General features: G+C 57.9%; 5 protein-coding genes across 5 annotated transcripts; 3 read left to right on the forward strand and 2 right to left on the reverse strand.

Annotated features, from left to right (window-relative positions):
• Positions 1 to 2,155: 2,155 nt before the first annotated feature.
• On the reverse strand, positions 2,156 to 5,772 carry LOC119093792 (histone H2A). Its single transcript, XM_037216803.1, has 4 exons — positions 5,697 to 5,772; positions 3,721 to 3,755; positions 2,749 to 2,956; positions 2,156 to 2,407 (listed from the first exon to the last, which is right to left on the reverse strand). The coding sequence occupies exons 2-4, from the start codon at positions 3,740 to 3,742 to the stop codon at positions 2,230 to 2,232; spliced, it is 408 nt and encodes a 135-aa protein (XP_037072698.1). The 5' UTR covers positions 3,743 to 3,755; positions 5,697 to 5,772; the 3' UTR covers positions 2,156 to 2,229.
• Positions 5,773 to 7,590: 1,818 nt separating this feature from the next.
• On the reverse strand, positions 7,591 to 55,994 carry PolE1 (DNA polymerase epsilon catalytic subunit 1). Its single transcript, XM_037216804.1, has 46 exons — positions 55,794 to 55,994; positions 47,300 to 47,426; positions 46,581 to 46,799; positions 45,698 to 45,826; positions 43,601 to 43,695; positions 42,193 to 42,433; positions 41,628 to 41,777; positions 41,065 to 41,231; positions 39,881 to 40,013; positions 39,375 to 39,488; positions 38,755 to 38,967; positions 38,159 to 38,248; positions 37,301 to 37,406; positions 34,403 to 34,601; positions 33,700 to 33,838; positions 32,921 to 33,040; positions 32,267 to 32,415; positions 31,630 to 31,717; positions 30,688 to 30,837; positions 30,050 to 30,139; positions 29,487 to 29,599; positions 28,947 to 29,097; positions 28,054 to 28,268; positions 26,905 to 27,088; positions 26,337 to 26,489; positions 25,677 to 25,853; positions 24,482 to 24,694; positions 23,918 to 23,989; positions 23,405 to 23,565; positions 22,947 to 23,049; positions 22,082 to 22,353; positions 21,401 to 21,567; positions 20,455 to 20,635; positions 19,908 to 20,063; positions 14,619 to 14,758; positions 13,919 to 14,040; positions 13,448 to 13,536; positions 13,153 to 13,237; positions 12,460 to 12,663; positions 11,296 to 11,421; positions 10,853 to 10,994; positions 10,465 to 10,576; positions 10,128 to 10,261; positions 9,271 to 9,481; positions 8,394 to 8,526; positions 7,591 to 7,998 (listed from the first exon to the last, which is right to left on the reverse strand). The coding sequence occupies exons 1-46, from the start codon at positions 55,865 to 55,867 to the stop codon at positions 7,822 to 7,824; spliced, it is 6,786 nt and encodes a 2,261-aa protein (XP_037072699.1). The 5' UTR covers positions 55,868 to 55,994; the 3' UTR covers positions 7,591 to 7,821.
• Positions 35,601 to 37,145, forward strand: LOC119093791 (uncharacterized). The gene is made up of 2 exons (XM_037216802.1): positions 35,601 to 36,021; positions 36,454 to 37,145. Exons 1-2 carry the CDS (start codon positions 35,761 to 35,763, stop codon positions 36,697 to 36,699), a joined length of 507 nt encoding a protein of 168 aa, XP_037072697.1. The 5' UTR covers positions 35,601 to 35,760; the 3' UTR covers positions 36,700 to 37,145.
• On the forward strand, positions 48,554 to 52,733 carry LOC119093790 (uncharacterized). The gene is made up of 4 exons (XM_037216801.1): positions 48,554 to 48,604; positions 49,623 to 49,744; positions 50,596 to 51,629; positions 52,215 to 52,733. The coding sequence occupies exons 1-4, from the start codon at positions 48,598 to 48,600 to the stop codon at positions 52,390 to 52,392; spliced, it is 1,341 nt and encodes a 446-aa protein (XP_037072696.1). The 5' UTR covers positions 48,554 to 48,597; the 3' UTR covers positions 52,393 to 52,733.
• A 6,922-nt stretch (positions 55,995 to 62,916) lies between the features above and the next one.
• On the forward strand, positions 62,917 to 63,895 carry LOC119093884 (uncharacterized). The gene has a single exon (XM_037216898.1). It carries the CDS (start codon positions 62,950 to 62,952, stop codon positions 63,442 to 63,444), a length of 495 nt encoding a protein of 164 aa, XP_037072793.1. The 5' UTR covers positions 62,917 to 62,949; the 3' UTR covers positions 63,445 to 63,895.
• Positions 63,896 to 69,223: the final 5,328 nt, after the last annotated feature.

A 69,223-nucleotide genomic window follows, 5' to 3' on the forward strand; every position in this document is an offset into this window, starting at 1 on the left:
TTTGTAAAAATCTACACCTGTTCGGACAGCTATGGGGCCCTTTTAGAGTCAATGGGCCCCTTCGAGGCCCAAGGGGACCATGGTCCAGTGCCTCTGGATCCGCCCCTGGTCGCACGGGCCGCGATCTTTTGTGTAACACACAGCAAGCTATTCGGGCCCTTATGGCCTCCAACCAGGTACTTGATCGTCGGTCTCGGAAAGCCCCGGGTCCGTCTTCGGGACTCATTGAACATTGCTCTTGGTCGGCTCGAGACCCTTTGCCAACACAGGACCGTCTGGTAGGCACTGTGGGCCCCTGATAGATGCAGGGGCCCCTGACCAGCATAAATCACTAGCCCCAGCTTGGTCGCTGCTCTGAAAGTGAGCCCTCAGACTTATGCCGACACGGAGCCCGCTGTACGGTACTGCTGGTGCCAGACCGTGATATAGGCCCTTATCGACTCAACGTTCCCTGAACGGCGCAAAAGATGCCGAGTTTTCAAAGTTTTTTTTCGAGTTGTCCGCTCTTTCCGAACTGTAAACCGCAAACCGGGAGCCAGGACACCAGTGGTCCTTCTCGCGGGCGGTGGATTAGAGGGACAGGTCCTCCCTCCAACTTCGGGCAACATTGAACGCTAAGTCTATGGCGGTGCATGAAGAGCAACAAGGTACCAATCATTGTGCAAATCACAGGTACAAATCGAGTCACCCCCTCCCATAAACGTTCCACCGCTACCGCATCTTTCCGAGGCAAAGATCGCACCATGCGTACTACACACTGTATAATACATGCCAGCCTTTGCCGCGACGTAATACTTGACGATTGGAAAAATCATTCCCTACGATAGTTTCCAAACTTAATACCATTTACAACCACTACTATCCATTCGATTCTCAACCGTCTCTGCCTCTGCTCTAGTGAGCCTTGGCTCCATCACACGGCCTCGCGTCTGCTTGCTAGCGTCGAGCCGCCACCCATGGTAACCGATGGAATTGTCGGCAAAAACTGCCTAAAAGTGCTGCACTCCGCTATAGCGGTTCCTTAATTTACTGCCAAGTCCTTATAGAAAAGTACAAGTCTAACAGCACTAAAAACATTTAAGTTGATGAAAGTAGACTGAAATGCACAAAAAGCACAGAAAGCTTCGCCTTTACCGAAAGGAAGGTTCTAAAAAACCATGACAGTGTACCCCGTGTCCTCAACCTGAATTGAAAGCCTCAGCCTTCATCTCGCGCAAACACGTGTGGAGGCATTGTGATGATAATGGCCTGGGTAATGCAGCGTCCGTGCGACGAATCCAGCTGGCGGGCCGATGCGAAATGTGTAGTCTCGAACGTGACGTCCGGTTAGACTTGGGTGGGCAAAATTGCTTCCGGTGACGAGTCCCCCGATGGACCCTGGAGGCAAACGTGATTCATCCCCCGATTCTTTCCATGCGAGGTCATAATGCTTATCATAGATTTTGCGGATCTGGACGGCGGCTATCCAATCTCACAGGGGTGCAGAATCGCACAGCGGCAGAAGCGCATGATTGCACTTGGTTGGAGTCGCTCATGCCCGCCCCCCTCCCATCCTGACGGACCCACGCATGGCTAGGTACCTGCTCAATAAGGAATCCTAGCAATGCAGGCAGCACAAAATAAGAAAATAGCATCTTCTTCTGGAAATGGCCAAACCCAAATGCAAGATGTCTGTACCGCAAGTTCATTCGCTGGTCTCCGCTGTTCACATACACCGGCCCTTCGGTCAGGTAACCGCCCCTAGCGTGCGACGTTATCTATGACACGGTAGCTCCAGATGACATATCGAGACGTCACCGACCTCCACATCGGTGATGCCCGACATCGTGTGCACGCGCAATACTCAGGTACATGTGACCATCGCCCAACTGTCTGCAGTCTCCATTTACATGTTTGCGCAGCCGAGTACGAGTAATGGCGGGATGACTGAAGAAATCAGCGGGGAAAGAACGAACCGGGTGAACGAGGACCGTGACTGAATTATTTTACGCGTCTCCCATAGCTGGGAATGCCCGCCGACTGGCGTTGCCAAAGCTCCACGTTAGTTGGCAAGAATAGCCTTCTGTGGCACAATATCCTATAGGGCAAATTATGCTCCGTGCGGGTTCTGATCAGAGCAAAAGCTAACTCGCACGCCTCGCGACTACACGACAAAGTAAGAACATCATTTATTTATGAACGAAAACACAGAATACCCCAATGCCGATAATCACCGGCGCAAGTCGTCACTTAGTAGTCTTGACTCTGGCCCTTGCTGCTGCCCTTCGTGCTTGTATCACTTTTCTTGGGGAGCAGGACAGCCTGGATGTTGGGGAGAACGCCACCCTCAGCTATCGTGACGCCCGACAGCAGCTTGTTGAGCTCCTCGTCATTACGAATTGCCAGTTGCAAGTGACGAGGAATGATCCTGGGGAAAAATGACCATTGAAACATTCACCAACTAGAGTACATCAATAAGTGACTTAAGCGAGGCATGTTCTTTGAATCCCCCTCCTTTCAGCGTTGCATGACCTAAGCAGTTGAGGCGTCCGAAAGACCCAAAAATCGACCAGCATGTCGATTATCATTCAAACAGTATAGGACAAAACGAACGCAACTGATTTATTTTCCCCTGGGGTTGACCAAAAATGTTTCCAAGACACCCGGACTTATATGGCAAGGTTGAGTGAACACGATGGTCCATGCGAATTTCGTTAAGACCACGTCTTACTACAAGTAACCATTGCTGTTGATTGAACGTCGACTCACCTGGCCTTCTTGTTGTCCCGGGCGGCATTTCCCGCCAGTTCCAGGACCTCGGCGGCCAGGTACTCCATCACAGCAGCCAGGTACACGGGGGCGCCGGCGCCCACGCGCTCGGCATAGTTGCCCTTGCGCAGCAGCCGATGGATGCGACCAACAGGAAACTGCAGGCCAGCGCGACTGGAGCGCGACTTCTGCTTGTCCTTGGACTTGCCTGGAATGCACAGGCAGTGCCAGTCGTCAGTTTGGCTGTACGGTGTGCTTCGGTGTTGTTACGCACACTAACCTGGACAGCATTAGCAAATGCATGATTTCATACCTACCAAAGAACTAGCCACCATGGATGATGCTACCATACAGGAACAAAAACAATCACTCCATTTTGGTTTGCTGCGGCATGACTCACTGCACTGAATCACTCCAAGCATGGGAGCAAATAGACAAACAAACAAGAATTCAAGGCCAGCCAGATGTCCTAATCAATGCTCATCACACAAACTCCCAGTTTTAAAAGCCATCCATAAATCCTGCTCCACTTTTTGACCTCTCTCAACCCCATGTGATTACACTCAGTAGAAAGCCTCCCTCCCTCAGCACCCTGTCAGCTGCATTGCCCCCCAAATTTGGGGTGACTGGAAATGTAAAAAAACCACAATGAAATGTGATTTTTTGGGTCCATAGTTGAGCTCAGGGTACAAAATAAAATGGACCACGCCGCTTTTTGTTAAAAGAAACCGATGGCATCCAGATTTAAGGCCATAGAACATTTTCAACTGACTTGAGCATGATTTGCAACCACATCTGAGCATAATGTTATGCTGTTAAGAGCCCCTCCCTTGTTACCTTTAATTATACTACATCATCCCTCTACATGAATAATGCAATATACAGACAACCCCCCAAAATATGACATCAAACACCACATACAGACTATGCATGGCAAACAATATCTAAGAAAAGACAAATAATTTATCTCACCTCCTTTTCCTCGGGCAGACATATCTGATTCAGATCTGAAATAACAAGGACCTTCAATGACAACCCAGCAAACAAAAATGGAGCAGATCTCACAAAGGTGGTCAAGTGGGTGAAGGCAATATTCATGCTTGTGCAATATATGGTCTTCATGCTCTTGGTATACAGCAACAACATGGAACATTTCATGGTATTCCAGAGAAAAACTAGCACATTATGTCCATATTTTTTAACAAATATTGATACACACATTCTCACAGTAATACTAAGCTGAACTCAATAAATTAGAGCATTCTAGCAGTGCTTCTCATACAGTTGTCTATGGTAACCTGTATCCCAACCAAAGAAGAGTTGTAGTGGTACACACCACTAATGTGCAGGGCCCATAAGTAATTTGCAGCATTATACTTGCATAGTTTTGCATTTTTGCCCCACTCTGCTAGATTCCATGACCACACATGACACCTCTCCAAACTGTAACATTTGCAATCTCTGAATACATCCCAATGACTCATCTGGTGGGAAAGATATTTCCTTTTCAGCAATTTCAGGACTGTTGTGAACTAATTACAATGGACTCCAGCACATCCATACATGTGAAATAGGAAATAAGCTGTCATCCATTGAAATATGAAATGATTGAAATGTGTTGACATGACTACCCATTAAATGACTTCAACTTTCATACAGAATTTCACCAAAGTTAGCTTAAGCATATCCAATGTATAGTTTCAAACATCTTCTGGAGCCATATGCTGAGTGTCATTACAGGTGGTCCATATTGGGCAAAACACAATAAGCTATTCACAACATTTTTGGAATCATGTTTCATAACCAAATCATCTGCAAAATCCCTTGGGAATTAACTGTGCTGACTAAGTGACCTTGAATGATGCCAGGCAGTTTCAAAGAATGGAGTTTTCAGCATGCAATAAGCTAATAAAATGCTGACAAATAATTTCCTATGCCACAAGTTGTCTGACTGGACAGGAGTCAAAGTTGTCAGTGGAAGAAAGGGACCTATGACTGCTCGAGGGATGACAAGGGCCTGTGTGGGTGGATAAACATTTGTTTATGTCCAAGTGACACTGAATATTCTGATCTTAATTGAATAAAACACACATGATTACCAAGATGAGCATTTTAGAATTGGGACACATTGTTGATATACACAAAACACAACACTGCAGACACTGCTTGGAAATGTATGCAAATATTTCCCACAATAAGTACAAATGCACATATCTATAATTCAGCTCCATTCATAAAGCTGCATATCACACTAAAACAAGCCATCTTTTCTGGCAAGCGCCAATGTCGCATAAACCAGTCACCATCCTAATACCAGCAAACCTGCCTGAAGCTGTGAAGCACCAATCCATGCTCCTTTTGCATATACGCACAGCATCCTATCAATAATTTGACATTCATCCTACATGCATATATATATATAGATCAGCCTTCACACAAGACTGGGAACATCACTCATCCTCAGCAATAATGAGCTGTCAGATTTTGCTCTATTTGCTAATGGTAAATGTAAACAGATAACAAATAATCATTCACTGGAAACAAATTAGGTAAACATCACATGTGAACATTTTGATAGGCCTTAACTTCAAACATAAGAAAACCCATCTGATCCAGGCCAAAATTTCTCACCAGCTTTCCAGTGCTCTTAAACAGTGACACCAGTTTTCCATTGGGCAAGGCAATCTCAGTGAGCGCCTATGAAATTTCTAATGACGTCCGGAGCCATCTATGGTGAAAATTACCTAGTGAACCTAACATGGCCTATGGCGTTTATGACCCTGTACCAAAACCCTGCTAAGCAATTTCGATTCCTACCCTACGAAGATCGATTCTCCACTGACCCGCCGTGTAACAAACAATCTCTGGAAGTTTTGAAGAGCAGTAACAGCTATCACAATTTTAAGCAATGCAATGCAGTCCGACAAGACCCACCAACCACCACTTACCAGACTCCACGCCCACCACAGAACCGTTTACGCGACGATTGGGACCCAGCGTGTAACAGATGGGAGAAATACCATTACAAATATTTTGGCGGGACACGTTTCAAGCAAAGAAAGCGGCAGCTAAATTGACAAGGTTGCCAACGGACCCCTACACCTGATTCACACGCGGATGAAGCTCCCCGCCAATTTTCGCTGGCGCAGTGGCGCGGGAGGAGTCCTTTACTGTAAAAAGTCGGCTGGATCTGAAAACCACATTTGCTGGCTATTTCGTGTGCATTGTTACCAAGTCTCACTGTTCAGCCCCAAACTCGTTTTGCAGAACACCCCGCTGTGGCCTCGGGCAGCTGTGGCATTTGCGGGCAGGCTGGCTCTGAGCCATGTAACCATCCATAACTAATATTATTTGCATTAGTTTGCGTGCCAATAAACGCTGAAAATCGGGTGGAGACGTCAACATAGCCCGATTTATAACATGCCATATTGTGCCCACGCAGCACGCTAAAACGTTCCTGTGTAAACAAATTGAGCTGCGCCCTCTCCATTGCACATGTGTCCTCTCCACTTAAAACACCGTTGACGACTACCGTGCAGACGGGGGCAGGAGTGCCGCACCGCATCTGGGAGGAAGACGCTCCAGATTATTTGTCAGTTGCATTATCATCAGCTAGCAAGCAACACTGACAACGATGTAGCTGATTTCCACCGCCGTGGGAAGGATTATAGGCCCGCCTGCCGCTTGGATCCCACAATTCATGCATAAAATGGTACGCAGGAGCGCACACACAATTCTGCAAGTTACCCTAGTTTGAGCGTGCTGCCACAGGAGCGTCCAAACGGATCTACCAGGGACGTAAGCACCGCTATTGGGCTGTGACACTGATGCGGTTTACACATGAATACACATGCGGTAAGAGCCAGGCCCGCGTGGCTCGCAGTATCGTTCGCGTCTCACTTTTGTGGACTCGACGCGTTAACGTGCGTTGTCCCGACCCCAGCGCTCGCCAAACCACAGGCCAGTGACGTCTGACAGCCGCCGGCCGTGGCTGCTCTCGCCAAACCACAGGCCAGTGACGTCCGACAGCCGCCGGCCGTGGCTGCTCTCGCCAAACCACAGGCCAGTGACGTCTGACAGCCGCCGGCCGTGGCTGCTCTCGCCAAACCACAGGCCAGTGACGTCTGACAGCCACCGGCCGTGGCTGCTCTCGCCAAACCACAGGCCAGTGACGTCTGACAGCCGCCGGCCGTGGCTGCTCCTTCAAAACGAATGTCTGCCGTGGCGCTTACATCGAGCCGCGTGTGAGCTTTGCAAAAGGCTGGGATACGTACTATGTTTATATATATATATATATATATATATATATATATATATATATAGTATTTGTATGCAGAGAACATTCTCTCTCAGGTCGTTGGTTTTAGATCAAACCATGATTAACCTTCATCAGCCTTTTTCAGTCATTTCGAGCGTCCGTATTGAACATTTCGGTGGTTCGAGGGCGCGCCAACAATTAGGCCGTAGCGGTGTCCGTATAGCTGCACACACGTGCAAACACGGCACACCGTCAGCAGGCATAAGGCACACGAGGGTCGGCCGCAATACTATTGCCGCCAGGAGACGCGGAATTCTCGAAAAAAAAAACTGGCAGCAGTAACAAATCATGACCGGCTGGTTTTATACGAGAAATAAGACGGACGAAAAATAAAAGCTTTCGATTACGTCACGGTGTTCCCTGAGGGGTGTCCATACCCCTGCATATGGGGGCATCGCCCAAGCCCGCCCGCTGGCTGCTGTGCCTTTTCAAGCCGAGCCGGAGGTCACGCCCTCCTGGCCACGAACCATACACAGAACAGGCTTCCTACTGCCAGCCGAAGCCTTCCGAAAGAACACAAGGACCTTGCATGGGGTTTTTATACAATGCGCGATGACCAGCACTCATCGCGGGAGTAAACGGAAAACCGTATCACATAAAGCGATGTTATATGATCCATATAAATTGATCACGATCACATTAATACAGGCAACACATTCCAGCAGCATTTCAACTCAGGGACGCCTCATTTCATTTCCAAAACGCCGCACAGAGGCGCAGTCTGCCGGTCGCACCAGTAGTTCTCTAGGTGACCGCTAGCCAGCGCCACTCTGCCGTAGAAGCCAGGCGACATGGTCGCCGAGGATGGGCATGCTGAAGGCGGTGGCGATGTTGCGGAACACGCGCAGACGACTGAGCAGGTCCGAACGGCTGTCGAGGCCGCGGTACTCGCCGGCGCACTCGCAGATGGCCGACATGTTCAGTTGCTTTACCTGCCGACCGAGCCACCGAATCACGACCAATCAGCGTCGATCAAAGGGGCTGGTTGGGGTGATGACCAATGAAGCATCGTGAAACCAGGCCCGGTTGGGGTGGCGACCAATCAGCACCCCGCATTACGCCCAGGTTGGGCAGATGACCAATGAGACACAGCGAGACGGGCCCCAGGAAACCAATCGAACATCAGGAACCGAGTTTCGGTTTCGGTGGACATGAGGGGACTGAAAAAAACAGTGCCGAGCAGAATACAGAAAAGAACAATGCCATTAAATGTATGACCCAGGGGCTTCGAGCCATGCATGACACCAACGTACGTAACGCATAGCATAGCTGCTGCGACATTGGAAACCATGTACATATGCCATAACGAACGGGATCGGAGACAGACCTGTTTGCACTTGACACACTGCAGATCCTGGAGGACGAACGACACGAGCTTGCGCTGCATGACAGAGAGCAGCGCGTGCTCGACCTCGTCCTGGTCGTAAGGTGTGTCGCACAGCGGACACTTCCAGCACGGCCTGGCGGGCGGGAGGGACGCCACGTGAGGGAAGCCGACGGCCACGGCCTCTTGTGGCAGACGCGGCATCGGTACCCCGGCGGTGTCATTGCTCAGCAGGTTGCTGTTGTTAGTAGTAGATGACCACCAACAGGCAGCGCACAATATCCGACGCCAGGAGATGGCATTCAGTGAAATATGTTGTGCCCCGTCATGTTCTTTGGAAACCCCGTCTTTGGAAACGTGTTGTGCCGTCGCCCTGCCACCCGTTTGCACCCTTTTGACGCAGGAGTATGCCATATTGCGACTGTCTTAAGCAAGGCCGAGAACAAAGCCGTTCAAAGCAAGAAAAAGTACGGCTGACCTGAAAAAAGCTGACCACATACCCCAAAAATGTGGTGTGCAAAAAACCCTCATCCGTCAGTGAACAATGGCGGTGCCCCAGGCCTGGCACTCTATCCCGTCCACAATCTGTGCCGTTACGTCTGTGCCAACGCGTCCACGACCCCGCTCCTGACCACCCCGCCCCTTCCTGCTGCTGGCCAGCCAAGCCCATTCCGCGCTCCTGACCACCCCGCCCCTTCCTGCTGCTGGCCAGCCAAGCCCATTCCGCGCTCCTGGCCACCCCGCCCCTTCCTGCTGCTGGCCAGCCAAGCCCATTCCGCGCTCCTGGCCACCCCGCCCCTTCCTGCTGCTGGCCAGCCAAGCCCATTCCGCGCTCCTGGCCACCCCGCCCCCTGCCCCGCTCCTGGCCTTGGCGCCTCACCTGCCGCCCGCCTCGCCCACGTGCGTGTCCTGGCAGAGGTCGACGTCGCGGCAGTGGTTGCAGGCCTTGCAGATGACCTCGGGCAGCACGTGCGAGACGCACGGGTCAACCCACTCGGCTTCGGCGGCGAACTCGCCGACCCCGATCAGCTTCAGCAGGTCGCGGCGCAGCTTGCTCACCTCCGCCTCCACGTGCTGGTCCAGCGACAGCACCTGCCGCAGCGCCGACACCCGGTCAGGGTGGGTAACAGCACTCCTCCGTCAGCCATGTCAGGAGGGACGGCTGCAGAATATAGCACGCACTGTGTGCGTTCGACATTAGCCACATGGCATGATTAATTCGCTCACTGCTGGGCGGCATGGCGACAGTGGTGACGTGGGCACTGATAAGCTCGTGATGCATGCGACTGTCAAGCACGTGATGCAAAGCGGTCGCAGGCTTCACCATTAGCTCTTAGCTAACCTCCTTGTTCTTCATGCGGGGTGTAAGTTACGCGTGCAAATGTGTGATAGCTTCATAGTGCCGGGTCATGACAGGAATATGCAAACATCGCTCCACAAGGTCAAATACGGGAGGAAGCTAGACAGAGTGCGGGAGGAAGCTGGACAGAGTGCAGGGGAGGAAGCCAAGCAGAGCGTGGGGAAGCCGGACAGAGCGCGGGAGGGAGGACGCCTGGCCGAGCACGAGAAAGAGGAAACCGAGCAGAGCGCGGGAGGAAGCCGGACAGACTGCGGAAGGAAGCCGTGCAGAACGCGGGAGGGAGGACGCCAGACAGAGCACGAGAGGGAGGACGCCAGGCAGGGCACAGGAGGCGGGCAGAGCGTGGAACGGAGGCGAGCAGGCAGGCGAGCCGGTACCCTTGCAGATGGCCTTGACGAACTCGAGCGCCGGGTTCTGCATGAGCAGGTGAGAGCCGGTCAGCTGCGGGAACAGCGCGTTCGGCTCCGAGCCGCGCGTCGTGTGCAGCTTCTTCTGCATCTTCTGCGTGATCCTGGCGGCCCGGGACGGCGGACCGTGAGCGGCGGGTTCAGAGCACACGCTCGGCAGTGTTTCGGAGCGATGCGACGACAGAGGCGAGAGACGGCGGCTACTCGGACACGTCAGCGGCCACGTGACACTACAGAGGCGATCGCTCGCACTGGCGGTTAGTCCGCGAGGCGCCTGTAATTCTAGCAAGCCAGCTGACCGACTCACATGAACAGCTTCTGCGCCATCTCGCCCGTGATGAGGTTCTTGGCGAAGTCGACCGCGTCCTGGAACTTGGCCTGCGGCTGGCTGGAGACGCGCCGCCGCACCGGCGTACGACCTGAGGTCAGGTCACCGCGTCACCCCCCACTCCGAGCAGGCGGCGCGGGTCACGGTTGAAAGGCCCCCGATCCACGCACCTTTCAAAACCACGTCGTTGCAGCCTGGCACCGTACGGGGCGTGACTTACACCGTACGCCATCGTAAGTCATGGTCCATAATTCCATGATTCACTCTAACACTGCAGAAACCTACAACAAATATAGAGATCAAGAAGACGAACGCATGACTGCAGTGACCCCAAGATGCAGAGACCCGGAGCACCACGACCTCCGACCTGGGGTGAAGGCGTCCACCTCCGCCGCTATCTGCTGGTACACGGCCGAGATGTAGCTGGCGATGATGGTGCTGAAGTTGACCTGGCAGGCGCCCTCCTCCGGCAGGTAGTTGCTCATGTTCCAGCACATCTCGACGGACAGCTGCGGGATGACGGCGGCAGCGTGTCACCGGGAGGCCGGGGCCGAGGACGCAGCTCCGACACCGCGATGTGACTCACAGATCGCCGGCAATTTGCAACGAAACTGGACGAAATACAATTCATCTTTACGAAAAACCTCTGCCAGATTTTGCTTAGCATCCAAACGGCTATAATTTCGTACATTAATCTTAACAAAAACAAGTACGCAACGCGGCACGTCCAGGCCCCTCGAACGAAACACGCGCGAGCCGAGTGCCAATGTTGCGGCCGGCGCAGCGCGCGGCCACCGCGGCGTCACCCACCCCCTCGTCCTCGTCGTCGGGCTCGGCCACGCCGGCGTCCTGCGGCGCGCCCGGCTGCTGGGCATCCCCCGAGCCGGAGGTGCCCGCCGGCTTGGGCAGCGCGCCGCGCACGCCACCGTAGTTGGCCTGCAGCGGACATCGAGCCGTCAGCATGAGTGACGACGGACACGCCGGGGGATCAGTGTACAATACCATACTCGGTGAAACTTGACACACCTAACCGTAACACCAACAAAAAGACTTAATGCAAAAAGGAAGGCAGAAAACCTCCGCATAACTAACAAGAAGGCCCAAATTCGTTACAACCCAAAAAACCGTAATCAACGTCATTGGTCTTGACGGACAAGCACACAGCGGACGTCCGCGTGAACAGACCGGACGCACACTGAGCGCGAGCGTGAACAGACCGGACGCACGCTGAGCGCGAGCGTGAACAGACCGGACGCACGCTGAGCGCGAGCGTGAACAGACCGGACGCACGCTGAGCGCGAGCGTGAACAGACCGGACGCACGCTGAGCGCGAGCGTGAACAGACCGGACGCACGCTGAGCGCAAGCGCGCACGTCACTGACAACGGGAGAAGGGCGCAGGTTCGGCTTTGGAAGAGCGGAGCGAACCTTCAGTAGGACATTTATACGGCGAGGGACTGTGGTGAGTTCACGCGAAATAAAGTAACTGACTCTGCGCCAGGGACGGAAGGCAGGGTAAAACCAAGGTAACCATCCTTCTAGGCAAGACATTCATTCGCATAGTGCGCCATCCGGACACAGCGGTAAAAACGTTCGTCGACCGCAGCTGATTGATTGTGTGCGACTGCTGTCCTCTACGCCAAGCCCGGCCAATCAGCATCACAATGTTTGTCTCGCCAACAGTACGCACAGTTCCAGCATGTTTCTTCATCGCGACCACTACCCAACCGGCACCAACACGGGTACTTCTTTGCACCACCCGTGCCCCGTCAGACTCAGTCAGCCTCCCCCACGCACCGGCACTTCTCACCGTCACCAGTCTGTTCCGTCAGCCCCAGTTGGCCTCTCTCCACGTCCCGGCACTTCTCACCGTCACCAGTCTGCCCCGTCAGCACCAGTCAGCCTCTCACCACGCACCGGTACGTCTCACCGTCACCAGTCTGCCCCGTCAGCACCAGCCTGGGCGCCTCCTCACCGGATCGAGCCAGAGCAGGTACTCCCAGCAGTGGGTGTACGATATCTCCATGCCCTGGAACAGCTCCTTGCCGCGCACCGACGCCAGCACGTAGTCCATGTAGGCCAGCGCGTCCGACACCGTCCGCTTCTTGGTGCACACCACCACCTTGTTGAAATTGGCGTACACGATGACGGCCCCCAGCCGCTGCAGCTCGGAGATCAGCTGCGCGGAGGAGGGGCGGAGCGGTCAGAGGCGCGCCGTGGCGGCGGCGGCGTCCCGGCCACGCCACGGGTGGGCTCGCGGCGCGGATTGCCGGCTCGGTCGACGATGAGAGCGGGAGGTGGGCTTCATGCGCGATACCGTATCGCAGCAACACTGAAATGCTGCTACGTGAAATGGAGGGCCGCACACCAGCTTTCGGCATCCCTGCCAGGCGTGCGGCCTCCTGTCGGGGTAACGCCACAAATATGTTTCTAGCACCCCAACGGAACCTGGGGAGCCACACAATATCACACAAGGCATGATACTAAAGGTTACAGCCATGCACACAGGACATATCCCATGATGGAACACATCCGACCGCTGACCGGCCACACATAGCCTCAGGACAGCGCAGGCCAGTCCGAGGCGGTAGAAGCTCCACACGGCGAGCTGCGACGCGACAGAATCACACGCTGACGGGGCGGCCACAGCGCGACGGGCCAGTCTGACCTGCAGGAACAGCTTCTTCATGACCACGTGCAGGATCTTCTTGAGGGCCGGGTCGTAGAGGAGCGCGTGCGGGCTGCGCAGCCACCTATCACGCACAGCCGGCTGTCAGAGCGAGCTGGACGGCGCCCGGCGATAGCTCGGCAACCAAAGCACGACACAACGTGCTTCTGAGGGTGGCCTACCACCACTGAATCTACAGGTATACTGAACACGAATCATACAGTGCTGCCATAGGCGTGCAAACGTGACAATAAGGTCGCCTTTTCAGGTGGTACTATGCCCATAGCCGTCCTACCTGTAGAGGTGCACCATCTGGTAGTCGGCGAACACGTTCTGGTGCTGAGTGACGTCCAGCAGCAGCGAGTGCACCATGGAGCGCAGCACCTGGGGGGGGGGGGAGGGTCACGGATGCGCCCCGGTCACCTCAGGTCACGGATCACATGTCATACCCAGGTCACAATTCAGGCCGTGTAGGTCCAGCCCAGACCATCTCGGGTCAGGGGCACGCCGTCAGGCCAGGCGGCGGCTCGGAGGGCGGCCGCTGTCCATCAGTCACGTGCATGAAGGGCTCCATCGAGGGCACCAACGCCAGGGACAGCTGGGCCGTCGGCAACACCGCAAAATACGGCCACATGAGCACTACAGCAGCAGCAAGGAAGAGAAGAGCACACGGCTCAGTCAAGAACAGGCTGGAGCAGGGGTGCACTGAGTAGTCTTTAACAGTGGGGCGCCAGAAGAGGCGTCCGGCCCTGCAACCGTGCCCCACCTTGAAGGCGCCGTAGCTGAGCACGGACTGGTCGTAGGAGGCCATCTGCGGCGTCTGGCCGGCCAGCATCTCCTCCAGCGACACCTGCGGCGCCGCGTCGAACGCCACGTACGAGCTGATGCCTGCCCGGCCAGCGGCGGAGTCAGGCGGGGCGGCAGGTCGGGCGCGGAAGCGGACTCAGGGGCACGACGGAAGGGAGCTGGGTTCACGCGCTCCTGAAGCGCGATACTGCGGTAATGGCAGAGCTTATCACGCAATGGGTAGCGACGCGGCAGTGTCAGCAGTGCAGTAGGTAAGACGCCCGCAGGATTCACAACGCAACAGATGGTGTCGAACGCAACGATACCGTTCCGAGATGGCGGCGAACGCCATTGCATGTCTCGGCACGGCGTGTAGCGGCAGGTGCAGACACAACACTCGGCATATATCACTGAGAACGCAGGATCAAGCTCACTAGAGAGGTGCTCGCAGAATGCATCGAGCGATCTTAATTTGCCATATCAATGCATCATAGGCATGCAGCCATAAACAACACACAGTCATCAGGCGAAGCCAAACCACAGCCAGCCGGCACACGTCTGCTGCTCCCTGCCGAGCCGCTCCGCGCCCTTCGGAGAGCACTGTCCGGACCCGAGCGAGCAGGTCCTCGCCGGTCGGGCGTCACCTGGCGATCGCGTGCCCCCTGTGACGTCACACCGACCTTCGGCCTCGCTGATGTGCTGCGACTGGAGGATGGCGGTGGGCGCCAGGCTGTCCACGTCCAGTTCGATGCAGATGGTCTCGTAGGCACCCGGACAGTTGATGTCGGCCCTGGTCAGCTCCTCGCCCTCAATCAGCAGTCTGCGGGGCGGAGCCAGGGGTCAGACACGGGGACTGCGACACAGAGGTCACCGTCAGGGGGCCTCTGAGTGGTCACCGTCTGAAGGAGCTCTGAATAGTCACGGTCAGAGGGAGCCCTCAGTGGTCACGGTCAGAGGGAGCCCTCAGTGGTCACAGTCAAAGGTAGCTGGGTGGTTATGATCAGAGGAACCTTGGGATGGTCGCAGTCAGAGGGAGCTCTGAGTGGTCACAGTCAGAGGTAGCTGGGTGGTTATGGTCAGAGGAACCTTGGGATGGTCACAGTCAGAGGGAGCCCTCAGTGGTCACAGTCAGAGGTAGCTGGGTGGTTATGGTCAGAGGAACCTTGGGATGGTCACAGTCAGAAGGAGTCCTCAATGGTCACGGTCAGAGGTAGCTGGGTGGTTATGGTCAGAGGGAGCTGGGTGGTTATGGTCAGAGGGAGCTGGGTGGTTATGGTCAGAGGGAGCTGGGTGGTTATGGTCAGAGGAACCTTGTGATGGTCACAGTCAGAGGGAGCCCTCAGTGGTCACGGTCAGAGGGAGCTGGGTGGTTATGGTCAGAGGAACCTTAGGATGGTCACAGTCAGAGGGAGCTCTGAGTGGTCACGGCCAGAGGTAGCTGGGTGGTTATGGTCAGAGGAACCTTGTGATGGTCACAGTCAGAGGGAGCCCTCAGTGGTCACGGTCAGAGGGAGCTGGGTGGTTATGGTCAGAGGAACCTTGGGATGGTCACAGTCAGAGGGAGCTCTGAGTGGTCACAGTCAGAGGTTGCTGGGTGGTTGTGGTCAGAGGAACCTTGGAATGGCCACAGTCAGAGAGAGCCCTCAGTGGTCACAGTCAGAGGTAGCTGGGTGGTTATGGTCAGAGGAACCTTGGGATGGCCACAGTCAGAGGGAGCTCTAAGTGGTCACGGCCAGAGGTAGCTGGATGGTTATGGTCAGAGGAACTTTGGGATGGCCACAGTCAGAGGGAGCTCTGAGTGGTCACGGCCAGAGGTAGCTGGGTGGTTATGGTCAGAGGGAGCTGGGTGGTTATGGTCAGAGGAACCTTGGGATGGTCACAGTCAGAGGGAGCCCTCAGTGGTCATGGTCAGAGGTAGCTGGGTGGTTATGGTCAGAGGAACCTTGTGATGGTCACAGTCAGAAGGAGCCCTCAGTGGTCACAGTCAGAGGTAGCTGGGTGGTTATGGTCAGAGGAACCTTGGGATGGTCACAGTCAGAAGGAGCCCTCAGTGGTCACAGTCAGAGGTAGCTGGGTGGTTATGGTCAGAGGAACCTTGGGATGGCCACAGTCAGAGGGAGCCCTCAGTGGTCACGGTCAGAGGTAGCTGGGCGGTTATGGTCAGAGGAACCTTGGGATGGTTACAGTCAGAGGGAGCCCTCAGTGGTCACAGTCAGAGGTAGCTGGGCGGTTATGGTCAGAGGAACCTTGGGATGGTTACAGTCAGAGGGAGCCCTCAGTGGTCACAGCCAGAGGTAGCTGGGTAGTTATGGTCAGAGGGAGCTGGGTGGTTATGGTCAGAGGAACCTTGGGATGGCCACAGTCAGAGGGAGCCCTCAGTGGTCACGGCCAGAGGTAGCTGGGTGGTTATGGTCAGAGGAACCTAGGGATGGTCACAGTCAGAGGGAGTCCTCAGTGGTCACAGTCAGAGGTAGCTGGGTGGTTATGGTCAGAGGAACCTTGGGATGGTCACAGTCAGAGGGAGTCCTCAGTGGTCATGATCAGAGGTAGCTGGGTGGTTATGGTCAGAGGAACCTTGTGATGGTCACAGTCAGAAGGAGCCCTCAGTGGTCAGTCAGAGGTAGCTGGGTGGTTATGGTCAGAGGAACCTTGGGATGGTCACAGTCAGAGGGAGTCCTCAATGGTCACGGTCAGAGGTAGCTGGGTGGTTATGGTCAGAGGAACCTTGTGATGGTCACAGTCAGAAGGAGCCCTCAGTGGTCACAGTCAGAGGTAGCTGGGTGGTTATGGTCAGAGGAACCTTGGGATGGTCACAGTCAGAGGGAGTCCTCAGTGGTCATGGTCAGAGGTAGCTGGGTGGTTATGGTCAGAGGAACCTTGGGATGGTCACAGTCAGAGGGAGTTCTCAGTGGTCATGGTCAGAGGTAGCTGGGTGGTTATGGTCAGAGGAACCTTGGGATGGTCACAGTCAGAGGGAGCCCTCAGTGGTCACAGTCAGAGGTAGCTGGGTGGTTATGGTCAGAGGAACCTTGGGATGGTCACAGTCAGAGGGAGTCCTCAGTGGTCATGGTCAGAGGTAGCTGGGTGGTTATGGTCAGAGGAACCTTGGGATGGTCACAGTCAGAGGGAGCCCTCAGTGGTCACAGTCAGAGGTAGCTGGGTGGTTATGGTCAGAGGAACCTTGGGATGGCCACAGTCAGAGGGAGCTCTGAGTGGTCACGGTCAGAGGGAGCTGGGTGGTTATGGTCAGAGGAACCTTGGGATGGTCACAGTCAGAGGGAGCCCTCAGTGGTCACAGTCAGAGGTAGCTGGGTGGTTATGGTCAGAGGAACCTTGGGATGGCCACAGTCAGAGGGAGCCCTCAGTGGTCACAGTCAGAGGTAGCTGGGTGGTTATGGTCAGAGGAACCTTGGGATGGCCAGTCAGAGGGAGCTCTGAGTGGTCACGGTCAGAGGGAGCTGGGTGGTTATGGTCAGAGGAACCTTGGGATGGTCACAGTCAGAGGGAGTCCTCAGTGGTCACAGTCAGAGGTAGCTGGGTGGTTATCGTCAGAGGAACCTTGGGATGGTTACAGTCAGAGGGAGCCCTCAGTGGTCACAGTCAGAGGTAGCTGGGTGGTCATGGTCAGAGGAACCTTGGGATGGTCACAGTCAGAAGGAGTCCTCAGTGGTCACAGTCAGAGGTAGCTGGGTGGTTATGGTCAGAGGGACCTTGGGATGGTCACAGTCAGAGGGAGCCCTCAGTGGTCACAGTCAGGGGTAGCTGGGTGGTTATGGTCAGAGGAACCTTGGGATGGCCACAGTCAGAGGGAGCTCTGAGTGGTCCCGGTCAGAGGGAGCTGGGTGGTTATGGTCAGAGGAACCTTGGGATGGTCACAGTCAAAGGGAGTCCTCAGTGGTCACAGTCAGAGGTAGCTGGGTGGTTATGGTCAGAGGAACCTTGGATGGCCACAGTCAGAGGGAGCCCTCAGTGGTCACAGTCAGAGGTAGCTGGGTGGTTATGGTCAGAGGAACCTTGGGATGGCCAGTCAGAGGGAGCTCTGAGTGGTCACGGTCAGAGGGAGCTGGGTGGTTATGGTCAGAGGAACCTTGGGATGGTCACAGTCAGAGGGAGTCCTCAGTGGTCACAGTCAGAGGTAGCTGGGTGGTTATCGTCAGAGGAACCTTAGGATGGTTACAGTCAGAGGGAGCCCTCAGTGGTCACAGTCAGAGGTAGCTGGGTGGTCATGGTCAGAGGAACCTTGGGATGGTCACAGTCAGAAGGAGTCCTCAGTGGTCACAGTCAGAGGTAGCTGGGTGGTTATAGTCAGAGGGACCTTGGGATGGCCACAGTCAGAAGGAGCCCTCAGTGGTCACAGTCAGAGGTAGCTGGGTGGTTATGGTCAGAGGAACCTTGGGATGGTCACAGTCAGAGGGAGCCCTCAGTGGTCACAGTCAGAGGTAGCTGGGTAGTTATGGTCAGAGGCAGCTGGGTGGTTATGGTCAGAGGAACCTTGGGATGGCCACAGTCAGAGGGAGCCCTCAGTGGTCACGGCCAGAGGTAGCTGGGTGGTTATGGTCAGAGGTAGCTGGGTGGTTATGGTCAGAGGAACCTTGGGATGGTTACAGTCAGAGGGAGCCCTCAGTGGTCATGGTCAGAGGTAGCTGGGTGGTTATGGTCAGAGGAACCTTGTGATGGTCACAGTCAGAGGGAGCCCTCAGTGGCCACAGTCAGAGGTAGCTGGGTGGTTATGGTCAGAGGAACCTTGGGATGGCCACAGTCAGAGGGAGCCCTCAGTGGTCACAGCCAGAGGTAGCTGGGTGGTTATGGTCAGAGGAACCTTGTGATGGTCACAGTCAGAGGGAGCCCTCAGTGGTCACAGTCAGAGGTAGCTGGGTGGTTATGGTCAGAGGAACCTTGTAATGGTCACAGTCAGAGGGAGCCCTCAGTGGTCACAGTCAGAGGTAGCTGGGTGGTTATGGTCAGAGGAACCTTGTGATGGTCAGTCAGAGGGAGCCCTCAGGTGGTTATGGTCAGAGGAACCTTGTGATGGTCACAGCCAGAGGGAGCCCTCAGTGGTCACAGTCAGAGGTAGCTGGGTGGTTATGGTCAGAGGAACCTTGGGATGGTCACAGTCAGAGGGAGCCCTCAGTGGTCACGGTCAGAGGGAGCTGGGTGGTTATGGTCAGAGGAACCTTGGGATGGTTAGTCAGAGGGAGCTCTGAGTGGTCACGGTCAGAGGGAGCCCTCAGTGGGCAGTAAGAGGGAGCTCCGAGTGGTCACAGTCAGACGGAAATCGAGTGATTACAGCCGGAGGGGCTCCCGAGCTGTCATGATCAAGAGGGAGGGGGGGGGGGGGGGAGCTCGAAAAAGCCACGCTCAGAGAAACCATGATCGTCACGTTCAGATCTCGAGTGTGCTCACGGTCGGCAGGGTCCGAAGTGGTCACGGTCACTGACCTTAAGGTGGTAACGTTCAGATGGCCCCCAAAGTGGCCACAGCCAGGAGGGGCTGGGAGCGGTCGAGTTTAACGAGGACTCAACGTCAACGAGAACAAAACAGTGGTCTCCGTCGGAAGGTACATCGGAGTGGTCAAGGTCCGTCTGAGGTCACACGCGCAGCGAAGCACTGAAAACCCAGAGCAGCAAACATCCATGCAAACGGTGATGAGACACTCGGACGGATCTCACACAACCACTGCTGCCAACTAGTCTGACTTGACCTGACCTGGTCTGATCTGCTCTGACTTGACCTGACCTCGTCCGACCTGGTCTGGCCTGACCCGACCCAGTCTGATCTGTTCTGACTTGACCTGACCTCGTCCGAGCTGGTCTGACCTGACCTGACCGCGTCCGATCTGGTCTGACCTGACCCGACCTATTCTGATCTGTTCTGACTTGACCTGACCTCGTCCGATCTGGTCCAACTTAACCTGACCTCGTCCGACCTGGTCTGACCTGACCCGACCTGACCCAGACAGCATGACTGACCTCTGGTCGTCGGCCTCCTTGCCGCCGAGGTCCGGCCGCTCAGTGGGGGACGCCCACAGCACGTGGTTGTGCTTGCGGAGGTGCCGGGAGTAGAAGAGATCCTCGCCGAACAGGGTGGCGTCGGCCGGCAGGTTACCGACTGGCACGTGGAAATACCTGACGGCCCACAGCAGGGGACTTGAACTGCTGGCAACACTCCAATCCACCTTGGACGATGGGACCGTGGCGTGAAAACGGAACAGCGCGATACATTTTGATACAGGGCAGTTCACATGACGCGAAGTGTGCGCGATCCAGGAACTCAGACCGGGTGACCCACACAGAAATAATCGAAACAGACTACCAGAACAGAGACAGGCATCACCCAGACGCATACGAGCGGAGCTGGCCATAGCAACTCATCCATTCAGTGGAGCACGATCAGACCATGCAGGCTTTGGACCGCACCTGATCCCCAGACCTTGAAACTCCCGAGCACCGCTCCATCACTACCCACCCGGCCTCCGCCACCGACACCAGCCACCCAGCCGACCCCGCCCTGACGAACCTGCACTGCTCGGCGGTCGTCTCCAGGATGAGCGGCGAGTTGAGGAAGTGCCGCAGCATGGCGCGCGCGCCGGCCCGCTGCCACTCCAGGCTCTGGAACAGCTGGTCCGAGTCGCACACGTGCACCGGCACCAGCGGGAAGTCGCCCAGGATCGGCAGCTGCGCGTACAGCGAGCCGAACTCTGCGGAGCGCAAGCGGAGGTCAGAGCGGGCGCTCGGAGGTCACCGGCAGAGGTCACAGCGGGCGCTCGGAGGTCACCGGCGGAGTTCACAGCGGGCGCCCGGAGGTCACCGGCAGAGGTCACAGCGGGCGCTCGGAGGTCACCGGCGGAGGTCACAGCGGGCGCCCGGAGGTCACCGGCAGAGGTCACAGCGGGCGCTCGGAGGTCACCGGCAGGACGCAGCGGGCGCTAGGAGGTCACCGGCGGAGGTCAGAGCGGGCGCTCGGAGGTCACAGGCGGAGGTCACAGCGGGCGCCCGGAGGTCACCGGCGGAGGTCAGAGTGGGCGCTCGGAGGTCACCGGCGGAGATCAGAGCGGACGCTCGGAGGTCACCGGCGGAGCGTCGACATCCACGCGACGCAGAGAGCCGGCCATTGTGACGCATTAACGGAGCAGTCCAGCGTTGTTTAAGGCGGTGAGGGCACCGTGTGGCAGCCGGGGTTTATGCCTTGGTTTGAAGGCATCGCGCCTCATGTGCAATAAATCAGGACGTCCGTGAATTACATATACGCACGAACAGTTTGTGCCTGCGCAGAGAGCTTTCGAACTATCGCGAGTAATTGCCCGCTTTTGCCATTTCCCATCACTATTCAACCCCTGCTCCCCAAACAGCGCGCAAGCGAATGCGCTACTTGAATACGACAGCCAAACCCCGCGCGGCAGAACACCGCCAGGCCCCCCACATGACACACACGTGGCCGCAGCCACCGGCGGCGCGGCGCCTACCGAGCTGCGATTGGACGGCGATCACGGTGGGCCCCCGCTTCTCGTCCTTGTAGGCCTGCAGGGCGCGCGTCAGCCTGCGGCACGCCGCGTGCTCGGACGTCTCCAGCTGGATCTGGAAGCTGAGCTCCTCCGGCGGCAGCGCGTCGGCCGCCGCGCCGCGCGCCAGCCTGCCGCCACGGTGGCGTCAGAGGGCCGGGCACCGGCGCGGCAAGGGGGGAGGGGGGGGGGGGGGACAGGCGGACCGCATCAACCGCGGCGCTGCCCGGGATGTGTCTGTGGCCGGAGGTCACCGAGAGCTGTCGGTGTGACGCGACGTGGCAGCACGGAGGACGCGGAGAGCACAAACACCCAGCCAACGCTTCGACTTTTGCTGACTGGTTTCCATACAATATAACTGCAGCGCATGCGTCAGATCAGTGCCCGGTCTACAGCGAGCACAAGCGCAGGCACCTGCACTTGCATACGGCAGAGTCCGCATACAGCAGCAATGCCACCAAGACCTCCGATACCATCACGGTACGTGACACGGTACACTTAATCGGCTAGGCAGGGTTCTTCCGCCTCCGCACCACATACAGCACATAATCACCATCAGCAAGAAAGTGAACGCGCCCGGCTGGCCTAAACATCGCCGAAAGCCGGCCGCTAGCGCAGCAGCTTCGTCTAGCCGCCGTCACTCACTTGCCGTCGCGCTCCGCCGCGTACAGCGTGCGCAGGTTGGGCATCTGGTTGGAGCGCTCTGTGTTGACGACGACGACCAGCGCGCGCCCGGCCGGCACGAGGAAGAGGCCGAGCATGGCCCGCGGCCCGCTGCGGTACTGGTACAGGAACAGGTGGCGGCAGCTGCCCGGCTCCAGGTACCGGTACTGGTTCACCGGCTTGAACATCAGCTGGTTCAGCTCGAACGTGTCCGTCTCGGAGGCCGACAGCTGGCGGTGGAAGCGCGGGTCCACCTGGGGACGGGCGGCGGTCAGCGGACACCGCGCACGTGGCGCGATTCCTCGCTGGCAGGCCGGTGCGCTGAGGATGGTGTTGGCCCGGGTCAGCGGGGCTGCTTTCTGACGTTTGAGGAAATATCGCAAGACGGCCGCAGTGACATCGATTGACAAACGCTGTGTATATGCACCCAAAGACCACATCACATCAGCGGCAGGATAGTCACAAACTCCGAAAACCCGTGCACATATACAAGCCAGGAGCCGAGCCAGGGTACCAGAAAACACGGACCAAACATCGAACGGAGCGCAGGGCCTCACTGCAAAACACCCACTGCTGGAGGCTACAGAATTTCTGGCACCCCAGCCAGCTAGCTAGGATCTATATAAGCCTGGAATGCGGGGGCAGGAAAACGAATGACCTCCCCACTGCCCGCACATGTTTGACAGTGCGAACCAGACGCTCATAACACGGTCATTTACACATGAGGTGTTTACCCGAAAGCCTACTCGTACAATGTAAAGACTGCTGCCTTCCCACAGCGCCTGAGTCCGCCTGACGCCCACGCGTTAGTACCGACCGCGACCGTGGGGCGGCGCCACCGACGTACCTGGACCACGCAGCCGAGCTGGGACATGATGCGGAACAGGGCCGGCGTCTGCGTCTCGTAGATGCCCTCGATGTCGGGCGCCGACAGGTTGGCCATCAGCTCACTGTCAGAACAGGGTGGGCTGCACGCTCGAGGCAGAGGAGGCGCACGGGGACGCGCGTCCAGCCGACCCTGGGTCTCAACACGTTATCTGCCGCCCAGCACCCGCCGCTGCTCCGCTCGTAGCTCGAGTCAGCAATGTTAAGTGCCAACGTCACGCACATGTGATGTACTAATCACCATCACTACCTATCACATTCACTGCTACCTATCACTCGTCACATGTGAGGATAGGACATGCGCCTCATTAACCACACACAGTCAGTTCGCACCGATGCCACTGCTCTCCGGCTTCACACTTCAACTCCAGCCGGCGCCTCTGCTCAGAGACCAGCAGCACCCCAGACCTCGATGCCCACCTGCTGTGCTGCCGGTACAGCTCCTCGGGCACCGCGTACTCGTACATGTGGTACGCCTGGTGCGAGCGGGGCAGCGTCTTGACGCAGCGCCGCCACAGGTCACCCTCGCTGCTGGGCTTGGCTGAGCGCTGGTTCACGTAGAAGATGCGTGGCACCACCAGCTGCGGCCGGCAGGTCACGGATGGTCAGGGCTGTTACCGGGATCACATAAGCTAAGGGCTCTCCAAGGGTCACGGAACGACACGTATATCGTCAAGGTCACAGTGGGTCGCGGAGGTCACCTCGGTCAGGAGCGTTGCAGAGATCACGTGAGGTTATCTGTGTTACCGGGGTCACGGCATGTCAAGGGTGCTACTGGCACTGCGCAAGACGGGTGCTATTGTGATCACAGGACGTCAATACAACGCAAAGCTGGGGCAGAGACCACCACACAGGTAGGTCAGCGGAAACACAGCCTCAACTCCGACACGTATCCGGCCACACGCGCAACTGCGGCCACCTGGCGGCACCCACCTTGATCAGATGGAGGTCACCACCAACCAAACACCAGAGCCGGAACGTGCCTGATTTGTTCGTGGGCACCACCTGCCGGCCGGGAGCGCGCAGACACGGTCAGCGGCGGCGTACGCCTCCTCCACCGGCGCCGATGAGCCGGAGCGCCGCACGTTGATGGAGATCCGGTCAGCTGGCGTGACCGTGCATGTAAGTCCCCAAGGGGCGGTGAGAAAGCTCCCCAGGATCTCACGACGCCCACCAGGTCCCAGCAAAGCCGTGCACGCATGAGCTGGACCTGCGCCAGCCCGAACTCGAACCATCCGGATTATGCCGACCCGGCCAACACGTACCGACCTTATCCGTTCCCAGCGAGCGTCCCATCAGCCTGACCTCCAGCGCCCAACCGACCTGGGTGACCGGTCAGTACCTGGCGCACCGCACCTGACATGTCTGACCAGGCCCGACGGAACCGGGCGGCCCGTCAATGCCCGACAGACCTGGATGATGCTCTCCAGGCCCGACTACCGCGGACGGCCCGCCCGAACATGGCCAACCCGCGTGACCCGCCGGCACGCGACTGACCTGGATGACCTGCCAGGGTGTGTCGAGCACGGTGCGCTGGGCGCGCCGCAGGAAGCCCCCGAGCGTGTCGGCCCGCGGCCCCCCGCCGCCGCCCGACGTCACCAGCGGCAGCTCAGCGCCGGCCGTGCGCGCGCGCTTCTGCCGCTCGGCGCGCTGCAACCGCTGGTGGCGCCACTTGCGCTTATGGAACGCCAGCCAAGCCAGCATCGCGTCCTGCCGAATAGCGGCGGCAGGTCAAGGTCACAGGGTAGCGCAGGATGCTTTGCTGTAGGGCAAAAGCGGGGCAAATCACGAATGGACATCGCAAATCCTGCGCGAGAAGCCCTCAACTCTCCATCTTTTTTCGCTATCAGGTCACGGTTAGTGCAGCTGTGCCACATTGAGGTAGCAAATTGTGCTGATGACTTAGGTAAGACCGCGTCACAGCTAATGCCGCTTGTCTGTAACAACACTCACGGCTCGCGTACTTACAAACGACAACAAGCTGATCATTGACAGCTCCGGCCGCGTCCGCGTGCGGACAGACCGCTCGCGGCCGCCGCGGTGGCAGCTGGGAGGCAGTGTTCACGGGATCAGTGGTGACCCAGCGCAGTGTTCACGGGATCAATGGTGGCCCAGCGCAGTGTTCACGGGATCAATGGTGGCCCAGCGCAGTGTTCACGGGATCAGTGGTGGCCCAGCGCAGTGTTCACGGGATCAGTGGTGACCCATCGCAGTGTTCACGGGATCAGTGGTGACCCAGCGCAGTGTTCACGGGATCAGTGGTGACCCAGCGCAGTGTTCACGGGATCAATGGTGGCCCAGCGCAGTGTTCACGGGATCAATGGTGGCCCAGCGCAGTGTTCACGGGATCAGTGGTGGCCCAGCGCAGTGTTCACGGGATCAGTGGTGACCCATCGCAGTGTTCACGGGATCAGTGGTGACCCAGCGCAGTGTTCACAGGATCAGTGGTGACCCAGCGCAGCTCAGCAGAATGTAAGAGCTTGGTGTTTTCCTCCGGGCGCTATCACTCTACGCGGCACCACTGAGTTTGTCGCCATGACGACCACGAAACCACCCGCCGAAGAAGCTGCCTCCCAGCCTAGATAGCAAACACGTAGCACTTCCCGCCCCCGTGACATGTCGCAGCTGCAGCCCTTCCCTGGCCCCGCCACCCCTCCCCCCACCCCGCCCCACGCGGTCGACCCGCCCTGACCTTGTCCTCGCCGAGCGGCGGCGGCGAGCCGAGGGCCTCGCGCCAGCCCTTGTTCAGGACGGCCGCCTCCTCGGCACCAGAAGTGGGTCGCTTCCGCTTGGTGACCATCGGGCGGCGGCCGGAAGGCCCGGCCGGCGAGGCCAGGTCCTCGATGTCGCCGCAGGCACCGTCCGCCTCCTGCCGGCAGATGGCGCCCCCGATCACGGCCCGTGTCCTGTCGCGCTGCGTGTGTTACGAGCCGCTGCGGCCGCGTGCGCCTGGTGGTGCGTGACGTTTGCAGCAGAACAAACGGCAGTGGCAGATGGACGCCGGCCGCCAGTTCGCCCGTGTGAAGACGAGACTCAATTGATTCTTTGCGGGCAGAATGAATGGACACAGATATAAACCACACCGAAAACAGCCAAGTTTGCTACCGGGCCGTCGTGCCAGGATGGTCTGCGGCGCTGGGCTCGGCCTGGAAGCTGGCCATCGGCACACGATTCTACTCGATCTACAGCCTCTGAGCGGAGGAGCGGGACGGAGCCACACACCGATTCTCGCCGAGCGCGCACTGCTCGGCGAGAGAGCGCGGCGCACGGCAGCCGCCACCATCATCACGTGATGACGATGACAGCATCCCGCGCCATCGACCGGTACGTGGCGTGGGCGGCGAGTCGTTACCGTGCGATCGGCGGCCGGCGGCGGCGGCGCGGCCGGCTTGGCGCCCGCCTGGAACATGTCCGAGATCTTGCGCTGCTTCAGCGTGTCGTTCTTCTCGACCATGCGCTTGTGCAGCCAGTCCGGGTGCTGCACGCGCGGCACGGGGTTGGGCACCTGGCGGCGGGTGGGCGGTGTGGCGTCAGCCAGGTCCTGGGACCGTGACCCCTGCCCGCCGGCTCACAGGTGAGTCACAGCCGGCCGCGAGGCGTACCTCGCCGCTGCCACGCCAGCATGATGGACCACAGTGCTTCCAGCTGCCTTCCTGGTGCGCTGCGCCAAACAGCGCACGAGAGCCCGCGACACCCCACTCTCAACGCCCCGCGCAAGGCATCCCCAAACTCGACCAGCAGCGCAGAGCACACCGTCTCCAGTCCACAGCAATCGCACCGGTCCCAGTCACTCCCGCATTCCTGCCATAGGAAACAGTGCCACCTGCCCAGACATCAGAGCGCAACGAAGGGTTGCACCCAAACCAGTTCTAGCGGGCTCTCGTGGCGAGCACCCCCCGCCAGCGAACGGCAGCACGCACCCCCTGCAGCGCCGCCGGGATCGTGATGATCTTCTGAATGGTGCCGCCCAGCCGCTCGATGTAGTAGCTCCAGTCGAGGATCTGGCGGATGTCGAAGTCCTTGAGCGACGAGTCCTTGAGCCAGCGGCGCAAGTAGTGCCGCTTCACACTCGGCTCGGCCTGGAAGATGGCCAACGGGACCGCCCTGGCCCGGCAGCGAGGTCAGCGGTACCGCCGGCGCCGCCCTGGCCCGGTGGCGAGGTCAGCGGCACCGCCCTGGCCCCGCGGCGAGGTCAGCGGCACCGCCCTGGCCCCGCGGCGACGACAGCGGCACCGCCCTGGCCCGGCGGCGAAGTCAGCGGCACCGCCCTGGCCCGCGGCGAGGTCAGCGGCACCGCCCTGGCCCGGCGGCGAGGTCAGCGGTACCGTCCTGGCCCGGCGGCGAGGTCAGCAGTACCGTCCTGGCCCGGCGGCGAGGTCAGCGGTACCGTCCTGGCCCGGCGGCGAGGTCAGCGGTACCGTCCTGGCCCGGCGGCGAGGTCAGCGGTACCGCCCTGGCCCTACGGCGAGGTCAGCGGTACCGTCCTGGCCCGGCGGCGAGGTCAGCGGCACCGCCCTGGCCCGGCGGTGAGGTCAGCGGTACCGTCCTGGCCCGGCGGTGAGGTCAGCGGTACCGCCGCCGGGGGCCGACGGCTGCGGGACCGGACGGGGCGGCCACCGGCGCCTGCCTTTGAATGGGAGACACCCGCCCACAGCCAGGAGCGGGCTCACGACGCTGTTCTGATTAAAACTGGACTAAAAGGGCTAAGAGAAATGACACGTTCCTCCAAATGACTGCGCCACCTAAGCTGCGACTTATATCATGCTGATTCGTGCTGATGCGGGCCATCCAGCGGTACACTGGAGTCATACCACTTCTGCAAATGCGGAGCGCTCAGTCCCACCTGGGGAAGTGCATTTGCTTTTCTCCTACAAAGACTGGATGGGATCAATCCTGCCAGTGAAAAGCATGGGCGATATAATCACTGCCCGCAACAATGCAGTTGGTTCTCCAATGACAGAGCTGGTGAACACTGCAAAGAGCACACCTCATGAAGAGAGCACCAATCCCCAGCCCTCCTCCCCCATGGCACACCGGCCCAGCATCGTCGCCAGTGCCCGGGGACCTACCTCTCCGTCACTGGCGCGCCCTCTGGCTTCTTGGAGATGATGTACTGGCACGACAGGCCGGCGTCCTTGACGATCTGATCGCCGAGGAACTCGGCCAGGCGCCGGGCCGTGCTGATCGAGGTGGACTTCTGCGCGCCGTAGTCGGCCAGACTGCGCGACATGCTGCGGTTCTCGGCGATCAGCTCGAACAGCTCCGAGTCCGGCATGTTCGCCCCCTGGCCGTGCACGTCAGTGGGTCAGGCGAGGCTGCGGTGGTGGGCTGGCGGGCAGCAGCGACGGCCGAGTGAGGACGTGCTCGGCCCTGGTGACGGGCGTCAAACGCCAGACGGACACATGCGAGTGTCTAATAGACGGTAAAGAGGATCACGCGAAAGCATGTTTACTCCCTTGCCGAGGCGATGAAGGGCTACATGAGGCCATAGTTGCTCTGGCCAATGTCATGGAAGTTACGTGAGGGCATGTTGCCCCTTGCGGAGGCCACGCAGCGTTGTGCCGGGGACTTTTCTGCCCCTGGAAGGTGTCACGCACGGTCGCGCGAAGGTATGGTCTCACGGCGGAAACCGTCTGCCCCGATGGGAGCTAGGAGCACCGACCGACGTTAAGTGAGGCCATGCTCTCTACCGGAAAACTATGGCTCCACGGTTCGGTAATTTCTGTCGATTGAGGCCATCAAATGGCTTATATACAGGGAGACCACGACGGACTGTCATTGCAGAACGCTGCAGAAGAGAGCACGCCTCAGACGCGCCGATTCAGCTCCGCATCTCCATACACGACCCTCTCACATGACGTACGAACACGCCTCGTCGACGGCCAAATCCAGCCTGTCCCCGCCCCGCTCGACGCCCCCCCCCCCCCGCGCGGCGACGGTCGCCGGTGTCGGCGCCCCGCACCTTGCTGTAGAGCACGTCCAGCCAGTAGTCGGCGATCTTGGCCACGCTCTCGTACACCTGCTCCAGCGTGGAGCCCTTGAGGAACGCTTCGAACACGGATGACTGGAAGATCTTGATGAGCTGCAGCTCCCCGCGCCGTTTCACCTCGAACCTGCGGCGGTGACGGGCAGCCGTGACACGGCCCGCGCGCCACCGCGGACCTCGAACTTCCGGCGGTGACGGGCGGCCGTGACACGGCCCGCGCGCCACCGCGGACGGAAGAACCGCGCCGCGGCGGCGGCCGAGAGGACGGCAGCTTGGCCGGGTGTAACGCTGATGGCGTGGCTTGGCGATTTCTCGGTGGCACAATGGGCGCCATTCGAGAAATAATACGCGGCGAAGGCGAACATGCTCCGGCGATGAAGCGAACTCTGATGAACTTTAAACGTAGGTCGCACTGTTCACAGCCAATGTTTGCCGATGTGCACTCACTGCGGTAATCCGGCCGGCTGCACTGCGGGCCGACCGTTTACCAGGCCGCTGGTAACGGTGACAGCTTACCCCTTCAGTTCCGCCAGCGAGCCGTCAAAGTTGAACACGGCGTACCGCTTCTTGAGCTTCTTGCCCTCCTCTTTCGAGGCGGGAAGCACCATGGCCTGGTAAGGGCCGTCCACCTGAAAGGGACAGAGACTCTTAAATGGCGTCGACCTGGATGCATGCCAACAACGCGCCAACATCCCGCCAGTACGGCCGTTGTTTACCGCCACACGTAACAACAAAGCCGTTAAAGCGTCCCCACTCCCTACTGAGAAATGGGTCCAGTTAGTTCTCTCCAGCGGATATGCATGTAGATAAGCGTATTGAGAACATTATGAAGCATATGATGCTGGTGGCATTATAGACACAATTAGCATTCCTTCGTCAAGTCTGAAGGGGTTCTCGGCGTTTCCACGGGGGAATAGGCCGCTTCCTCGCGGAGTCTTTCATCAGGGTTCCACCAACGTTGCCGGCTTAAGAGCGGAGGCAAATAGTTCGGAGACACGGCGACAGGTCAGTCCGGCCACAGCGGAGTGCCGAACGACGGGAGGAAGGGTGTGTGGAGGTCGTCACGAGGGTGTACGCACCTCGAAAAAGATGGAGTTCTCATCACGCACGGTGTATTTGAGAGTCTCCGGGTCCGCCAGGTCGTGGTACTGATCGTTGGTGAAGTGGTCCTGGAAGCCGGACACCGCCGTTACATCCAGCGCACAATCAATTACATCCAGCGCACAACCAATTACATCTGGTACGTGCGATCTACCCACAGCCTACGGTGGCCTGGCGTAGGCATCGGGTTTAGCGATCCAACGGCGCTGGGCTGCAACCCAAAACGAGCGCCTTAGCCGACTCCATGCCGTATGAAATTGTCATTAGGTAGTTAATAACAAACCTCGTAAAAGCCATGGCAGATCGCACACTTGCCCCGCTAAAACACCGAAGTGGAAAATCGGGCAAATTTGTCGGCTGAAATCGGGCGAGGGATTCGGTAAGAGCGCGACGAAGTGCCGCTCAGCGTGCGATGAATTAACAACTCATCAAAGCGCGCAGAATGCAGCGCCCCTTCAGTGTAATGAAAACAAAGGCCATACACGGAAATGCAATACATCGGTGTTTACCAAATATCCAACATCCGCGGTAAACGACGGGTCGGCGATAGCACGAACCAGCATCTTCCCGTCTGCCCCTCATCACAGGACTTCACAGCTCGCGACTCACGGCTCACCTTCACCATCAAGTTGAGGATGGCGTTGGGGAAGCTGACGGTGACCTTGGCCTTCTTGGCGTTGGTGGTCTTGATGACGTAGTTCTCCGGGAAGGAGGCGGGCAGGATGCACCAGATGCCGTCCGTGTCCAGCTCCAGCGGCCGACCCACCTGCCGACGCACCGCCAGCGTCCGGCACACACCGCTCGGAGCCCCCGCTGGTGCTGCCAGCGTCCGGCACACACCGCTCGGAGCCCCCGCTGGTGCCGCCAGCGTCCAGCACACACCGCTCGGAGCCCCCGCAGGTGCGGCCAGCGTCCGGCACACACCGCTCGGGGCCCCCGCTGGTGCGGCCAGCGTCCGGCACACACCGCCCGGAGCCCCCCCTGGTGCGGCCAGCGTCCGGCACACACCGCTCGGAGACCCCGCCGGTGCGGCCAGCGTCCGGCACACACCGCTCGGAGCCCCCGCTGGTTGCCGGCCAGCGTCCGGCACACACCGCTCGGAGCCCCCGCTGGAGCGGGCGTGGTCTCCGGCCAGGAGTCCGTACCCTCCGCCCTCAGTGAGCATGACAGAGAACCACGAGACGCATAACGCGGCACGTGACGGACAATGACACGTCAACGATCTTTTGAGCGACACGATCCCAGCTGCAAGGGGAGAGGGGGGGGGGGGGGGGCACGCGACATGACACGACATCGTCTGACCTGTTCCAGTCGATCCGAAAATTATCTCGCCAGGCCGTTTGATAGTAACATCGTCTGAGCAGACGCTCTATATTTACTGATCTGACCTGACCTGACCGTATAACCTGACCTGACACGACTATGTGACCTGGGACTGACCCCTCCATTACCTCACTTTCTTGCCGGAGGCGCGTCAAATCTTACGACTTCAGCGACTTCGCCCAACCATGCCACCTGACTGACCTGAGCCTGACCTGCCGCCTGACCTCCGACTGACCTGTTCGATGATTTCCCTCGCTCGGGTGATGAGGCCGGCGCCCGTGTAGCACACGATCCCCGCCATCTCCATGCTGTGCCAGCGAGCGCTGCCGCGCAGCGAGACACGGGCATCACACACACACGCGCACACACACAGCGGGCAGCCGGACACAGCGCACAGCGTTCACTTCCGCGGCTGGACACCTCACAGCCCCGCACACAGCAGACAGCCGGACACGGCGCATAGCGCTCACCTCCGCGGATGGACACCTCAGCCCCGCACACAGCGGACAGCCGGACACAGCGCATAGCGCTCCCTTCCGCGGATGGATACCTCACAACCTCGCACACAGCGGACAGCCGGACACAGCGCATAGCGTTCACCTCCGCGGATGGATACCTCACAACCCCGCACACAGTGGCCGGGTATGGCACGTCACCGGGCGGGAACATCGGTGACTGAGTTACAGAGTCCTCTTCACAGCAGTCGTGTGCTCCGGACACAACGTCCCGTCCCCCCCCCCCCCCCCCCCCCCCCCCCCGGGCATCACAATAGTGTGACCACCACATAGCGAGAGCAAGGACGGCGCAGTGACGGCTGACGCAGCCAACACAATATGCCGGAGGTATTTCCGAGCCACAGACGGAACACGCACCCCTTCCGCATCACGTAGCCGTAGAACGAGTTGAGGATGCACTTGTGGGCCAGCTGGAGCGAGTCGTACAGCACCACGCGGCTGTTGCTGGACTTGATGGCGCCGACGTCGCCAGACGCCTGCGCCTCAGACAGCTGTTTCTTGGCGGCCTGCAAAGGGAGGGCCGGTCAGCCGGTCAGCGCCACCTGGCGGGGGGACGAGGACGTCAGCCGCGAAGGGCGACCAACACCAGCAGAGTCGGAGATTGACAAGGACGCCACACTGGGGCGGAGGGTCCCACTCCGCGACGGAGTGTGGACCGAGAGCGCGCCGGGCGGGCGCGACGCTGTACCAGCAGTGTACCGCGGGCCAGATGAGTGCCGACACGGTGGGAACTATTGCGTTCAAGATGTCCAGGGGCCCAAGCCGAGCCAGCGGCACACAACAGCAAAACGGCGGTCCGGGTTGCAAATATCCACCAGCGTCATCGTCTCCACCAAAATTAACGGACAAAACCCCCGACGCCGACCCCGGAAGGGCACGGCAAATCTCTGACTGGCCCTTGACCTCTGCTCCTGACACCACTCCCCCACACGGAGACCGGCAGTCACCCGCATCCCGGCAGGGTACCAGCGCTTCCCCTCCACCCGGCCCGCCTCACGGACGCCGCCCTACCTTGTTGAGCGCCTTGTACTCGTAGCGACGGTCGCGGAAGGCGCGCACGGTGTCCACGTAAAAGCTGTTCTCTCTCTGGCAGATGGTGGTGCGCCGCTCCTCCATTCGTGTGATGTGCACCTGCGGCACAGCGCACTGTCAGGGACTGTATCCGGCCGGACTGGCGGTTTGAAGTCTTCTGAACCAGTCACCTGAATGCTACGCTCTGGGCGGAATGTTGGTCGTAGATCAGCTGGCTGGCTGGCTGGCTGGCCGCCCGCCTTCTTTTCTCTAGGGGCCCCCTCTTTCAGTAATTAGATGTTCAGTCAATCAAGCAGCAATCACAACCGCCCTTCTCTCCTCTCTCTCCCTCTTCCCTCTCCCTCTCTCCCTCTTCCCTCTCCCTAACTCCCTCCCTGCTCCTCCCTCCCCTCTCCCTCTCCTCCTCCCTCTCCTCTCTCCCTTTCTCCCTCTCCCTCTCCCTCCCTCTCCCTCTCCTCTCCCTCTCCCTCTCCCTCTCCCTTCTCCCTCTCCCTTCTTCCCTGCTCCTCTCTCTCTCTCTCATCCTCGTCTCTCTCTCTAGCTCTCTCTCTCTCTCTCTCTCTCTCCTCTCTCTCCTCAGACCTTGGCTCTGGTCTGCGAGAGAAACCCTCCAACCTTCAGGCGACAGGTGCCTTTGTGACGTCAGAAAACAGCCCTCAGCCCTTGATTCGGCGCCACTGTTGTGGCCACTGTCTCTAGAGGAGACAGACGGGCCTAAGGCAGCTCGCGGAGCCGCGCGCCTCAGCACTATCACGGACCTTCTTATAGGCGCGCCGGCAGTACTCGGAGAGCCGCTTCTTCTCGATGGCGGCCTGTTCGTCGCGCGTCAGCTGATGGAAGGCCCGGTCCTTGCCGCCGGGCGTCGGCTCGGCGCCGGCCGCCACGTACGGCGGGAACCTGCCGCAGGATGGCGCGGCTCACGCAGCCGTGCATAGGGACTCGCACGGGAGAGGGCGGGGCAATGGGCACAGTGGGTGTCATGAGGGTCACGTTCAGGCCACGTTCTCCGCTGCATCTGCACTCAGGGGGCGGAGACAGGGCAGGACGAACTTCTGACCAAAATGAACCTATCGCGCAATCGGGTTTGCTAACCACTTTAGAGAGAATGGCACTAAGGTTGAGCCTTTACAAACAACGTATCACACATCTTTCAATCGCACATCCCACTTAAATGATGAATCTGTCCCCTGCATCCGCACACCACAAACCCGTACATATCCCCCCTCCCGGACCTCCTGCCGCCGCGCCACCAAAGCTCCGTGCGAGACCAGAGCCCCGCCATCCCCCATCGCTACAACCCTCCCATCTCGCCATCCACAACCTGTGCCCCGCCCACTTTCCATCTCCAGCTGCTCCAGCGCTGCACCTGGCCCGGCTGCCCCACCTCTCCATCTCCAGCTGTTGCCCCACCTTCCCAAGCCCAGCTGCCGCTCCATCGCCGCACCTGCCCGGCTGCCCTACCTCTCCATCTCCAGCTGCTGCCGGATGTGCTGTAGCTCGTTGCGTTTGGCCGGCATCACCTCGCCACGCCACATCCAGCTCATGGTGCGCTGGCAGCGCGCGCCCGGGGCGTTGAAGTCGCACGCGGCGCACGTGGCCTCGTCCACCATGGCCGACGGCTGCAGCCGGTTGGTCAGGATGATGTTCGGGTACATGGCGCCTGCCGGGCAGGGCCGTCACGTCAGGCCGACGGTCAGGCACTGGATGTGACCGCTCTGAGTCGCGTGCTAGCGTGACGCTGGGCATGCGTTGTGGCACCCGCGTGACTACACGTGGCCAGGTGCAGGATCTGACGTTTACTAGTGGAGGCTAAAATGCCATCTATTCCTTTTCCGCGAACATGTGATACTTCACCAACACGACGGTACTGGACTCGACAAGGATGTCCAGGCTCGTGGCAACAGATATGCGTGGAGAAACTTGTACCATTACACAAGTCTTACAGCATAATGTCCCATGCTTTTTGTTTTGCTTTTTTTGCTACGAGCGTTACAATCTTCGATATTCCATACTGGGCACTAAAACAACAGGTCGTCGATGCAAATATAAGTAAGACAGCAGCCAGTAGTAATACCCTCATTCCTCGGAGAAAAACCAGGAGAATGGAGACAAGGATGGTGCTGATATTTCGGCAACGTGCCTTTATCGAAAATAGCAGAAGACAGCAGAAAAATAAATTACTTTGTTTCTCCATAACGCTAGATCACGAAACCGCTCATCAAACCTAAATGCAAATCTCCAGATGATGTCGAATACCACAATGTGTAAGACAAAGCGCTCACGGGGAGATGTGAATGTCGCCAAAACTCGTACCTAATGACAGTGGCAGACGTTCGTTAACAAATGGTCACGCCCCGATGCGTCACCACATCCGCGTTACTGCACACGGCACGCGCGGAATCTTGGGTTTCGCCAGACGGCTTTTAAAACTATCTGGTGCATACGCGCAAAATCCACGTAGATATGTGCTGTTTCATGAAGACGCCGACACTGGATTCCTAGCAAAATATGCAGATACCTGACAAAAGCCATGCGCAACCACATAAACCCGACGAAATTACATCTAGCAACACGGAGCACTCCTTAGTCTCATTGCACGAGACCTTGCAGGTAAATTCCAACAGGAGTTTGTCCACCACATCGAAATGGCAAAGCGACATCCACGGGCTAAACGATACTGACCCAAGTCTAACATTCGAGTGAAAACCTTCAGCCCTCCGAAATGACTAGATTCAAAATCCTGGCGTAGCCGGGCGCCATCCGCAACCGAACCACCGAGCGCGTATTGGACGCCACCGCGACACATCGCATCGACCAGCATGACGAACTGTTTCACGCATGGCCACCGGCTGCCCCGCACCACGTCCGAGTGGGACGCGGCGATGGTCTGGTACCTGCAGCACACCGACGACAAGGTGAACCCGGGCCCGCCGCCGCCGCCGCCGCCCACCGTCGAGCAGGAGTGGAGCGACACGCTGCACAAGCTGCGCACCATCAACTTCAGCTGTCGCTACCCGAGCATGGACCAGGGGCCCTCGTACAAGGCCGTCACCGACCCGCCGTTCACCGAAACCACCGAGGTAGGTACGGCCCAGCCGGCCACGGCCTCCTGCTGTGATCGCGTGTGTGGCGGGATCGCGGGGATCGCAGGGATTGACCACGAGCGGCTTTATACGCAGTTTCCTCGAGCCGACCAATCGCCCCTCCCCCCGCAACTCAGTAACAATAACAACCTGTTCCTGGTTTTCTTGGCAATCCAAATCCGCTTGAGAATCCGGACTAATAGTTCAAATACAAAGATGCCTAAATTAAAACTTTCCTGGAACTATACTAGGGCTGTCAACGAGACCCCTCAAGATCGCCGCCGAATACATCCCTGCCGTTAAGGCCGTCTGCCACATGGACACAGAGCGCGTCACAGCTCAGGGAATAAAGACAACCCACGCCCCTCAAACCGGCTACACACGACTACAGCGCGCCCGCGTGCCGACCCGCTCTCATCCCGCCGCCAGAAACGGATCCAGTTCGGCGACAAGTTCAAACACCCGCTGTACGAGCCGACCGAACCGCACGTGGCCAAGGAGCACCCGGTGACGGGCGTCATCCCGCGCCTCTTCGCGCCGCCGTACCGGCCGCTGCCGGGCGCGCCGGCCGACAAGGTGGCCTTCTACGAGCGGTACGAGGCGGCTCGCCGGCGCTGGGAGGGCCACCAGCCTGGCGCCGACGTCGAGACGCCCGGCCACACCGTGTTCCACTGACGGCGGGCGGTCGCCGGCGCCGCCGCCGGGCCTCCGGTGCCGGATCAGAGTTCTGAGGCCCGGGGTCGCCGTGCAGCGGCGGCTGTGGCGGCGCCCAGACCGACGAGCGGGGTTCGACGCGAGCCGACGGAGGACCGCAGGAGGCGCCGTGGCGCTCACGTCCCCCACTGACACAGCTACTGAGCCCCGACCGGCCGGATCAGGCAACGGACAAGCGGCATATGGACCAGCTTATTAGTGGCGCTGGCGGGCTGTCCAGCTCCAGCGGACGGACCGATAGACCAGCCAACACACTTAATGGCAAGGGGAACAGGCTGCCACGAAACGGAAAGTTATCATACAAAGCTATTTTTCGAGCAAGCCGATCGTGCTAACATTTCAGAAACAGCCGCACTTACGTCTCAAAAAAGCAAGCGCAATAAAACTGTCCATCGTCCCGCTCATTACCCGCTCTCCCGAAAACTTATACCCAATCCAGATGGTGGCTGATAGATACTGAAGGGACTACCTATCCACGTCTAGGTGGTAGACGATGTGATTCTCTAAGCGGCACCCCTCCGCGTCTACACGTAGGTGAAGTGATTCTCTAGGTGGTACTTACCCACGTCCAGGTGGTAGATGATGGGGTTCTCCAGGCGATTAGGCGTGTCGCGCAGGTCTTCCAGCTTGGCCTTGACCTCTGACAGCACCTCCTCGTAGTTGGTGACCTGCCAACGTCAGATCAAGTACCGCGTCCTTGAAGGCTTACAGATGGATCTTATCCGAGCCATACCAACAGCCGTGGTGATGCCCAAGAGCCAAACCTTGGCAGCGGACAAGGGGCCCATACAAACTGATCCCCTTCCACCAAAACCAGGATTGGGGGCACAACTTGTCTCACTGACGACGCGCCATGCGGTGTCTGGTAACACACTGAGCCCAAACACAGCTGCCACACCCTGAATAGGGTCACATGGTATGCAGAATGTAGCCAGTTCACTGTCAGGACTGTCGCGACCCGTGACAGCAGTGATGGCAGGCGACGTACGACAGACCGCAAACAACAGACAACAGGCGACAGGTAGCAGGCAATCAACGACAGACAGCAGACGACAGACAACAGGCAACAGGCGACAGGCAGCACACAACAGACAGCAGACGACGGACAGCAGGCAACAGACGACAGACAGCAGACAACAGGCGACAGACAACACAAGACAGACAACAAACGACAGACGACAGACAGCGGTCAATAGCCAGCAGACAACAGACGACAGAAGACAGACGACGGACAACAGACGACGGACAACAGACGACAGACAACAGACGACAGACAACAGAGGACAGAAGACAGACGACGAACAAAAGACGACGGACAACAGACGACGGAGAACAGACGACAGACAACAGACGACAGAAGACAGACGACGAACAAAAGACAACGGACAACAGACGACAGGTAACAGACGTCGCGCCCTACCTGCTCTATGGGGATCTTCTCCTCCACCTCGATGGCGAAGCGCAGCGTGGCGTCGGCGTTCTCCAGCAGCTTCTGGAACGCCTCGGGGACCTGCCAACGTTGGACCACACCGAACGTCACCCGATGCTAGAGATCCGGGCTTCTGGCTGGACGCCACACGGCGGTCATCACATGAACCGTAGTACCGGCCAGATGGCCAGACGGCCAGGCGGGCCGGCTGATCGGCCGCCTGGACCCTGTACGCGTCAGACTGCGGGCAACTCCGGCCTACAATCACTATAGCCGGCGGTTTCTAACTCGCTCTACCCCTCACCCTGGCGTAGAGGACATGAGCGAACACTCCCTCCGCATGTCACACACGCGGCATTCTTCAGGCTGTACTGCATTCCCAGTCCACGCTTCACAACTTCACTGAATTGCACCATCGGCCCCCGCGGGCTTCACCAAAAGCGCGCGCGTAGCCGCCCGCTCGCATATCCACAGACGACCCTGGCGATGCGCCACGGCCGGGCGCCCATCCACTCCCAACGCCACCGCCCACGCCGCCGGCACCACGAGGAGGCGGGAGGGGACACCGCCGCGCGGCGAGCACTCACCATGCGGAACCGGCAGGGGATGTCTGCGCGGAACACGCCCGACTCGATGGCCTCCACGTGGCCGCCCACGTATGTCTCGCTGTCGAGCACGTGGCCGTCCTCGGTGATCTTGTTGTGCACCGTCTCCTGCTTGTTGGGGAAGATGATGTTGACCTTGAAGGCCTCCACCATGAGCAGGGCCTCGCACAGCGTGCCGGAGCCCTTGCGCAGCACCTGGGGGAGAGGCCCGAGGCACGATCAGCAGGCGAGCGGCCGGATTACCGACGAGCACAGGGCAGTCGGCAAGGCATGTTCGAGCAGACTATCGGCACCAGGCAGTTGCGCACATTCATCCGGACATGCCGCAGTCACCTTGTTGATAACGAAAGAGGCGAGGCTGGATACGGGCAGCGTCACTCAGTGAGCGGGGGCACCATCCAGCGTCCGCAAGGAAAGATCCGTATCCAATGGAACCGGTCCATCAGGCATGATACTGATTCCAAAAGCAGCATAGAACAGCAATGTGAAGAAGTGACATCAGAAATTGGGACCTCCATCGAGATGACGCTAAACTACGAGGATGCCTGGCTGAATGAGTTATTGAGAACGAATGACTGTCGTTTCCTGCGCAGGGCTCTCACCTCGTCCGGGTCCATGGGCAGGATCGTGCAGAGGGCGAATATGAAGGGGTGCACGTACTTCATGTACAGGTAGTACGTGGCCACGGCGTCCGACACGGAGTAGTTGGAGAGCACCTGTCGGGGCACGGGTGCAACACATGCAGACCACGTGACACGATCCGACACGAGTCCGAAAGTGACGGCCACAGGGAGATCACGACACGAGATCACCAGATCAGATCACGTGACACGACGGTCACGGCTGGTCTCTCACAAACAGCTACATCAAAGCCCCATCCAACGCTCACAAAACGCCACAACGCCAGTCGCATCTAATGCCGACCCCTACGCACGTGACTCATCCCATCCCTGGCGCACGATATGACCGCCCTCCGAGCCGGTGGCACGCCAAGCCAGCGAACACTTCGGCTCGTCGCCGCAGCACAGCACTCATCACAAGCCCCACGGGCCGACGTCTACCCTCAGTCCTCAGCGCCCCGCACCGGGCGGCAGCGCGCCGGCCGTACCTGCGGCTCCTCGTTGGCCATCCGGCACATGTCCTCCGGGTTCAGCTCGACCGGGTCGTAGCGCAGCTTGGCCTTGGCCACGGCCTTCAGGTTCTGCGAGCCGACCGGAAGGTACGAGTCGCGGCGGACCCAGCTGAAACAGGGGCGGGTCAGGCGCGGACCGAGGATACCCGGCTACGCACGGACCGAGGACATCCGGCTACACACGGACCGAGGACATCCGGCTACGCACGGACCGAGGACATCCGGCTACACACGGACCGAGGACATCCGGCTACGCACGGACCGAGGACATCCGGCTACGCACGGACCAGGGACATCCGGCTACGCACGGACCGAGGACATCCGGCTACGCACGGACCAAGGACATCCGGCTACGCACGGACCGAGGACATCCGGCTACACACGGACCGAGGACATCCGGCTACACACGGACCGAGGACATCCGGCTACATACGGACCGAGGACATCCGGCTACACACAGATCGAGGACACCCGGCTACATACGGACCGAGGACACCCGACTACATAAGGACCGAGCACGCCCGGCTGCGCACGGACCGAGGACGCCCGGCTGCACTGAGACCGGCGTCAGGCTAGTACCCCAGTAGGGGGAGGGGGGGGGGAGTGCAGCGACACTGATGTCAGATTGAGCACGATCGACTGTCGCGGACGCCTCGACAGAACCTCCGCCACCGCCTGGGTCAGCCGAGGCCAGCACGTGGAATCCGTTGAGAACAGGCTGCGGTCTCACACCTTGTGAGAACGGGAATCCGTTGAGAACAGGCTGCACACCTCGGGGGTCACTGCACCGCAAAACGGAGACCAAGCCAGAATACACACAACGTACGCCTCTTGCCCACGGCAGGTGAGAATCCGCCCGTCAGAGCACAGGTGCGCGGATGGGCGGGTATGATCTCTCCTTACTTCTGGTCCTGCACCCTTCCAAAGAGCGTCAGCGTGTGCAGCGGCCATACTGAAGCTCCCGTGGAATGATCATGCCTTTCCAGGGAGATTTCCAAAATTTCATTTGCTTATGCTTTGCTGCCCTAAGCCAGTTCTTTTGAACGCTTGGCGGCCGGCTGCGCGTCGCACTTGTCCTCGCAAGTGTTTCCTGCCCGAACAGCCGCACCCAAGGGCAGAAGCACTGTGGTGCCGCCCCCATAGCCCGCCCCACCACTGACCAGAGGCAGTCCATGTGTATGCTCGGACGAGACACGTAGATGCCCTCGTTGTTCTTGGCGAAGCCGATCTCCTGGGCCATGTCGAGGCCGTGCACGGCGGCGCGGCCTTCGACGAACGGCCAGTCGAAAAAGTCGCCGTTGTAGGTGACAAAGATATGCGGTCGGATCTGTCGGACGGGGGCGGCGAGTGAGAAGGCCCCGTCCGATTGTGCGTGAGTGGAGGGGGGGGGGGGGGGGGGGCGCACGGGGCGGTAGTCCGCCGCTGGTAAGAAGGCGCACGCATTGACTCATTTTTGTCATGAATCTCAGGGCTTGGAATAAGACCTAGTTGCACATGCCGAACAAAGCGGATGGTTTAAAATAAACGTTAAGGTGCATCGTTGCTTGCAATTCAGGCCAGTACTTTGAAATGCTATCAAGATGTTCAAAAAATCAAAACCCTTACGTGTCGCCGGCAGCGGCGCCGAGTCCAGGGCCGCACCGACGGCCAGAGCAGCTGCTCCAGCGGGTGCTGTTGGGGGAGAGCCCGGCGCCGCGGCCGACAGCCTCGACAGCACCCTCACCTCAAGAATGTGGTCGAAGAAGCGCTGAATCACAGCGGCCTCGTTCGGCTCGTTGAAGATGACGAACGGCCCCTCGAACTCCGGCTTCGGGGTGTACTCGAAGTCGTCGATGTCCTGGCTGACAATCTCGCGGTTCGTGATGAGAAAGCCCTGGCGGCAGCGACATTGCTGGGACGTCACAGGACAAAATGCATGGCAATCCCGACTACAGAAAATTAGTGGGCTAGTGGTTAAAACGCGGTGGCGCAGTCAGCAACAAAGCTCAAACCTGGCATCAGTCAGCAAGGTCATTGAATAACGAACGCAGTAGTAATTCACCCACGCAAATAAGCCACGTGGTACTTCCGGTTATTTCACCAGTCGGTATTTACCCGGCATTTACCCACATGGTATTTACTAAGCCCCATTGCTTAACATCAGTCGACTATCACAAGACCCAGTCAGCGGGCGGAAATGATCTCATCGTAGGCTTCAATGTATGACTGAGCTACCACGCCGACAGCGCTCGTCCCCCCCCCCCCCCCGCCCTCGGCGGAGAGCCTCGCGTTCGCCGCCGCTGCCGCACCTGGCCGTCCACCATGTAGGAGATCATCATGATCTGGTCAGTCTTGACGTCGGGGAACTTGAGTGGCAGCTTGGTCGTCTCGATGTCGTACGCCAGCACGATACAGTCGGGCCACTCCAGCAGGTCCGCCCGCAGCGTGATCAGCGGCGGCTCCTGGCCGCGCGTGCGCACGCTGTACCACTTGCCGATGAACAGCTGGTTGTCGATGCTGACGCGCACGTGGTACGGCACGTCATACTCTCTGCAGACAGGGGAGGGGGCAAGAAAGGGTGCGCTTGCAGACTCGCAGCGGCAGCTCGCTGCCAGACCGTGCGACTACGGCCCCGATGTGCGACCTCGGTCGTCCCGGACGGCGCTGCAACACCTCGCCGGGGTTCTAACCGACCAACTGCTACACGCTTTTGCTGACTTTTCTTAGCGCAAAAGCAATGGCCGCCACGTGTGGCGGGGCTCATCCGAGCACGGCCACTGCAAACACAGTATCTGCGCCTGATGACAGACCCCCACACCTCCACGAGTCGACTTCGCAACTTCACTTGTACCCGCTCTTGACGTCCACCCTCCCATAAGGATGGGCGACGGAGCGAGAGGTTGTACCCGCTCTTGACGTCCACCCTCCCATACGGATGGGCGACGGAGAGAGAGAGGTTGTATCTGCTCTTGACGTCCGACCCTCCCATACGGATGGGCGACGGAGAGAGAGAGGTTGTACCCGCTCTTGACGTCCACCCTCCCATACGGATGGGTGACGCGAGCGAGAGGTTGTACTCGCTCTTGACGGCCACCCTCCCATACGGATGGGCGACGGAGAGAGAGAGGTTGTGCCCTCTCTTGACGTCCACCCTCCCACACGGATGGGTGACGCGAGCGAGAGGTTGTACCCGCTCTTGACGTCCACCCTCCCATACGGATGGGCGACGGAGAGAGAGAGGTTGTGCCCTCTCTTGACGTCCAACCTCCCATACGGATGGGTGACGCGAGCGAGAGGTTGTACCCGCTCTTGACGTCCACCCTCCCATACGGATGGGCGACGGAGAGAGAGAGGTTGTGCCCTCTCTTGACGTCCAACCTCCCATACGGATGGGTGACGCGAGCGAGAGGTTGTACCCGCTCTTGACGTCCACCCTCCCATACGGATGGGCGACGGAGAGAGAGAGGTTGTGCCCTCTCTTGACGTCCACCCTCCCATACGGATGGGCGACGGAGAGAGAGAGGTTGTACCCGTTCTTGACGTCCACCCTCCCATACGGATGGGCGACGGGAGAGAGAGAGGGGGGGGGGGAGTGAGACAAGAGAGCAGGAGGAAAACCAAGGAGGGGCTGGAGGAAAGAGAGAAGGTGCGGAAGGGAAGCGTCCATCGGCGAGACGCGGCGGAGACTGGAGGCGCGGCGCAGAGCCGACTCCGTACCTGATGTCCACCACGTTGTCCATCTGGTTCTTGTTGTCCGGCTCGTCCCCGTCGGCGCCCGTCATGTACGACGTCAGCAGCTCCGAGTACGCCGTCTGGAAGCCGTGCCGGGAGGTGCAACAACAGCAGCGGGCGCAGTGCGGCGTTCGCGCCACATGCCGCACGCCAAGGGTGTACGGCAGGAAGCGATGTTAAATTGTGTTGTTCAACTAGCGGGTTATAGTGAGTACAAGGTGTACGCAGATCGCATGAGGCGGGTTTGAGCCCGCAGCTGACCCATCCGGCGTTCGGTTACATGAACATGGAGCCGAGTGGTGTCCGCATGCTGGAGGTGAGTATGGGTCGTGATGATGATGATGATGATGATGATTTAGGTTTGGGGGCGCATCGACTGTTGTAGGTCATGCAGCGCCCATGACTGTCATTTTACCCAGAGCCGCAAATCAGGCAAGTGCATCAATCGCGTCACCCTACCAAGCCTTGATGAGCAGGCCTGGTATCATGATGAAAAGATTACTGGGACGTCTACAACGCGAAGAAACTGCAACACTACCAGACTCGAGAGCATGCGAACAATCCCCTAAAAAGTGACATAGCGTGCGACTCTGGGCGTTGTGTCCGAAAAACTGCACTCTCGTTGCTGTAAGGTGACGGCAAGCGACGAGTACGTGATGCACGGACAGCGGGTCAGAGCATCAACTGTAGTGTGGTCTGTCCCCAGCCAATGACAGGTGACGGTGCGTAGCATATGTGTGGCCTATGCGCAACCGACAGAGGGCAACCTCCTCCCTCCTATTCTTGCGAAAACACTGTCATAGTCCAGTACGGGGTTTCACTGACTTCTGCTGTTTGGCGCTCGGGGACTTTCAGTGGAACTGCCATCGCTTCTGCATGAACGACGCTGCAGGGTACATGTCTTGAGCTGGTAGTGGTGTGGTAGGAATACGCGTCCCTGTCGTAGCGCGCTTTGCTGCTGCGTCAGCAAGATCGTTTCCGCAGGTCCCCGCGTGACCTGGGATCCAGCACAGTACGACCGTGTTTCCTGCTCGATCCAGCGAGCTAAGACACGATCGGATGTCCTGGACCAGTGGATTCGACGAGGAGAAGCCACCAACAGCCGGGAGACTGCTCAAGGAAAAAATCAAATGCAAACTGCTATCGTCTACCTCAATAAGACAGAGGGCTTTGCTGATGGCCATAAGCTCGGAAGTGAAGACCGACGCGTGTGCGGGCTGTGTGAATGACCGTGTTGTGGATCCACACACACAAACGCACCCCGCACCTGCATCCGTCTTCGAACCATCCGCATAAGTCATCACGCATCCGTCAAAGGAGGCTATGTGCTCTAAGGCTGTGTCTTCAAGTTCCGTCATGAGAACGCGTTGCTTTTGCATGTTTGATAGCGAAACATCCACTCTTGGCGATGGAAGTGAAGACTGCTCCCAAGGAGCAGTCTCCATGAGTTTAGATTTAGGACACATCGTAGGCTGGATGCAAGTTGCAGTGAAGTTTCGGTCCCCTACACTGGCCGAAGCCGGTGCCGCCACGGGGGCGAGTATAAGTCAGTAGCACACAGAGTGCGCCAACGTGCGATACTCCACATCAGCGTTTACCGCAGACCGCCACCACGCACTGGTGCCTTCAATCACAGGCAGTCCTATCACGTGACTCGCGCCGATTATCCGACGCAAGGAAGGTCGCCGGGTCTCCGGTCTTCGGTCTCCGGCCCGCTGGGGTTTGAGCCCAAACGCGACGAGAAAAGGACGAGCGAGACGTGGCGGGAGGAGGGGCCCAGACCCGGCCAGAAAAGGACGGGCGAGACGCGGCGAGAGGACGGGCCCAGACGCGGCGAGAAAGGGACGAGGGAGACGCGGAGGGAGGACGGGTCGAGACGCGGCCAGAAAAGGACGAGCGAGACGCGGCGAGGGGACGAGAGGACGGCGCGGCCCAGGCGCGACGAAAGGACGGGCCTAAACGTGATGAGAGAACGAGCCCGGACGCGGCGAGAAGACAAGCCCAGACGTCGCGAGAGGACAACCGCCGGCACGCCGCGGGCGGACGGCGGCGGCGCCGTTTCAGAATGCAGTGACCTCTGACCTGCGACTGGCGCCGCTCTCTGTTCCGTCGCACCGCCGACAGCACGTCCCGCTTGACCTTCTGCAGTTCGCTGACGGTGAGGAAGGACAGCTTCAGGTAGTTCCTCTTCAGGCCCACAAGGTGGTTCGGCTGGGAGGGAGGCAAGCGACATGGTGACGCAAGAATGGACGGCTGTCTGTTTGTCGCCAAGCTTCGTGCCATGCGCGCGTCGTCACATCACATCTACAGAGTGGCGAGGCAAGGAAAACTGGCTGCCAAACTATAGAGTAAGACAAAAACAAAATAGAATAACAACAGTGAAGCAGTGAAACACAACACGTACATACCCTACCATTATGCGAAATGTTCCCCACCAAGCAATACTTAATCTAAAGCAAGTGCCACCGCAGCAAGCCGCACATTTAGCAACACACTACGTTATGGGGAGTTACTTTCGCAACAAGCTTCTGCCGTTAGTCCGGAGGTCCACGTTCGGATGGTGGGGTCCAGGTGCACGCACCACGCGCTGCTCAGCGCAAATTCAGATCACAAATGTCCAGTCGATCAAAAAGTTTGGACGAAACATTTTAATGACGCCTACAAAAAGGCATTGTTCAAACAAGACATTCGATAACAAAAACAATGAGAATGACAACAAGAAGACAGCTAATAGGACATTCGCGTGAAACACCAACGACCAACCGAATATCAATTGAGGTAGGAGCCTGCAAATAAAACTCCAGAAACTTCGAAACTTCGGGATTCGAACCCAAGATCGTCGGGCCACCCAATCGCCGCGCAGCCCGCACAAAAATGAGACGACGGCGCCCGCTGTGCGCGACACGAGTGAAGCCGACACCGGCGGCACCGACGCCGGCCTCCGCCAGACTCGACAGCATCTTACCAGGTCCAGGTCCTCCTTGGAGACGGGCTCGATGCCGACCACGATGCCGGCATACTTCTTGGAGAGGAAGGCGACGATCTCCTCGTGGGTGCCCTCCTCCGGTAGGATGTAGAAGTACGGTTTGAAGGGCAGCGAGACCTTGAAGCGGCCGCCGTTCTCCTGAAGGAAGTAGTAGTCGACGGCGCCCACCAGCCGCTTGTCCTCGTCCAGCACCTCCGTCTGGCGAGGACAGAGCGTGGGTATTTCCCTTCCCATCAGGAGGGTGCAGAGCTGTCTGATGTCATACGAGCGGTAGTCCCAATCGTGAACTAACAAAGCGCGGTTCATCGCCAGAGAGGCGCAGGCGCCACACAACACGAGTGTTTGGCTGGACGGTTCCCACAAAAGACGGGTGAAATGAAATGGCGTGCTGTGACATCCAGCCTGCATTGGCACTGAACGCCGCACTCGGCTGCTGAGGCTTCATGGCGTCGCCCACCTCTTACCCTGGTGGGGAGGAGCCATGTTCCTAAGACAAGTCCGAGACATCAAGTCAGCACCGTCGATATCGCAATGCACATACCAGCGCTGATGCCCCAGTGCGCCCACTCTGCGCACACGAGCCGCACACCCCACCGAACATCTGGCCACGGAGCCTCCACCGGCAGCCTCACCACCGCCCCACAGTCGGGAGCGACCCCGGCGGGGCAGCGGCCGTGCCGCGGCGGCCGCCCGCCTACCGCGTGGAAGTTGAGCAGCCAGCCGACGCGCTCGCACACGTCGCGGGCACGGCAGAACCCGAACTTGGTGTCGATGGCGTCGTTGTCGAGCGAGTTCTGCAGCCGCTTCTGGGAGGCATCCTCCTTCCTGGCGACACGCAGGCCCGTCTCATCACGCCCCGCTCAGGAGGGGGGGGGGGGGGGGGAGGGACGGTGCGGCGACACACGCTGCGGGGGAGGGGGAGGGGGAGGGGTGAGGACGGGGACGTCGGCGGAAGCGGGGTGTGAGATACGCGGCCGCCGGTTCCGACTCGAAAAATACCGCCGCAGACGTAGGCCCCGGAGGTGGTAAGTACTCGATATCGCGTCGGGCGGCAAACTCGTCCACCCAGCACGTCACCAGCATCACGCAGCCCAGAGGCCCGCGCCCGAGCAACGCGCACGTATCACTGAGGTGCACACGTCTTCGGTCAGAATTCCTATCCGCCTGTGCTGTCTCAGCACGGACGACGCGCGGAGGGCGGCGTCCCGGTTACGAACGTACACCCAGACATGTCGGATGGCTGGTTAGTCACTCTGAAGTCAGGTCCGTCTGGGGCATATTTGGGATGGCCGTGATGTTTTCCTCAGCACCAATGCTGTCACAGAGATAACATAAAATTCATGCCCAATTCATTCGCACTTATATCCCACGCTAGATACTTGACAACGAACTGGTCCACCGCCAGTCGCGTGCTTTTTATAACACAGATGGCTCTGATTCGGGAAAACGCGACCCACCATGCCTATCATTGAGTGTTCCGCTCTGCTCGGTAAGCCCACAAGCGTACCACAGCGGGACGAGCCTGTGACCAACGGATGAGCAGGCACGGCCGGCTGGTCAGCCGCGGAGTCTTACATGTAGAGTCCGCATAGAGCGTCTACGACTGAATCAGAGAAACCCTCGAGTTCACCGCCCGCCGAACGATTCCCAGGCCATCCGAGGGGTCCAAATCACTCGTCTGGCCCGGGCGACAGCAAGGCCTGTCTCGGGCCGGCATGTGTCGTCGCTTCAGCCGAATGGCACGCGCCCGGAGCCCGGAGGATGCCGCGCTGCTCGGTCTGCCACATCACGGGGGGCACGACACCGCCCCTCCCCAGCCGCACCAGTGGCCGAGGCCTTCGCCAACTGGCGCGTGACTCGGGCGCCCGCCAGCGCTGCCTGACGTCAGAGGAAGAGGCCGGCGAGCTGGCGATAGTGGCGCCGGCGCCGCTTCCTGTGGCCAGAGCGAGCCTGGTCGAGGCGTGAGCGACCACGCGCCCGCCGGCGGCACCGCGCCATGGCAGGTAAGCAGGGCGGCGGGCGGCAGACGCGCGGGCGCCGTCGCCGCACGACCCGTCTGGTGGGCGTCCAAACTGACGGCTAGTGTCGCACCTACATCGCTGCCATTTGAGTGAGGTGTTCATCTCGATGACAGACGGCCGGCTGTGCAATTTGTTCTGTTCTATGGGAGGGACCTCGGGCCAGACCCCGGTCGAGTGATGTCAAAAGCAGCGTCGGAGGTTGTGTTTCGGTTATCCATTGTCATCTAGGATTGCCGTCCGGCCGCACCCAGTCCAAAGCACAGCTGCCTCAGCTGCCAAGGCTACATTAGGACGAAACATCTTCATCCAGCTTAAAATTCTCAACATTGTCGGACGTTCAATTTAACGCCGTTTCTTGACCCACCCCGGGTGTCACCATCTGGCAAGCCAACGGTCCTTTTTTACAGTTCAGCGATTATTCGCCAGGGCCGCTGCACTCTCTCCCCTGTCGCTAGCTTGTGGTTGCTAACCATGCCACATGTCAGGTCAGCCTCGCGTCAGCGGCAGCTTCGGGGACTCTGTCCCGCTCTGATATTTATCACGGCGAATCGGCGTGATGCACAGAAAAAAACTGATTCTGAAAGTTGGATATAGCGGGAGCCCAGAGCTATTTCGCGCAGATAACCCGCGGTGAACTGTGACATGGCTACGCCTTCCACCACCTTCTGCGACGCACCAGTGCGAATCTAGCCGGACCCTCTGTATATCAAACATTGCAAAATTCGTCCGAACGAGCTCCAAAATGGCACGTTCGGTCACCAGCTGTGAGCTGCACCAAACATGCATGAACAAAAATGATCCAGCAAGCCGTGAGCTACGGCAAACGCACCCACACAGGCATGCACGCACCCACGCACGCACGCACGCACGCACGCACGCACACAGGCAGGCACACACACATACAGAGTTGCCGTTCGTGCGCGGCGAGCCCGCGCACGGACCATCTCCAGCGGCGGCACCGGTCAGGGCGTGACGGACGCTCTGTGCTACGCCCTGGCAGGTACCCTGACCCCGCTGGCGCACGGGCTACTCCTGCTGCTACTGCTGCCGCTAGTCGCCGCCAGCATCTCCCGACTGGAGAACGTCAACAAAACGAGGATTAGCAGCAACGGATTCGCTGAGGTACAGTGGACAGTCGGGAGAGGACCGGAAGGGGGAGGATCGGAAGGAGACGGGGTGGGGGCTGGGGGGCACAAGGAGGACGGTACGCGGAGAGCGAGCAAGCCAAGCGGAGAGCTGGAGAGGACGACATAAAATAAGTACCAGCTTCTCTGGCGGGGCATTTAGCAGCATAGGTCATTAAAATAGTACACTTCCATCTCACCCAGGATTAGGGTAAATGCGAGTTTAGGGCAAACGGACAGGGGACCTACATAAGCAAAACGAATAGCAGTGTCATTTACGACCAACGCGTGCGAGCAACGCGCCCCGTTGGCTACCGCCCACGCCACTCAGCTGCCAGTGTCCGACGTTGCGATCAAATCAATGGGCGGCAATCCTTTGGCGGCACGCCCAGACTTCACTCAGCCGCCTGCTACTGAAGGATAGTTGGTGAATTGGCCGAGACATGCATGGCACACGAATGGTGGTGCGCGCAGCACGGACAGCTATGCCATGGTTTTGTTGTTTATTGGAGTTAACGGGCGCGCCGACTGCGGCGGTCATTTGGCGCCTAGCCATGGTTTTGTACAGCATGTTAAAAGCTCTCGGCAAAAAATTCCGTTGAAATGGAACGGCTCTGAAGGGGCGTTCCTCTCGGTGTCCTCGCAAAGAGCTATGGTTAGCAACGGGGCCTCAACCCAAAAACCTCCCTGTGAAACGTTGTGTCAAATCTCAGATTTCTAGCAATGCCTGTACTTATTCCGTTGGTAGTCGCAAAACTGCCGGCAACATGTCAGTAATGACATCATTAATCACCAGAGAGTGGCAGCCGCGCTGTCCTGCTCGGTCCAACGCGCTGCCCGCCATTCCAGGCGAGAACGATACAGATCACTGGCAGCCGCATCGGGATAGTCGAGCGCGACGCCTTCTCCCATCCGGCGAACGTGACGGACGCGACGCTCCTCATCGTCGACACTACGATAGGCGACTGGTATGCTAACGACATGAGCTCCTTCGTCAACGTCACCATCACGGGGAGCACAATCGAGCGGCTGCACGCCGGCGGCATCAACGTCTCCCGGCTGGGCCACGGCAACTGCACGCCGCCGGCTGCCGCCTCGCACGTGCACGTCCGCCTCACGAACAGCACGGTCGGCACGCTGGCCAGCGGCGCCGTCACGCTGCGGGCCGGCGGCGGTGTGCTGCGGCTCGACAGCAGCGCGATCTCCAGCGTCGGCGCCGGCGCGCTGCGGCTCTCATTCCGCGTCCGGCTGCGCGTCAGCAGCAGCGTCTTCGGCGCGCTCTCCCCGCACGCGCTCCGCGACGTGTGCTCCGACCTCGTCACCTTCCGCTCGAACCGGCTGCACACCGTCGGCGCTTATTCGCTGCGCTTCGGTTCGGAGCTGTGCGCGGCGACCTGTCCGCTCGCGCGCCTCTTCGTGCGTCGCATCCGCGACAATGTGCTGCCCTGCGACGAGCGGCTTCGTTGGCTGCGGGACGCGCAGGCCGACTGCAGCGCGCTGCCGAAGTCGGTCGCCGACGACTACCGTCTGTTCGCTGACAGCTCGCTGTGCGGCGACGAGGGCGTGCCACGGAAGGTGGCTCAGTTCCTGGGGCCGTCGCGCACCGGGTCGCGGCTCACGCGCTTGGAGCTGGTGATGGCGGTGGTGGTGCCGGTGGGGATGCTGGCGCTGGCCACTGGGGCGCTGTTTGGCCGCTGGTGCGGCCGACGGGCGGCGCGCGAGCAGAGCTTTGACGAGGAGCCCCACGCGCTCCAGGTCAGCCAGCCGCTGCACCCGTCCATCTACCGCAAGGAGCGACAACGCCAACAGAAACTGGTGGACGCCAGGGAGAAGCCACCCACACAGCCGGACAGGACTGAAACTGTCCTCGCACAGCCGGACAGGTGAGACGATGTTCCTGCGACCTTGAAGCACACAGCAGGTGTGTTTGTATTCAGCTGCGTCTTTGCACTTGTACTCAGATATGTCCTAGAGAAGTACCGATGCCTAAGTGTGGACCGCACGGGCCGTGCGAGAGGCGTGCGCACCAGGAGTGAAACCGCGCACCAGACGGGGTGGGACTCACGACACCACACTGAAAAAGCACCTTGTATTCAAAAGGACATGCAGCCGGGTGGCTGGGCGGGGACTGTTGAACTGCCAAAGACGGCGCTTGTTTCCAATACAGTTCCTAACGCCTACGCTGATGCCAATCCTGGGGAGGAATGGCAGCCAGCAGATGCCATGCTCTGCCTCTCAACACAGACCTAGAAATCCGTGGGCTCTAGCGACGTCGTCAGCGCAGGCTCACGAATAGGTCGTACGTCCGTTGGCGCGACTCGTGTCGTCCAATGACCACAGGCGTTCGGGTGAGCTTTCCTAGACAACGGATCACTCTCTCTGACATTCCTGGCCGCCACTTACGTCACTCCAACCTGCCGTCTCCATCTGGGTCTCCCAAACTTCAATTGCAACACTTTCCTCGACAGGATACCAGAGAACGATTACGTGCCAGTGATGCGTCCGCCGCTGTCGGTGCCGCCGGAGAGCGACATCCCACCTCCAGTATGCAGCCGGCCACCGCCAAAGGGCCATCTCGACACCGCCAACGAGCCGCTCTACGCAAACCTGCACGGCGCGAGGGCGCTGGCCGGCTGGAAGAACTAGGCTCGCCCGTGGCGGGAGCAGGCTCGAGTGTGGCGGGAACGGGCTGGACTGTGGCGGGAGCAGGCTCGACCGTGGCGGGAACAGGCTGGACTGTGGCGGGAGCAGGCTGGACTTTGGCGGGAAAAGGCTGGACTGTGGCGGGAGCAGGCTCGACCGTGGCGGGAACGGGCTGGACTGTGGCGGAAGCAGGCTCGACCGTGGTGGGAACAGGCTGGGCTGTGGCGGGAGCAGGCTCGACCGTGGCGGAAACAGGCTGGATTGTGGCGGGAGTGAAATCGACTGTAGCGACGCCTCCGGGCTTGGTCGACATGAGTGTGGTGCACCAGCAGTGTTCTAGGATATTACAGGGGAGGAGGGGGGGGGGGGGGGGGGGGGGGCGCCACGGCAGCGTACCTGCAGAACGTGCCGAGACGGTGCACCGCACAGCTGACGGGAACAGTGCACCCACGCAACGCATTAGGGCTTTGTGCCGAGAGTGTACCGGGCCGGTGCGTCATGCTGAGAGCGTGCCAGGACTCTGTAGCAGGAGAGCACAACGAGAGAGTGCACGGGGATGTGCTGAGGTGACGCACGGTGACACCGGGCCAAAACAATGCCAAACCAGTGCGTCAGAACCCGAACGATCTACGAGGAGAGTCACAGAACAGCGCAATGCCCCAGTGTATCGGGCTGGCGTACCGTGACAGAGTGCCGAGACGGTGATCAGACGGGGTCAGAGAGCTGGGCCGGCGGCGCGCCCGAGCGGTGCGGCCGAACACTCTTCGGAGGAGCACCGCACCGGTGTGGTGACGCGCAGGCGCGCCGCCACTCGGCGCCGCCGCCCGGCAAACTGACGCGCGACGGCGCGCCGGATTCGCACGAGACCGTGGCAGGGGTGGCCCGTCCACCGCGCGAACAATCGCGGCGCGCGCACGGCCGCGCAGCCGTACGTCCCGCCGCGTGCAGTGCTGCGGCGGAATCATGGGGTACCAGCTGTCGTGCGGTGCACTGTTCGCGCAGAGTGCGTGCGCGAGCGTTTCCACGTCTGTGTTTAGTTGTCTAAAGTCGTGACGCGCGCACGCGCTGCCGTGGGCTTCTTGAGCGCTGCTGCGCGAGAAGGCGTCGCCGCTAGGGAACCAATACCATTCCCTCTCCGAACGAAGGTGGAAGAATCAACTCAACCAAAGAGGAAAGGCGCAGTCGTTCAACGCCCTGGTGGGCATATATCTTTAGATCTGGATATGTCCATGTACAAACGGTGACTGCGAAAGAAAATTACCGCTTCTTCGAAGCGTATACGTGACGTTGAACACTACCGACTACTATCTAGGTGAAGGGACGCAAGAAGACATCGTCGGTGGGAGGGCGGGAGACAGACGGGCTCATGTGTCACGCCCAACGCTCTGGGGGAGTATCTGAGATGATCGGCGATCACGGTGTCTTGGTAGTTGGTTTGCTAGGTAGTGGTTGGCAGTTGCGCTAGGTAATTGGTTTGCATTGCCGGTCGAACTTCAGACATGGGCTACATTACACGCTGTCCTCGTATGTTCCCCAGACCAGCTGACTGGATCCGGATCACTACCATGTCTAATTTGTAAACGCATCTGCCGTGTGCGCATGCACTCGGCGCCGAATGTAACCACTTGGCGTTTAACTGTGCGCTCGGGCCTGAGCTCTAATGCCCCGGTAACCGCGATCGTGTCATTCTCAGAACGCTTGTGCAACCGCCGTCAAGTAACGCAATAGCTGGCCTTTGCTGTTCAATAAACGACCATTGGATGGAACCATATCTGGCCGACGATCACAGAAGGCAGCCCAGTAAGACAGAACCTTAGAACAGTCCAATGCTAAGCTCCTGACATTTGGTTCAGCCTCAGAGCCTTAGAAACTTGTAGCATGCAATCAAGCTACCCACAGAACAAAGCATTCCAGAGACAGTTCTCTATGCAAGCTCTGGTATGACATGTTCTTCTCTTCTCATCCACTTAAAGCTCCACCAATCCTGGCAGGATCCAATGCACCCCCAGCATAGTCCAGACACAATCCTGGTGTGGAGAGTCAGGCACGAATGCACCCCCAACACTGCCAGGACACAGTTCTGGTGTGGCTCGAGGTCAGTCAGGCACAAATGCACCCTCAGCACAGCCCCGGCACAGTCCTGGTGTGGCCCAGGGTCAGGCACACACCCAGCACAGCCCAGATACAGTTCTGGTGTGGCCCAGGGTCAGAGTCAGGCACAAAATGGTACCACCATCGTGCAAACACAGACCAAGGGTGTACCAAACAAAGTCTAGCATGTAAGTTGTTCAGTGCTTTAGTGAGGAATGTTATTCATATAGATAAGACAGAAGTATTACCCTCATTCCTTGGAAAAAAGCCAGAAGAACGGAGATATAGTTGGGTTGATATTTTGGCAACATGCCTTTATCAAAACAATAGTAGAAGTTAATATTGATCACAGATGGCGGCCTGGCAAAACCAGACCTTATGGTCCAATGCTAGGCTCGTGACATTTGGTTAGGCCTCAAAGCATTAGAAAATTGTGGCATGTTTTGTTTGCATGCATACTTGGAAACTGCACAGCAGCTAGACCTTAGAACATCATTTCATCTTTTTAATGCAGATGTCTAGGCTTTAGTGACAATGCCTGGCCTATAGTAACCCATAGCCCTGGTTGTCTGCATATTATTACAGAGCAAATATACCCTACACAGCCAGATCAATAGCATCTACAAGAGAGTGTGCATTTATATGGATGTCTCACCATATGACAACTAGCCCCCTCCCCCCTCCCCCACCAATGCAACCAGTACTTCTCCACCACACATGTCCAGAATGCAAAAATAATCCACTGTACCACCCAACTATTCAACATCTTTGCACTGAACCTGGGGCTTACATGTGTCAAGCTAAGGCCAGGCCAAATTGTGTTGAATATTTAGATAGCTTTAGTGTGAGCAACATTTCATTTCCACCTGATATTGCTCTTGCCATACCATAATTCCTCCAAACATCATCTCTCTAAGAGCTAAAAATAGTCATAAGCATGCACGAAAATTTTGAGCACTCATATCTACTGGGTGCACTGGCTAGTATTGTTGCAGAGATGTCCCTGCTATACCAGACATGATCAGTGACACATGAATCTTTTGGAGTATGGGCACAAGTCACTATGTTGATTTGAGCATTAAATACTTTATTGCCAGAGGCCATCACAACAATAGTGCCTTAAAGCAGCCACAATTTCTGGTAGCGAGCCCATGCTTCAAACACCCTGTTCATACACAGATAAAAACAAATATGTCTTGTCTGGCATTTGGGGTTGGTAGAAGTCAAAAACATCAGGTGGTAAATGCTTCCAAAAATACAGTCAAACACAACAACACAATTATCAGACCATACACAACACTACCATCACTCACCAAGTACCATCATCTTTTCCAGCCTGGAACTTCCCAGTATTTTTCAAGAATCCCTTTTGCTTCGCTTGGGCCATTCTGCTACGAATTGGCAACTTCGCTTAGGCACGTAGTGCAGCGTACCAGGAATAGCTCTAAATGGGATACGACTCAATCATTACAAATAAATGAGGGCTCAACCGAGAGTTTACACCATCCCTGGCACCCCTCACACACAACATCCCAATCCTATGCACAACGCAACCACAGACGGACGACTGCGCCACGACGTCTTCCGCGCATCTATTGCACCCGTTTTGTGTGGATTTCGCGCGGAAAGCTGTCACCCCGTGCTCAGAACAAAAGTATATTACCACTATTTTTGTGCAGGTTTCAAAGTGATCTTTGGCTCATCAAATATTCAATATGGAGTATTAAAAACATTACCTTACACAGAAATACAAACACTAAGCTCAAATATTATTAACTGGACCTAATTTAAGGGAATTTATTTTTTTGTTCTAAAGGGAGTGGAGGTTTCCGAGCACCTAAAACACTGACAATAGCTCCAGATGTCGACTTAATGCTAATGCTGCTGCAACTGCTAACAAAACTGTCTTTTCATAATGAATTCAAGTTGATTAGATGCTGCATGAGTTACTATATGCCTTTTGAAATTTCTGGCTGAAATATGTATACATGTGCATTCGCATGTTTATTGCTCCAGCATGTCCAGCAGCCAATACGCTACCGAGTTGGTGAAGGTTCCAGTGCTCTGGACCTTATTTTCACAAATGAGGAGGGCATGGTGAGCCAAATCAAATACCTGCCTGGGCTAGGTAACATTGACCATGTGGTAATCAAGTACACTTTGGTCTGCTACTCTGGGCTACAAACTCCTCGTCCCGGCCAGATGACACACACAAATTACGAGCATCTGGCTGGCATCCTCAGGTCAATGGACTGGTCCCTGATGGAGAGCCTCAGCCTCGACGATGCTTACCAGTTCTTCAAGGAAAGAATCGCCAGAGCTACTGAGGTTTGCTCCGTCAGGAGAAGGACTAAACCTAACAAGAACTTGTACATGAACCCAAGAGCCATGCAGCTAAAGAAGACTAAGGAAAGATTATGGCGAATGTACACGTGGATTCAGGATGTTCTGGACCATGCCAGGTTTGTGTGTTGTCGCAATGACCTTCGGAAGTTTACCAGAAACTTTTGGAAAGAGTATGAGATGAAATTGGTAGCAGACCTCAAGAGAAACCCCAAGGCCTTTTGGAGGTACGCCAAGTCAAGACTACGCACAGGATGCAGGGTAGAAGACCTTCTTGGTGATGATGGAGTGTTGACCAGCAGTAACAAAGGGAATGCCAATGTCCTCTGTAAATTCTTCGCCATCGTTTTCACAGACGAAGGGACTAGTGCCATGCCTGTGTTGCTGTGCAACTTTACTGGACCGTTTCTGGATGGCATGGACATCTTTAACCAGGCAGTGGCAAATAAATTGGCTGCTCTGAAGACCTCGAGCGCCCCTGGGCCAGACGATGTCCATCCAAGGCTTCTTCGCGAGTGCGCAGATGTCCCGGCAGCACCCCTCAACATGCTTTTCCGAAAATCTTTGGCATCCGGAAGGCTCCCCTGGAGTGGAAGCTTGGCGAGGTTGTCCCGATCTTCAAGAAGGGTAACCGACAATCCCCAGCGAGCTACCGCCCAGTGAGCCTTAATGCCATTCCCCCAAGATACTCGAAACTCTCGTCTGTGATGCCCTACTTAATCACTTCTTCATGCAGCCCAGCATGGGTTTCTCCCTAAGCGGTCCTGTATTACCCAGCTGTTAGAGGTCATGGAGGATTGGAGCGCCGCGCTAGAGGATGGAGGGTCGGTGGACGTGGCGTGCCTGGACTTCAGCAAAGCCTTTGATTCCGTGCCTGATAACCGTCTGCTCTCCAAGCTTCATGCTTACGGTGTGAGAGGTAATTTGTTACGCTAGATCAGGGTTTTTCTTACCCACCGGATGCATAGAGTGCGGGTCCAGGGCTCGAAGTCGGACTGGACCGACTTCGTCAGCGGCATCCCGCAAGGATCAGCACTTGGACCAACGCTGTTCATATTTTCGTGAACGATCTGCCAGAATAAGTGCGGAGTGTGGTCAAGATTTTTGCGGATGACACCAAGGTCTACTGTCGTGTCCCGAGGCCCCTGACTAACTCACCTCTGCAGGGTGACCTCGACGCCCTGGCCAAGTGGTCAAAGGGGTGGCTGTTCCCCTTTAGTGCAGCAAAGTGCAAAATAATGCACATCGGGAACTGCAACGCGAGGCTGACATACTTGTTGTACGGCGCTGAAATCGCGGCCGAGTCCACCGAGAAGGACCTTGGGATCTTCGTGGATTACCGGCTCCAGTTCCACGTGCAGACGGCGGAAGCCATCTCCATGGTTAACCAGATGCTGGCGGTCGTGAGGCGGTTTTTTGTCAACATCGATGCTCGCACGTTGCCATTGCTCTTTAAGATCTTAGTACGTCCGTACTTAGAGTATGGAAACGCCATCTGGGACCCATTCGGCAAACTGGACCAGAGACGGCTGGAACGGGTTCAGCGACGAACTACCCGGCTTATCTATGGCGTGAGGCGCCAGCCATACCCTGAAAGGCTCAGACTCCTGTTGCCCTCGCTGTACTATCGTCGTCGTAAGGGAGACATGGTAACAGTGTACCAGCTGCTTCATGAAGGTATGTCGCTGTCGGAAGAGGAGTTCCTGACAAGGCACAACTTGGAGGTGACGGGAGGACACCAATGGAAGCTCAGAAAACCTCGAGCTAGGACTCTCGTCCGTCGTAACTCATTCAGCACACGGGTTGTCAAGGTTTGGAACGCTCTTCCACACCCAGTCGTGTCGTCGACCTCAGTTGAACAGTTCAAGTCTAGGCTTGATATGCACTGAGCTGGCATAATGTGCGACGTCCCACACGGAATCTTTCCATAATTTGAGACTGGTTACCGGGCCGGGAGCTTGACGAAACAGGGACCTACAGGCCTAGTGGCTTTTTATAATTCCCTATCACCATAAGGTGAGGTAAGGTGATTAGATTTTAACAGTCTACGTCAGGTAATTAGTCTCTAGTAGCCATGGTTTTGAGGATGTTTACGGAACCTGAGGTAGGCCAACCTAGACAGGCCCGTGTGGCTCTTTGTTGGTCGGATATATCTGTCTCTCATGACATTATGTGAACTTTGTAGCCATTATGATTGTTTTCCGTCCAATGGTCGACTGCACCGTATTTTGCCGCAAAATGCGGCGCTCTGGTTCGAAACCCCGCCGGCGGTACGCGTCAGAGCACTAGACTAAGTGTATGCGGGCAGGACCCATGGCCTTAGTCCCAAAAACCAGGCCTTAAGCTAGGTGGACCTGCGCATACCGATGTGGTAGGGTGTAGGCGAAATATGGTAACAATGAAACTGTCATCGTCAAGTGGGAGGGGTTTGCGATGTTGAAACTGCGAGCGTCGGTTGGGTCGGCAACGGAACACATGTGTTTGCCTTGAAAAATGTTTACATCCTTTCGGCCACTTTATGCCAGTAGAATCAAAACAGCTATGTACACAGCTGTTAACCATTGTCACAACCAATATTGCAACTGCTATTCCCATATTCACTCCACTGCTTAAAGTATGTTGTGTCCCATGTATGAACTGTTGTGATGCGTCAGGCCTTAGCAGTGCTGGTTATTCTCATTTTTTGGGTCTGATAAGTGGTAAATAACCATAGAGCATACTTGTATTAAGGACAGTAATTGTATAGGCCTATCAGCAAACTACAGGCTGAAGTATGCACAAATTGAATGGTTACATGGTCACATAGTTACTGGGCTGAAAAATACATGTTATGATGCTTGTATGTATCAGGTAAAGCAGTATGACACCAGAGCAATAATTTCATTGTGTATGCATCACACATCTGAACACTCTTATTTTGGAATCTGAGTGTGTTATGTGTGTTTGTTTTTGGGACTTTGTTGCTCTTTTTCTGAGTTGTTGCATGGTTTGACAAAGTTGGCTGATAGAGAGCCAGTATGTGAAAGAATTTTGGTTTTGTTAGAGGAAGTTCAGGTAAAAACATGGTGAACATTTTTCCATAAAGAAATAGTAAATTCTGTGTTATTTGACCTGACCTGAGTTAAGAGTACAGACAGGGACTGTCAGGAACTGAGGAAATGACCACATACCCTCTTGAATTAATTTCTGCTGCCATGCAGTTGTTAGATGTCTTCATCATTGACGATCTACTCAGAATTACTCTCTAGGTATTTTAACTTGCAGCCAAAATCATTTGGACTTATGTTTCCAAAACAAAGCAAAAAGCTCAGTATTATCAGATAGCAGATTAGAGAAGAAAGTATGTCCTTTGTGTGAATGCAACTGTCAAGTGGCATGACACACTCAGCATAAGTATATTGTGCACACACAACAATTGGTACCCTGATGTAACACATGTGGGTCCTGGGTATGAGGTGTGGAAAAATGTTTCAAAGAGTACTAAGCACAGAGCACCTATAGGTGCCTGAGGACATGCTAGTGTGGTTGTCATACATATTTGGTTGTGTTTAGGTGAGATGCCAATGTGATGCATGGGTATTTCAAGCTAAATGCAGTGCAAGCAATTTCCAAATGCAAACAATTTGGTGTACTGTTTCTAATTTGTCCATGCTATGATGTTCTCTTTTCCCAGATGCTACAGTCAGGTTTGCACATGATCACATGATTTACTTGGCTAGATTGCATATCAAAACATTGTGCATATGGAAAGCTCTAAAGGAAAAATGGTTATTCAATATTGTGTACATGGAACATATGTACAAAACTAGTCATCAGTCATTACAAACCCGCGAAGCTTGCAGAGGCTCCCCGCCACCCCCCCTGACGCCCCTGTGTCCGGCGGCAGGCGGCATGATGACTGGTCCGCCCGGCGCCGCGGCGCTGCTGTTCCGGCGGCTGGATGGCAGGCCAGCCGAGTTCCACCTCGAGCGCGTGTTCGGCGCCGAGCGTTTCCGCGTCACTCAGCTGGTCACGCGGCATGGTGGCGTACTGGTGGACAACCCGGCCCGGCACCCACACGCGGTGGTGCTGACCGACGCGGCGTCCGGCTCCGAGCGACGGCCGCCCACCTCGCACCGCCGCGACACGTTCAGCACGCGGTGAGCACGCCAAGCTGAGCTGCGCCGGCCATCCGATAGGTGGCGCGCTGTTGTGGGTTTGTCGGGTGCGTGTCTTAGTGGTACAGCCGTCTTATGCAAGGCTGACTTTGTGACCTGGTAAGTGTTGCTTTGATTGACGTCTTTACAACGAATCGTCACCATTTCTATGAAACCAACTTCGTGCGTTTCTCCCGAAGCGGATATGCGCCCAGTACAAAATTGGTTTGTGGAAGCCACTGTTTGCATTGGCCACCTATTGCTGACATGTGCTCCGCTAGGTAATTACTCTTTTCCGGAGATAACGGCTGTCTTAATATCACATTGCGTCAATGCATACTCGCGCCATTGCGCCCATGGTGCCTCTGAAAACGTGACTGCTGCCGCTAAGTGTCCGACTCATCCGAGCGTGGCAGCCGGTCTGTGAACCCAGCGCCTGACTGTCTGACCCACTCCTGCTGGCAGGTTCGTCGATAAGTGCGCGTCGGCCGGTCGCCTGCTGGACCTGAGTCAATTCCGTACGCAGACCGAGTCGCTATACGCGCGCCCGCCGGAGGCGTCGGCCGTGCTGCTCGGCGAGCGCGCGTGGTCCGAGCTGCAGCTGGCCGCGCGCTTCGCGCCCATCGTCTCTGACGAAGACGAGCAGCTAGCGGACGAGCTGACGGTGGTGGGTGGCACCGGCTCCGTGTGGAAGGGCCGCTCGCGCTTCACCGGCCAGCAGGACGTGGCCATGCTGCGGTTGGTGGCGGCCTGGCCCAGCACGGGCGGCTCGCCGCCGACGGCGCCGCGCTACTGGCAGCTGATGGCGTCGCGACTGCCGGCCGCGTTGGCCGACCACCCGCCGCTCTCGCTGTGGACGCGGTTCGTGAAGCGCGTGGTGCCGTGTCTGGCCGAGTTCAGGGGCGCCTTGCCGCTGCCGGCGCTGGTGGCCGTGTCTCGCGCGGTCGGCGCCGGGCTGACGCTCACGGAGGACGAGCGGCGCCAGATGGCGGCCGAAGCCGATCGCCGCGCCAACCAGGCGGCCGCGGCCGGCGACAGCTGGTCTTCGGACGGCGGAGACGCGGCGGACTTCGCCGGGGGAACCGCGATGAACGGCCTCGGCGGCGCGCCCGGCGCGAGTGCCACGCGCACCGCACAGACTCCGGGCGAGCTGGAGTTGAATGTGTCGCACGTCTCTGAGGGGCGTTCGGCGCTGGGTGACAGCGACGACACGGAGGTGCGCCAGCTGCCGAGCGGCGACGCGGCCTCTCGCGACACGGACTCGTCAGGCACGGACTGGGACGGGGCGGAAGGGGAGCCGGTGCGGGCGGACGCACCGGCCGCGCGCCGCCTGGACTCGCTATCGCCTAGCTTTGAGCCGGAGCGGACTTTGGTGTGTGGCTCTGCCGCGGCGCCGCCCGCCGCCCGGCCGGACACGTCTCAGCCGCGCCGCATCCCAAATCGTCGCTCGGGAGGCTTGGATGAGGAGGCGCGGGCCACCGCAGCCAGAGCAGACTCCGCCGGCGTCACCGCCAGAGGTGGCGCCGGCGGCTCGCCGCGCCGGTCTGCGCGCGCCGGCAGTGCCGGGACCGCGGTGACATTCGAATCCAACCACGTGACCTCTAGTTCTGCGGCCGACTCGTCGCTCGGCGCGCGATCGCCGCTATGCGACAGGGGCGCGCGTGGGCATCCGACACGCCGCCGCTCGCCGCGGAAGGAGAAAGAACTGTGCGCCGAACCAGGTATGAACCGTGCGCCGGAGCCGAAGCAGCCCTCCACGAGCCTCGGCGACCCCCGCGCGGGCTCAAAGAGGCGGTGCGTCGCGGAGCGCGTCGAGTCGCCGACGAGCGGCGGCAGCTCTTCCGGCGGTGGCTCGCCGAGCGGCGCGCGGCGGCGACGGTTGCGACGCCGGCGCGGCGCGGCTGTTCGACGCTCGCCCAGCCCGGCCGCCTCCACCGTCGGCGTCCGCTCCGGCTGGGCGGCGCGTCTCTATACGCGGCAGGAGGAGAGCATGCTGCTGCGGCGCCTGCTGGAGGAGGAGGGCCGCGCGCGGCTGACTGGCCGAAGCCTCTGGCGCCAGATCGAGGCCGAGCGCTGCGTGCCCGGTCGCACGTGGCAGTCGCTCAAGCAACACTATCTGGCGGTGATGGAGCCCCGCCTGAACGAGTACGGTTCGCTGACAGAGCTGCAGCGCAGCTGGCTGCGCGTGCCGGCGCCGCTGCTGCGCCGCGGCCGCCGTCGGCCGTACGAGCGCGAGGAGGACGTGGCCATCCTGCGCTTCTTCATGGAGGTGCCGCTGCGTGTGCGTGGGGTGCTTGGCCGGGCCATCTGGCAGGAGGCGGAGCGCGCGCTGGGGCCGGGCCGCACCTGGCAGTCACTCAAGGAGCGTTTCCTCAAGTCTATCGTGCCCAACTGCAGGTCGTACACCGGCGAGGACGTGCCGCAGTCGTTCTGTGATGAGCTGCAGCGCATGCTGCTTGTTGGTGATGATCCGGACCGTTCTTAGCGCGCCACGCTCCGCTGGTCGCCGGCTGCAGCGGACGCAAGGTGTCGCCCCGAGCGGTCGCGTGCTGTTCAGCTCGGGCTGTGTGTGTAACGTTTGTAGTCCGACAGTTGTACAAAGTTGAGTGCGCTGCAGACGCGTAAAAATGTTTGGTGATCAATAAGTCATCTTTGGAAGGTTTTTATGATGTTCCAAGCTGCAGGGCCGGAGTGGGTGTTTTTCGCTTGGGACTGGCACCACCTGTAGGGTTGTAATGTACGCGGTATGTGGAAGTTTTCACAGAAGTGGCGCACAAGCGCGGATCTGGCTTACATATAAGTGCTGCCGTGTAGCCTCTGTTCGTGCTCATACTTCGAAAGCCGTTGATCACGGTGATCGTCGCGGTCAGAAGTGTCTGCGCCTTTCCATTCTCGTTGCTGTAACCGATGGACCGGAAATATATGAGCACGGGACATCGTTACTTTTATCCGCGCTTTGCGATTTTGTTATTGGGGGCCCGGCTGCACTTGCAACATCTCACGGTAATGCACGTTACGTCCATGACAACAAACAAAACACGAAAAATGTCTGCGTCCTCCACATTTTTGGAAAGCCTCGGCTCTGGATACACGCGCAGGTACCCGATGTGATCAGTACTTCGCAGTGGATCATCCATGGTCGTAGTTGAGTAATGCACGTACGCAAAGAAGACCATGGTCAGTACTCATTGTCACCCCTTTCAGCACCAGGGTAGCGGATTAGTTTCGCGAGGCGAGTGGGTGAAAGGAGCTTTTGAAAATCAGCCTCTGTTATACTCGCAAGATCAAAAGTTGGTCAAGCCAGGACCGCAGCAAAAATATGCACTTCTCGCACGTCGGTGGACCGCTCGCGTTCACAAGCAAGGCTACTAGGTTCTCAAGTACCCCAAAAGAAACCAAACGGGGGGGGGGGGGGGGCGAAATGTGCAACATGCGACAAGATGTATTTGGTAACTCCAGAAATGGGACAAAGCAGCTCAAATGCGTAAATAATGGCGTGGCCGCGATCTAGACCAATCTCATCTCGACCGCGATCTGATTACGTACGGGCGTGCGGTACTCGCTCCCTCATTTTTTTCCTGTTGCCTCCGCTTGTGGAGCATGTGGTGTTGGAGCTCTTTTCAGAGCTCTGACACCTCTGCTTATGTTGCGTGATAGTTCCCTTAGATGTAAGTTCCGCGTGCTTTTCCTTTTCTACCCAAGTGTTTTTGTACACCGACACTCGCCCGTTGCGTTCCGTCGCGCGCGTTACTTCGTAACCCAGGGCAACAACGGAGTGGGCGGAGTCATCGGTGCTGGCCAAGGACAACGCATCTTCTGCGACAGCGGAATGTAGTTGGATTCCGACGGGGGCGGCGTCCCCCCTGGTAGGACTCTGTTGTCCCACTGAGTACTCCAGGAACGTCATCCCCTACAAGATCCGGGACGAAATTCACGATCTGTGTAGCTCAGGCCACGGCAGTGAGGAGCGGCGCCCTCCTGAAGACCACGGACGTAGGTCAAACTAGAGCCCACTTGACATGACCATATTAAGGGCCCGAGAGGTGCGGGTCACCTCAGCGGACAACCTACACCAGGTGAAAGTGTTGGTCTGCTCCCCGGGCTTGGCGGGGGACGCTGCGAGGGAAATCCTGGTTGAGAGCGCGTTTCGGGGAGTAACGGCAGTGACCCGTTTCCAATCGAGAACTGCGCGCCCCAACCCCCTGCTTAAGGCCCGCTTCGGACGGCTGCGACTCCCCGCGCATCAGTACGCAGCCTACACACGGTATGAGGTTGGCCCGTACACCCCCCCGCCGCCCCGCCGCTGTAGTCAGTGTACGATATGGTATTGTCAGGGGCATGTGCAGGACTCGCCCGCAGAGATGTGCACGGTGTGCCGGGGAGCACCCTTCCGAGGGATACGCGGCCCCCCCCCCCCCCCCCACGCTGCGCGGCACGTCAGGGCCCGCACCCGGTGACCGATCCTGCGTGCCCGGTCCGGAACGAGAAACGTTAGAGGCTGCGAGCCGCAGCGCCCCGGGTGACCCCTCCTGGGTTTGGGCTGGAGGAGTGGCCGGCACTCCCAGCGCAGCAAGCTGCGTGTGACCCACTAGGAACCCACCCACCCCTCGCATGAACCGCCAACAGCCACCTCCGGCAGGGACGCTACCCGCAGTTGGGAGCGGTACATGGGGACCGCCACCACCGCGCATGACAGGCAGTAGGCCGCCGTCCAGAGCACCACCGCCCACCAGCGCTAAAAGCGGCCTGCTGAAAACCCCGCCACCACCTGCATCCACAAGTTAACCGTCACCCCGAGCTGGCCCGAGAGAAACACCCTCACCGAGCGTAGGCGGCGTTAACGCCGTCATTCAGTCTTCATCTCAGGTAGCAGCGGTTACAGGGGATAAGAGTGGTCTGGAGAGTACAAGGCGTCCTCTTTCGACAGATTCCGCAGTGGCAGCGGTCACACTGGCTCGTGCCAGGAGCCCACTGACTCGATACTATGACGCGAGGTGAGCCTGGGTCACCAGCGTCAGCAGACCACCCCAGCCAGATCGTGTCGGAGGCTGACTCGGATGATTCCATCCCAGCGTGCTCACATGACAATATCGAGACCGCTCCTTCTTCCCGGGCCGTCAGATCTCCACGGACGTCATGCCCGGAGACAGAATTCGACTCTCCTCCCACGCGTCCTGTACAGCGACGAAACTTCCGCTTGCGTAAGGCATCAGCCCAGAGGACGCGAACCGTGGGCATTGCACGCAGCCAACACTGAGGAGTGCGTTTATTCCAGGGCCCTCCTCTCTTGCCATCTTTTAACCAGACCCGCGGTATATCACAAAAAATCACGTCCTCACTTCAATAGGATGTTGGAGGTCTTTTGTCGCGTTGCACTTAATTTAAACAGATCTGAAGAAATGTTCTCCCCTGGTCGCTGCACTGCAGGAAACTTTTATCGTGTTTCAGATCCGTACAACTTAAATGTTGCCGGATATACTCTATCACAATAAGATAAATTCTGAAACGCGACAGTGCGGCGTGGCGGAATTGTACCGAATGTACCGAATTCGGTTGTCTAGCGACAGACCTTTCTTCGAACTCAGCTTAACGTTGTGCCGGTTGCTGCGAAACTTTTCCAATGTCTTCATATTGTCCGCATATCTGCCTCCCAACTCTCGATCATTACACTGTGATGTCTTCGTCCAGCGTTTCGGCTCAGCTCGGTCAGAGAAAGACGTGTAGCGACGCGGCGATCCGTATCGGACCGAGTCCAGTGGCGTCCTGCCCCTGCTATCCCAGGCAGACACGACATAACATTTAGTTCGGGTGAACTAACACTCGATAAGTCAGCTTGCATACACGCACCCATCACGCGTCCCGTGCGGTCCGCCACGGGACGGCGGTCAGCGCCCGCGGCGGTAGGCCGCATTCCACCGCGCGACCGAGGCCGCACCGCGACACGGCAGGGACGGCATTCTGTGCCGCCGGGCCGGCTGGGCGTGCTCACAACAGGTCCACTCTTGACGAGTTATTCTCACAAATGTCTGTCAATTGCCTGATACTTGGTGACTTTAACGCCAAAAACCCGCTCTGGGTAAGCCAACATTTGTCTCTACGGATATATCAAGTGGAAACCGTGCTAAACCTAGATTTTCTGGTATGCCTCAATGATAGAACACACACGTTTATGGGTTCCAGTTACCACACCACCTCAGCCATAGACTTGCCCATTGCGTCACCCGTGTCGCTCCCTTAAGACTGTGACGACTGACCTCTTGTTTTCTGACCTCTTTCTTCTCCATCCCATTTTTACGCGTGCGACTCCACTCCAGTCTCCGCCTTTAACAAATAAATGGTATGTAAATGTTCGTGGCTGGGTAGCCTTTAATAACTGTGTCACTCGACATGCTCCATATGATTTAAGAGCAATCATACCGGATCTCCTCAATGCCGTCCACACAGCCGCCACGGAACTGGTGCTGTCGACAGGCAAGGCCACTTCGACGCAGGGCGCTTAGAGATTTTCAAAAATGCATTTGCACCCATCACGCAGAACTACATACAAGAGCGCGCAAGGCGTGTTCTGACACGTTGTGTCGCGAAAAGCAATTGGGGCGTGGCGGGATTTTGATTCGGCGTACAATTGCTTTATGCCTTTAGGTGAAACTTGAGAATATGTCCGCTCGTTTGCCTCTCGCCAACATTATGTGTCTGCTTTCCCGCAGTTTGCGAGAGGAAACGACGTTGTTAACGATCCACATGAGTTCGCCAACACATTTGCGCAACACTTTGCCTCTGTGCTCTCCTCAAACATCTACTCCCCCAGCGTTAACCGGTGTTTAACTGACAGAGCTCCCACCCTCGAGTCTACCCCTGATCACTATGAAGCCTATAATGCTTCTTTTACCATGTGTGAACTTGAACTGTCCCTGACCAAATGCGGTGACAAAACTTCGGTTGGCTTATACCGACTACTTTAGTCGTTTTCACCAATCTATCTCCTGTAAACTTGCCAACATTTCTATTCGCTATCTACAATCTCTGGACCAATCACACCTTCCAAGACACATGGCTCCAAGGCGCGGTCATTCCAATCCTGAAGCCCGGCAAAGATAGGCCGTCCGCGAACTCACACCGTCCAATATCGCTCACGAACTGTGCATGTAAGCTTGTGAAACACATGGTCAGTATGCGCCCGCGATGGTTCCTGCAAACAAATCAGCTATTAGACGCCTTCCAAGGTGGATTCCAAATTAACCATGGTACAGCAGAAAACATTCTACGTGTCACTACAGATATACAGGCCAACTGGAATCGTCAGCATCCAACCGTCGCTGTGTTTCTTGACCTCACGCCAGCATTCAACGAAGTTCATCGCGACACCGCTACCGGCAAGTTGCATGCTCTTGGCCGTAGGGACCACTTAGCCTATTTTCTTGGTGATTTGTTACGGCTCATTGCTTCAATGTACGCTGCTAATCCACGATATATGACTTAAACTGTATGGATCGTGGTGTTCCACAGGGTAATAGCATTTGTCCAACGCTGTCTCTTCTGTTGATGATGATCAATGATGTTTTTCTCACACTCCTCAACGCCCTAGAATGGATCCCGTATTCGCTGTTTGTTGACGACCTTGCTATATGGAATTCACGCAGAGACTGTCAAGAGTCTTTTTCAGCTTAACAAAAAAACAACATCCGATCAATGTGTGAATTTCTGCTCAGAATGGGGCTCGTCTTTCTCCGCTCCAAAGATCGCCATATTCAATTTCAAACAAGTTCCCTTACCGTCACTTGCAGTCTCTCCACAGATTTGAAGTATGTCTATACCATTCCACAAGTACCACAAATTTCTGGGAATAACACTATACTCACGTCTAACCTTCCAAGCCACATGGAAAATGTTAGCAATCGTTGCTTAAAATGGCTCAACGTCCTCAGGCGTCTTGCTGGTCATACCTGAGGTGCAGACGGAAAGACGCTTACCACACGTCAAATAGGTCTCATTCGATAAACACTGGAGTGGTACTGCTGCATATTCAGTACAATCTCGGGCAACCTTTGCAAACGCTTGGAACCCATTCAATCAGCCTGCCTGCGTACGCTCACGGGCCTTCCGCACGACCTCAGTTCTCGTTATCTGTGCTGACACCAACCTGCTAGTGCTGGCAGAACGGCGTTACGTCCTCCTCACGACCTCAGTTCTCGTTATCTGTGCTGACACCAACCTGCTAGTGCTGGCAGAACGGCGTTACGTCTTGCTGCTTCGGTACTACTACA

The sequence above is a fragment of the Pollicipes pollicipes genome, unplaced genomic scaffold (genome assembly GCF_011947565.3).
Source record: "Pollicipes pollicipes isolate AB1234 unplaced genomic scaffold, Ppol_2.1 Scaffold_4002;HRSCAF=4701_pilon_pilon_pilon, whole genome shotgun sequence".
In the NCBI taxonomy this organism is placed as follows: domain Eukaryota; kingdom Metazoa; phylum Arthropoda; class Thecostraca; order Pollicipedomorpha; family Pollicipedidae; genus Pollicipes; species Pollicipes pollicipes.

Bases quoted from the DNA above. Each gene is read 5' to 3' on its own strand.
- LOC119093792 (XM_037216803.1), bottom strand. From the start codon at position 3,742: ATGTCTGCCCGAGGAAAAGGAG. The intron at 2,957-3,720 runs GTGAGATAAATT...TGTGCATTCCAG, and splicing joins GTCTGCCCGAGGAAAAGGAG to GCAAGTCCAAGGACAAGCAG. The intron at 2,408-2,748 runs GTGAGTCGACGT...ATTTTTCCCCAG, and splicing joins CGGGACAACAAGAAGGCCAG to GATCATTCCTCGTCACTTGC.
- LOC119093791 (XM_037216802.1), top strand. From the start codon at position 35,761: ATGACGAACTGTTTCACGCATGGCCACCGGCTGCCCCGCACCACGTCC. The intron at 36,022-36,453 runs GTAGGTACGGCC...TCCCGCCGCCAG, and splicing joins CGTTCACCGAAACCACCGAG to AAACGGATCCAGTTCGGCGA.
- LOC119093790 (XM_037216801.1), top strand. The intron at 49,745-50,595 runs GTACAGTGGACA...CCGCCATTCCAG, and splicing joins GCAGCAACGGATTCGCTGAG to GCGAGAACGATACAGATCAC. The intron at 51,630-52,214 runs GTGAGACGATGT...TTTCCTCGACAG, and splicing joins GTCCTCGCACAGCCGGACAG to GATACCAGAGAACGATTACG.
- PolE1 (XM_037216804.1), bottom strand. From the start codon at position 55,867: ATGGCCCAAGCGAAGCAAAAGGGATTCTTGAAAAATACTGGGAAGTTC. The intron at 31,718-32,266 runs GTGCGTGTTCCG...GCTGCGCGGCAG, and splicing joins GGCTACGTGATGCGGAAGGG to CGCTCGCTGGCACAGCATGG. The intron at 26,490-26,904 runs GTGCGTGCTGCC...ACCCGCCGCCAG, and splicing joins TCCCGGCGGCGCTGCAGGGG to GTGCCCAACCCCGTGCCGCG.
- LOC119093884 (XM_037216898.1), top strand. From the start codon at position 62,950: ATGCTGCTGCGGCGCCTGCTGGAGGAGGAGGGCCGCGCGCGGCTGACT.